Consider the following 72,089-nt stretch of genomic DNA (forward strand, 5'->3'; position numbering starts at 1 on the left):
GAGAAGTGTGTAAGGGAAGACAGTTTAGGTTAGTGCTGCCTCAAGAAAAGGCAAACCCATCCATGGGATTTTATTTTGTTCAAGGACCTGAGTGTACTTGGTGGGTAATGCAGAGGGATGGGGGAACATGGTGTGTACCTCAAGATTTGAGTTTTGGGTGAGAACAGTCTGTAATGTTGAATTATATAGTATTGGTTGCTAAATGACACTGCCGCTATATGCCGTAACTACCATAGGCAATGATTATGGGTGCTCCAGATACAGCAGTTGTGAGATCCTCATAGATCCTACAGTCATGGACTAAATGACACAACAGACATCTTGGAGGGACAGCCACTGACTATGGAAATGATACTGTGTTTGTGTATACTTATATATGTATGTATGTAAAGTTGCAAAGTGTAGGATCTGGGCATGATGTAGATGGCATAGAATAAGGGGCGTATAGTGCTTGGTTTTTGGCCAAGATAGACTTAATTTCCTCACAGTAGTTGTGAGGGGTCAGAGCTTGGAGCCTGTGGGCATGCCTAGGTGGTTGTTCTACCCCATGCACATCACCGCAGGGGGCTGGAAGTAAGGGTATCTTGCTTCCAAGAAAGAGTGAGGGGGTTTGCAGTCAGAAAAAAACCATATGGGCACAGAGGGTCTGTGCACGGTTCATTGTCTCAGGTGCAGCATGGCACCAGGTCGGTCTTTGAGCACTTTAGCATGTAAGTCACCCTCTTTTTGTATACTTACGTTACTAATTTTAATGTTGTTGCTGTTACTGTTCATATTCTTATCTCATTGCTTTAAATTGTTCTTATCTCAATTTGGGACAGTAGGAAAACACCTCCATGAGTCCACAGTAGGTAACTAAAAGTTTGTGCTACCACTATCATTTTAACAAGTAGTAAAATGAAATGCTAGGCAGGACAAATCAATGCTGCTGCTCTTCCCTGGATGGCATTCATTTTTATTTGTGATGGCAAGGCTGCCATGGTGGGGTGATGCATTTATTTGTGAGTTGAACGAATTAATTGCGAGCAGGATTGTTTAGTGAAGGCTGCCAGAAGTGAGTGATGCCAAATGAATACTTTCAGATAGCAAAAATTCAGATGGGACATCTGGAAGTGTGTCATTTGTGTGAGATCTTTTTCTTACTTTCTCACCTTTTTTACATGGTGTTCAAATGTTTTATTTTCTTTGATGAGTTTACAGGACCTATCCATCTGGGATCAATTAGTACTTTATACTGTAAGCTAAGTTTTTATTCACTAGTGCAGTAAGGGTAGCTTTGTTTAGCTAAATTGCACTTAACAGCTTCAAGGTCACAGTATCACCATCTTCAGTCATGTAATCCAGAAACTTGAAGTCTGAAGTCAAGACAAAGTGATACTAAAAGGCACTCTCATACAGATGCAGGAAACCAAAGCTGAAAGAAGGCAAAAATGCAGGAGACCTGGAATTGTCTGACACAGGAGACAGCACAGGGTGTGAAAATCCAGTTTTCCATTCTGTCCCAGAACCTTAGTGGAGGGGAGCAATGTATATTTGTGGCCCCAGATGAGATACTCAGTGATGCAGAAGTCATTGGTACTGCTCTATTACTGCAAATTTGCAGGTCACCAGTGCGCTGTTCAAGGAACTGGGGAGGAAAAAGGGTAATGACTTTAGTCACTGGGTTTTGTAATGGATTTTCCGAAAACAGCTCCTTCAAGAAGATGCTTGTGATGCACAATTGCATTTCTCCTAAGTACTCCAAGTAATGACAAGACTGCATGGTTCCTCTTTTCTGTTGTATCAGACAGCTGATCCACAAAGCATGATGCTTAATCATGGCATATCAGAGAGCAGAATATTTTATTTGGTGAGGATGCATTCCTTCACAGACAATCAGAAATTTTATCATTTTCATTTTATGAATTTTAGATCCTGATCCAACATGTTTCCCCAGTTTGCAGTTCTCTAAATGTACTCAGTAAAGACAGCAGTGTCTATCAAGAGAAGAGTACATTAAGTGGTATTTGCCTGCACCACTGGCAGTTCCAGTCTTTGGGACATGTGAATCTGCTTCCAAATTTGGGGATTTTTTTCAATCCTCTGCAGTGTAGCAAGGTATCAAAATCTCATTAATAGGAAGCTACTCCTGTGCTTTTGTTTTTCAGAATTTATTTTTTAAAAGAAATTACATTTCTTGTCATAATTCCTTTAGTGAAGTTAATTTGAGGATCCTGTTCCCTTTATTTGCAGTTCTTGAAAACACAAGGCTGCACCCTAAACTTACATAGGTATTAAGTTAGGAGCCACTTTTATTTGCTTAAATGGAGTCTGCCTGTTCCAGCACTGCTGTGAAATCACAGTCCCCTCTTGTATTTTTTTATTGCTGAAGATGATGAGGCAGGTGGGGAGTGGGGGGAGAGTTCTTTTGTACAGGCTGACCCTTTTTTTGGCTAGAATGCTTTTATGAGCCTAACCATTTGGCAGAAAGTGTTTATCATTGTGTACGTCGTAATCAGAAGGTTGGGATGAAAGCTGTTTGCATAAGAGCTTTCCTTTTCCCTAGCCAAATTGAGACATCAGTGAAATACAAACAATGAAAATATAGGTGTAGAAGGGGAAACAAGAAATGATCATAGGCTTAGGAAATTTTTACCACTTCATGTAGAAAAATTACTACAGGCATATTTCTTCTCTCAACTGCATTAAACACTCATAGGATTTTATGGGTTAAGCTTTTTCTGGCATTTGTGTTCTACTTGAAGTACACAGAGCTAGCTAAAGGCTAAACAGACTTCAAATTTTTTTTTCTTAGTTTTTCGGGTTTTTTCTTCTTTATGATGCTCCCTAGTAAAAATTTTTTTTTCCTCTCCTTTTTGTTTGACAGACAGGATTCTAAGCATACCTCTGGTTTTGGTTTAGACAGTATTCCTTAAAGGCAGCTTCAACTGTAATTTTTTCTCCACCTTCATTATCCAAAAGTGGCAGCATTTCAGGATTAAGAGAAAAGATTTTAAAATAAACTAGCAATGACCTGTTGTAAAGTAGGTGCAGTGAAACTGCTGCTTTTAAGCATGTTATGAGATGAACAGAAAAAAGTCTTCTGAGATGTTATTTAAGTTATAACTGCAACAGTTCACAAGACAGTAAAGATATGCTGGTTGAGGATTTTCAGGCTGTTGATAGAGTTCTACTGAAAATCAAGTTGCAGAAGCTTCCCTAAGTCAGAATTCCAAGGTGATGCTATCTGTTCCCTCATCCATCCGTGGAAAAATTAGTGAATTTCAGAAAATTAGTTCAACTCTCATTTTTGGAAGAGAACAGGAAGCCCAAAGGTTTTCTTTGTTCTTTGACTTTGTGAAGGCTATCTTGGAGAGATGCTACGTCTCCATTTTCTGCCCTCCCCATGAGTATAGTAGTAGAAATTTGGAGGAGGGAGTGGAAAGAATGAATGGTTACTAGCAAGAACTGAGTAGGAAAGAATAGGGGTCACTGGAAAGCTATATAAAGATGGAAAAAGTGATCCTAGAGCTTGGAAGATGAGACAGCTACATGTGACGTAAGGCATGTGGGGATGTGTTGAAATGAGAAGCAGGCATTTCAAGATGATGCTTTTTAAGAAGGAGGAATAATTTCCACAGTGGCGTGCAAAGGCTGAGTTTAAATTAACAGGACCAAAAAAAAAAAAAAAAAGACATAACTGAATCAGAAAAGCATGTGAAGCATAACTTTCCTACAGCACTTATCTGTTCTTTCTTGGCTTGGTAAGTAAGTGTTGCCTGTGAAAAAATGAACTTGTGGCCAGGAAAGTTACTGGCATTGTCTGTGTAACTATAGCATGGCCTCAGTTTGAAAAATACCACCGAAGTTTGGAGTAATTTTTGGTGTGTTTATTCGATGCAGGTAACACTTTGTATGAGTAGATTTCTGCCATGACTTGCAGAATAGGAAGTGATAGATACAAAGAGCAATAGGTGTCTCTCAAAAATCCTTTCCATGGTGACTAATTTGTGGGTTGTGCTGTATATGTCTGGTCTGGCTAAGGGAAAAAAGCAGCCGTAGTCTTAGACTAGAATTTTTAAATGGGATTAATATCTTGGACATTTACAGAGGTTTCCCCCTCCATCTTTTTGTTTGTTTTCTTTGCACACAGGAGTAGGAAAAAGAAAAAAGTAGAACATATCTGTGGAAGCTGGACTGACCTTGATAAACATGATAGCTATGGAGATAATGTCATTCTATTGAATCAGCTGATTAAATTTTACAGTTCAGTATATTTAACATACTGCAAATTTGTGGCTACCTGGAAAGAAGGGTGTTATATTTTTAAGTCATAATGTGTAAGGTGTTTTTCTTAACAAAGAAGAAAAGTTCATGTGATCACTGAACTGTAGAACAATAATTATTGAGAGAACAAATGTATTCCAGCAAGAAATTCTATGAGTATTAACTTGTGGGGGTTTTCTTTTTTCTTTTGTTGTGGGGGAAAAGGTCAACACAGTTCCAATGTTCTGTAGGTGACCATATTTTGTTGCAAATCTGGAAGCGGTCTGTGCATTAGCCTTCTTGCTGAATTCATTTTGTGTGATCCTAGTTTGTGTGGTGAAGTGAATTTTCTTCCTATTCTGGAACAAACTCCAGTATCCCCTTTGAAACTTCTGCAAATCTGTTGTGAGTGGTCATGTCAGCAAGTGGGGCTGTACAAACTCAGACTGGTTTTGCAGCAGCCCAGGCTCTTGGGTGTTGACTGCCCACCCAGTTCTCTTGTTATTCTCAACAGTTTGTTTTTTTTCCCTTCCTGTTAGGAATAAATATCAGTATGACTAGAGTCTGAGGAAGGGCTTCTGTGTTCCTACAAGAGCTTGCTGGTGCAAAGGAACAGTGCAAGGACAGCAGGGACATTTTGAGCTACCATGGATATCCCCACCAATTTGGTGCCATCCTCCATGATGTCCCAACCTGAGGTGATTGAGGTGAGTAGACCACGATAAAACTCTAGCAGGTGAACTGATTAGACCTCTTTCTTATTTCCTCATTAAATACTAGCATTTTTCTCCTCTGTCATTTTGAGTCATCAGGGAAATATTTCCTGAAATACTGTATCAAAGACACTCATCACTTACTAAGAGTGTTGTTATACTGTTACACATGACACTGCTGTGTTATACTACTATTTGTAGAAGCATATATATATGGCAAAATATGATCTTTATTGACTCCATGTAGGTGATGACTGCACTACAGCTTGATTTTTACTGTGCCTAATAAATACAAAATAGAGGCTGTAATGTGGATAAGTTGGACCAATACCAAAGGAAATTTCAAGTTCAGTGTTCTTAATCAGAAAAGTTTTTAAGTGAAAAACAGTAGTAGAATTAATAACACATTTAGAATTACTAACACACTAATCTTGCTTTCATGAATCCACTGTGTCTTTCAGACTCATTTATAAAAGTGATTTCTTAGCTTCACGTACTGAACACCAAGTACTTGAGTTTTCTGTAAAAAGTAAAAACTACAAACAGAAAAGGAAATGCTCATAACAGTCAAGATTTCATTTCAGAAAAGCGTTTTCAAAGTGCTTTTGACTTCACAGAGACCCAAGTGCCTGTTACAATTTAAAACATTTAAGAGGTGTATTTTACTGAAAAAGGCACCACAATTAATTAAGGTAGATATCAGAAAACTGGACATTTGGAAAACTGGACAAAAAGAATTTGCCTTTTTTTTAATTCTTGTTTGCTGGGGATTCTTTGGCTGAGGAGACTATAGCTCTCAGCAATATGCACTGAGAAGTGCCGTATTTCAAGGATCCCTAGACTCTGTGAGATTAGGAAAAAACATGTCCACTATGGGGTGATGATGTGATATGAGCTGAATCCAAAGTCTGCTTTGGAGAAACTTCTTTGTGCTACTCTTCTTCCTGTGTTTCAAATGGAGACCTAGTGTATTTTAAAAGCATTTTTCTTGCTTTTTAAATCTCTTTTAAATTCTCTTTTTTAAATTCTTCTCTCCCAGAAGAATTTAGTTTCTTTACAGCACAACAGAATACCTGGTAGGAGGTAGATGCTGCATGCTTCTGTCCCAGCCTGCATAGCTACTGCCAGACTCCTCCCTCTTTCTGGGGAAAGGCTCTGCCAGGCCACCACTGCACATTTGCACCCCTCTCTTTACAGTCTGCCTCTTCAGAGCCTTCTTTATGTATGAGTGCGGTGGGTTGACCTTGGCTGAGCACCAGCTGCCCACCAAGCCACTCTATCAATCTCCTTCCCAAGGGAACAGGGAAGAGAAAAATAATATGGAAAACAACTCTTATGTTGAGATAAGGCTGTTTACTAAAGCAAGAAAAAAAAGCAAAAGTTTGTGTATGTATAAGTGAAGAGAAAATAAATTAATCTCTGCTTCCCATTGGTGAGTGATGCTCAGCCACTTCCCGGGAAGCAGGGCTTCAGCGGGTGGAGCGGCTGCTCTGGAAGGCAAACACTGTAAAATGACCAATGCCCCTGCTCCTCCTCCTTCCCTCCCTCAGCTTTTATATCTGAGCTGACATCATATGCCATGGAATATTGCTTTGGTCAGTTTGGGTCAGCTGGCCTGGTTGTGACCCCTCCCTGGACCTTGCCCACCCCCAGCCCCTTGATGGAGGCAGGAATGTTGGAGAGACAGCGCTGATGCTGTGCTGGTGCTGCTGAGCAACAGCCAAAACACTGGTGTGCTATCAACACCTTTCCAACTATCCCTGCAAAGTGCAGCAGTGCTGTGGGGGCTGTTACAGGGAAATGAGCTCCAGCTCAGCCAGACCCAATACAGTCTCCACCCCTTATTCCACACCATTTATGTCATACTCAGATCCCACATCATTCATCTACTGTTCCTTTGTATTCTTCATTAGCTACTGTCCCCTGCCCTTTCACAGATAGATACTATCTTCCTGTCTCATAAGCTTGCTTCATCCCTCCAAATCCCTTCCATTGGGATAAGTGGTCAGGACAGAAGTGGTATACTTGGTCATTGGGCACCGACACCAGCTCAGACTGGGTTGTCATCGCATTCTCCTTGCTCTTCACAAAATTCCTTCCTCATCAGTTCATGTCATTCCCACTACTTTACTTCCTGCACCATACAACTTATACCACAGATTATTTTCCGCCAAGATTAAATCTCCTTGAGGCACACACCAGGTCTCCCCATCCTTTCTTATTACTCATCAAGTCATTACCCACCAAGTACACCCAGGTCGTTGGGCAAAGACAATCCCACAAATGAGTTTGCTCTAGTGAGAGGAGAAGTCCACACTGACTTCCCCATGTGTAGTGCAGGGACCGTATCTCCTCCCGCAGCATGTAGGGATTTTGTTTGGGTAGGACCAGGGCAGTCAGCAGATCCTCCAGCGTTAACCAGCCAGGTGGCTTCTGCTAAATCTGCATGCCAGTGCTTCCATGCCCCATTACCTAATGCTCTTAACATAGTCTTCAGCAGTCCATTATACCTCTGAATCTTCACAGAGGCTTGTGGGTGATAAGGGATGTGATATATCCACTCAATGTTGTGTTTCTTTGCCCAAGACTTTATGAGGTTATTTTGAAAATGAGTCCTATTGTCTGATTCGATTCCCTCCGGGGTACCATGTTGCCACAAAATGTGTCCCTGAAGGCCTGAGCTGGTGTTCCAAGCAGTGGCAATGGTTTACAGGGTATGTTGCTAGCCAGCCGCCCAGTTGTTGCCTCTACCACGGTGAGTATGTAGCTCTTGCTTTGCTGTGTTTGTGGCAGTGGTCCAGTGTATTTGTGTCAATTTGTCCAGTGTCAATTTGCCAGGCCTTACCATATCAGAAACCCAGCCACCACCCTCTATTCCAAGGAGATTCCACTCATGTGGTTTGCTTGACTGCACTGCATTTCATGTTTGTGTGTATCTAAGGATTGTTCAGAACAAATTCCTTCTCCAAGGGAGAATAAGAGCAGCTGTAGGGTGAGAATGAGTGGAAGAAAAGCTATCACATGTAAAGTGATCAGCATGGTCACCATTCTGTTGTGTTGAATAAATGCACATGTCCTGGGTCTGCGGGGAGCTTTTGCTGAATAAATTCTGCCTGGACTTATATCACTAGGCCAAAGACTAGAACCGAATAGATGATTGTGGTCATTGATTAGTAATCTAGAGGTCTCCCTCCACACTCAAGTTTTAGAAACTGTGCTTCAGTGAGATTTGACTTGGGAGCCAGAAAGAAATGACAACAACAAGTGAAGGAAAGATGGTATTTCAGTGTGGGACATTGGTCGAAAAAATACCATTCTCTCATCCTTGTGTTTTAAAAGGCTCAAAATTGGTATCTGTATGAGAAGACTTAAATGCTTGCATGAATTCCCACAGATTTCAGTAAACTATTGTGGATATGACAGTTGATACAAGTCTTCAGTCACATATAAAGAGTAACATCTCCAGACAATCTGCTGGGAGCCATGTGTATGCTTCTGAGAGAAAGGCAGACCTTTTTAACAGACAAGGACATAGTGACATACATATGTAAAGAGACAATTGCTAGATTAAATATTGAAGTAAAGCACTTTCCATACTTGGATTGCATGGGCTTTCACCTTTCATGTTTGTGTTGACATATAAATGAATTTTTGGATACAGTTTAGAAAACAACATTGATTAAAATACTTCCCCCCCCCACCCCCACCCCGCAGAGGACATTATTTTGCCTTTTGAAATTGAGGAGATGCCACGGTGTGCTGCAGAAGTCATTTAGAGACTAATGTTTTAAGGAAGGATTTTTTTTTTTTTTAACTTGGAAGTAACTTTGCATGCCTTTTGCGTGAGCTAGATGTCATATTAGTTGCAAAAAGAAGAATTTTGCTACTTTACTTGAAACTTTCTTTTTTTTTTTTTTTTTAATCCTTTATCTTTAAACTTTCCTTTGGCATTGCCAGCATAGTTGGCTTCCTTCACATTTGGTCAATTTAGACTTAGAAGTAAATACTATCTGTTTTCTATACCTATATATGTATTTGCACATATGTTTATACATTGCAGTAATAAATACTCTTCTACTTATCATCAGTCCTTTAACTGTGCCAGGCAAACAAGCTTATTTCCCTTGGGAGAGAATCTCAGAGACCTCAGGAGGACCTTTTGTAAGCCAGAGCTCCCTCTGATAGGTTTTTGTTTGGAGTTCAATCTTACAGATGCTCATGGTGGCACTACAATAAGAGAACTTCCTCTTAATTTAGTGGTAAATGGTATTTTCCCCAAGATTTATATTCTGATCCAGGTAGAAGATTCACATTTTGAAAAAGTTTTTGGAAGCCACTTCTTGGTACCAGATGTGAAATTGTTAGTACTGTTTTAAATATTCTTACTGCTAGTATGTCAACATAGGACCTGCTTCTGGTGCTCCTCACTATGGAAGCAACACATTTGCCACAGTCATGTTTCTTCACACCCTCCCAGTGCACTGACTTACCCAAATCTCCCCTCTTCCTTTCCACCCCCAACATCTTGTAACCAGACACAAGTGGAGATTAAGAGCACAGGCATCTTGGTGATGGGTACAGGTGTAGAGTAAATAAAGTTTCAAGGTAGTTTAACTGTCCGTAGCTGTGATCTGAAATAGAAAATAATTACAAAATGGCATTCACAAAATGTCAAAGAAGTCAATGAAACAAAAAATCTTCCAAATATGCTTTGAGTTTTTTGCCATGGGATTTCATGGTAAGGCAAAAAACTCTGTCAAGTTAGTCACAATAAATCAAAATTTAGTGGTTTCTGATTAGATAAACTGTTCTGTTCCTAAAGATGTAACAGAACTTTTTGATTTTTAATTTGGAGATATTTTGTGTACTTGTTATGACTTTATACCTCAAATATGGATAAGTAAAATGATCTCATAGAAACCTGACTAGTCTGTTTAATGCATTATCAAAGTTAAATAATTCTGTAAGAAGCATTTAGCATCCCAGAGGGCTTTGCTGTTTGCAAAAAAAGAAACATCACAAGTGGTGACCCATACTGATGAAAGTACTCTCTGAAGTGATTAGTATTTTCTCTCTTTGTGAATGGCATGAATTGAATTCTGCAGTAAAAGCTTTGAAGAAGCAATGATTTGAGCTCCAGTTACTTAATGAATCAGGGACTTCCAACAGTGCCTCAGAAATGTTTAAAACAAGAAAACAACAAAAATTCATCAGTCTCTCTTTGCTTTTGCCAGCAGTGGATCCTACCAGCCAAATACTGGAAACAAATGAGTACATTTAAACACTGCCTTGCAGCTGTTCCAAAGAGAAATCCAGAGCAGTTTCCATTAGAGTGGCCTTTCATGGCCAGAGCCAAAAACCACTTCTCCCACTCTGTGCCATTGAATACAACTCTATTTTCTCCTCATTTTGTTTGAATTGGAGTGGGAGAGACTTAAACTGTCATTGCCACAGATCGGCTATCCTTTTCATAATATGTTTGAGAACAGAGTGCTGAGGGATGGCACAGCTGTTGTCACCCCTTTCCCCAACAAAGCGCAACACAATTTGTGTTTTGGATTTGGTGCCCAAATTTCTGCAGTCAACAAGTGTGTGGATTTTTTTATCCCCCTTGAGCTGAATAAACAAATTAGTCTTGTTACCAAAACAGGGCTCTGGTGGTGGTAAATATGGTAAACAAGAGAACAAAAGGAAATGGTGAGTCTGGAAAAAACAATTTGTGATTTAAAGTATATCCACCCAGTTACAGACATCACAGGGGAAAATAAAATACCAGTACACTTTTTTATAAAATTATTTTACTATATGAGACTACTGTAGGTTCAAAATGCATCTCCATTTTATTTAAAGTAGACTAATACTGCCTTACAGGCAGTAAGTACTGTGTGAACAAGTTACTTATGGAGACCCCATTGTTTCTAAAGCTCTGAGACAAAGATTTTTCTATCTTCTGTTTATATATTTCACAAATATTTCAGTACATCAAAGCAAAAGAAACCCAAATTGTCTAATGTGTATTTCATGAAAAAAATGTATTTGCTATTATAAACACAGAATAGTCATCTTATTACCATCTGTAAATCTCTATTTCCAGTCCCAAAATGAAATTTGCTATGCTCATTAACATAAGCATTCTGCTTGTAGGCTAAACTCTCCCAAGTGCTTGCTTTGCTGGCTTGCTTGGTGAGGAGTGATGGGAGGTGTGCCCTGGAGGTGGAAGTAGCCCTAATAGCCCATAGGATTTCTTCAGCATAAAATCATAGTCTTTGAGCTGTTGTAGCTAATAATTAACTCCCAGTTTGGCTTAGTGAGCACCTAACTGGACCTAAAAGATGCATGTTATAAGTCATTATGCATGAAAACTCATTTGAGATGTTATGGGTGCAGATTTTTTTCCCCTCTGACTGCTTGCACTCTGGCTTCTGAAGTGCATGGATAGGACACTGTGTGCTGCACCTCTCTCTAGAAAACTCCTCCCAAGGTGGGGGTCTTTGACAAAGATCTGTCCTGCACTGTACTCATCCTCGCAGCAGCGTTCAGGGACTCACAGCAGTTTGGATGTCTGTCAGTGATGTTCAGGGTAAGGCAGGTGGGCACTGGGGGTGAACTGGGCAAAATAGTGTAGCCCCCCCAGTCAGCATCATGGCAAAGACTTTTTCTGAAGGCATAAGAGGTGGAATATTTCAGTCACTAAATGAGGTGATGGAATATAGTTGTCTTCCTGTGTCTCCCACAAAGCCACAAAGTGTTGAGCCTGTGCCCATGTTTGGCTAGTGTTTGTGAAGCTCAGCTTGTCGTGAAAGCTACCCCAGAAGGAAAAGAAGTTTTAAGAGCTTTGCAGAAGCCCTTTCTGTACTTTGTATGGAACACTTGGGCTTAAGTATCCAATTTGGGCTCAATATGCTCTACCTGCGCCACAGCCAATTACTTTATCTTTGCAATATCTCCACATTACAGTGGGGACCTCCCTTTGAGAGAAGCTTGCAAGTCAGAGATGGGGTGGCAGAATAAAAATAAATCCTTTTTAATCAACATATATACGCCATTCTAGCAATGTAAGTGAGGATGTGATGATGCAGAACTATGCCCTGATGCCTCTTCATTTTTTCCTCCACTGGAAAACCTTCATGTCTGAATTGCTGGCCCAGTTGTGGACAGATAAATTCATTCTGTCTTTTTTTTTTTTTTTTCCCTATTCTTCTAGCTTTTAATTTCTTAAATCTCCTTTTGCTTGCAGAATTTTGCAAGGTCAACAACCTCTCTGGTTTTTTAGCCAATCTGTGGAGGTCATAATCATAGTTAACCAGTGGGATCTGTGTCACTTGTCAACTATACCTCTTTTCACACTGTTGCTAGTGGCTGGGTCTCTTTAATACACTGAGATATGTTGGGTTACGCTTGCAGGTATAAACTGTAGGATACAGAGAAATTCCCAGTTCAGTTTCTAGTAGTTGGGACAATTGTCAGCTCCAAGACTCTGTAGTAATACAGTCTGCTACAAAAGCATCTTAAAAATTACTGGATTCACTAGCTCTTGCCACATGATCCTTAAGTAACTTTATGATTTAGCATGTTGTAATAGTGTTAAAGGGATCCCCTTTCAGAGAGATTAATTTCCTCCTGTCTTGTCAGCTTTGTGAAGGGCAGAATGAGTCTAGTGAAATGAAGTAACCTGTTGTGACAGAAGCACCACATCTTATTATGTACATTTATCTTTAAGTCCATAGAATGGTTGCTTTGAAAGATGCAGTTCTGAAGAGGAGGAGCCATTCTATGTTGGTGATGCGGTTTCATACTTTCATTGTGCAATTGAAAAATATATCTGTGCATAAAACTATAATGAATCAACATCCTTGTCTTGTGACTTTATGATTTTTTTTTTTTTACTTCTACTGTTATCTTTAAAAGAAACACATCTTTTCCGCTTTATTTTAAAGCTTTTCTTTCATGTTTTGCAGTTTGAAAAGTAGTCTGTGTTTTTCATTAGGTAGTAGAGAAATGTTTTTTTGCGAATTGGATTTTTTTTTCTCATCTGTTACAACTTTACTTTCGTAAACCCCATGTTTAGCAGTTGTGGGTTGACGAAGTATTTACATATTGATTCAATTATGCCTATACTTACTTGCTTATCCTTATTTTAAAGATATTCTTAATTTATACCCTTCTTTGGGGATTTTGAATTTGGCAGTTCCCTGAAGTTTTCCAGCTTGATCCCTTCTGGTATGTTGGTAAACTTAAGAGATTTATCTAAGTTGAACACAGTGGTACTGATTTCCGTTCACTGCTGCACTAAATGTAAAGATATAAGATAGTTATTACAGTTTTGTAGTCTTAGTTTACTACACCAGTATTAGAAAAATGAATTTTTCATCTCCTCTGTGTTCTGGGTAAGAAAACAGTGGCATGTGGAGGTTAATTCAGCAAAGGACAAAAAAAAGAGGAAAAGAGTGTGTTTGGAGAGTTTAGGGTTAAGATATTTTTAAGAGATTTCCTGGATATGGACTCATTCTTGTGGCTTACAAGTTTGAAAAATGCTGTAAAAGTCAGACCTTAGTATTCAAAGAATGTTCCGCTCTGTTTCTCTCAGCAAGAAATAAATGCACCCATGGATACTGGGGGTGGGGAGATAGGGGCCCGCCTTTTTTTGTTAGGTGGACCAAGGAACTCTCCAAAGTCTGCAATGGCAGAAGGTAAACTGGATCGTCTTCACCTCAGGCACCTTGTGCTAATTAATGCTTTTTTTAGGCAGTGTGCATCAGTGGCATTGGAAAACTTTTTGATGTTTGTTTTCCACCCTGAGCATCTCTCCATCTCTCTCCTGAGCAGCCCTCACCAGGTGAGCTGTCACTCACCATGGAGCTGGCAGGATCCAGAGATCCCCTTTCACCTTCCTGTTGCAGGCAGACAGTGTTTTCTCCTCTCTGGTCTCTGCCCTGAGGGGGGGGGCAGGTAGTAATGGGCTGCTCAAGGACATCCCGTGGTCACGGTACTGTGGATCCAAATCTGCACCGTGTTCTTTAGGGTGTGATGCAGAGGTGGGGCAGAAGCAGGATGAATCAAGCAGAAAACATGGGAAAGCTTACGTGGGCTCTTTTCCCAGTGTTTCCATTGGCACCCCTGTGGTGTGATCCCATACAACCAGAGGAAAGGAGACAACCAGGCAAATAGTGCCTGAAAAGGCCAGTGCTAAGGTGACTTGAATGACTAATTGCAGAAGGAGAGTGGGTTTTGTTTATTAAGTCCAGGCACCAAATTTCCTGGTCTGTGCACTGCGCTGTGGTTACAACTACGTCGCATGATACTAAGACATTTAACTCCATGTACCTGTGATTTTCTTGTTCTTTGATTTGGGACAACTGTGTCTTGAGTCAACATCACATGGCAAGAGGAGACTTTGCTTTTAGTCTGCTTTCACTCCATTTTTCTTTATCTCTCTTGTTGGTTTATAAGTCAGTGTTTTCTTCCACACAGATGCATCCTAGAGGTTTAGTTAACATGGGCAATTTGCAGCTCAGTTTGTTTAAAACTTCTGTTGAGATATACTGAATGGATGAGGTAAATCTCCGGGCACCACACATCTGGCTTACACAGGCAGTGAAACACACTGAGTGAAACTTCAGGAAATTAAAATATAAACTTTCCTGCCCCTTTTCCTGCAGGGGCAGGAGAGGGGATGGGGTCTGCCTGCTTGCATATGCCTCTGTGGTATGTTAACACTTTCAGTACTGAGAGATACCTTGCATTTCTGTCCTGCTTGAGCCTTTCCAGTCAGCATCACAGCTAAATGTGATGCCTTGGGATTTTTATGTTTGTGACCTGGGAGGTCAAAACCTTCCTTTAAGATATACACTGGCATCCGAGAAAGCTGATCATCTGGAAGTCCCCTGTTTGAACTTTTGTCAGCAAACTATCTCATCTTCTTCTCTTCTTTCCCTTGGGGGTGAAAAGATTACTTTTAAAGGAGATCGCGGGTTTTAGATTAGAATGCCTTAAAAACAAAACTTCTCCAAAATCCCTTACATGAACACAGCATTTTGGTTTTCTGTCTTCAAAATGAAAGAAGCAGCGAGTGAGCCTCATGCTAACGTCCCTGAGATTGCTCGAGTGCTGTCGTGCTTTTAAATTCAACAAGTCTGACTCTGTAGCATTTTGCATACTCTTATGTATGTACATACATTCAGCCTTGGCTTGGCATTTTGTGAATAAGTCAAATTTTTTGTTATATTTTGTTTCAGATTTCATACGAAAAGGTAGGGGAGAATAGTACATAATCAGGGAATAATTTATATTCATTTTAAACATTCTAAGCCCATGTGCAAAACAGAAACACAAAGAAAATTAGAAGGACAAAGAAAGTAAAAGCATAATACCTGCCACATTTTACATTTCTGAATTAAAGTACATGTTTTTCCTGGTGTAGCAGGCCTCTTTCCACAGGAGCAGCAGTGGAGCAGGAATCATTGCATATGGGCAGCAGACGCCTGAAAGAAAAAAACAGCAAAAAATACATAGTCAAAGAGAATTTATTCAAGATCACAAATATCCACTAGATCCTGCATCCAGCTAGTCCTACAGCAACTGAAAACCCTGTGTATTACATAATTAATGCAGATGTTGGCAAGCTTTTATAAGGGCCACTAATTCATTCATACGACTTCCTCTCTCCCTCAAGGATTCTTATACTTGACCTGTTATTACTACAAGGTCTTTAACTAAAGAATTAAAGCCAGATGTCTTGTAGCTAGGTCTCCTTTTGTTAAATATCCCTTATAAGTAAATTTTTTTATATGCAACAGAGAGATCCTACATGAGAACTTTTAAGATTTCTTAAATAATTAATGCTAAAAGGCTTAAAAACAAAAAAAAAAGGGTGGATGTATCCTAGAGGAACAATAAAAGTATTATACTCACTGTGCTGAGAAATACTTTTTACTCTAACTTTATATTATCCTGGGCCTGCAGATGTTTCTGGTCGATGTTTAGGCTGGAGGTAAAATCTTTCTCAAAAGGCCTTTTTCTTTAACATAGATTTAAATGTCACATAGTCCATTTGGGATATAGGTGGAAGGTTTTGTATATTGCTTCATTGGCATTGGCTGAATTGCATTGACAAATGTAGAAATGAAAAGAAACAGAAATAGCTTTGGGTAATTCTAAGGAGATCTTTATCAGATACTATTTTCACTTGATTCGAGTTACGAATTCTGTACATTTTTGTTTTCAACAAGAGGGTTAGGTTAGCTGTAGCACTTCCTGCAGGGTAACTGGAGCTGTCCAAAACATATGGTTTCATTTGTATGTTTTAATGGGAAGAAAGTACCGTCTTTTAGTGTCGTTGATCTGTTCTTTGACTAGGCTTCTTACCTGCATTGCTAAAACTGGTCTGGTTTTTGTAAAAATTCAAGTTTAGTTGATGGAGTTCCAGAGCAGTAAAAGCAGACGGTCAAAGGCAGTTCTTGTAGAAAGAGAATTTTTGACATGTGTTTCTTGGTTTGATTTTTTTTTTAAATTATTGTTTTTACATCCTTGTTGTTTACCCATGCTATACAAGGAACCAGGATATTATTCAGAGGGATTTCTGTTCTTAAGGTTTGCCTTTTGGGAATTGCACCTTGTGTAATTGAATGGAGCTGAGAAAAGAAACTCATTAGGCATTTTCTTATGAGCCAACAGTTTTATCCAAAACTTCCACATTCTGGTGGAATATGGGCTTCTTTGTTGCCCCCCAGCTGTTCTCAGCAGAGTACTCTGCAAAGAAAATGAATCGTGTTCTTTGACATAGCCATGATAATATTTAATGCAGGAAATAAGGTTGGACGTTTTTAACACTAGCTAAGCCAAATATTACTTTTCTTATTTCTTGGCTCACTTCTACTTCATATTGGAATAAGTCAGTTCTGGTGAGTTATACTTAAAAGCATTGTGTATTTCAAACTATTTCTAGAAACGTGGCTGATGCTCATAGAAATGCTATGTCATGCTTCCTTTATTGCTCATAAAAGCACTCCGTGCTTTATGGATATACATTGTCCCTGGTAGTTCACAGTCTTAACACATACTAACAATCTTTATTTAGGGTGTTCTTCCCCCTTTTTAAGACAGGACAAGAAGGAGTAGCCATGATGGAATGAGTTAAAACCTGCTTGGGAATGTAATGCACATTTCCTCCTCTTTGAAAAGTTATTCTTCCTCTACAGACAAACAAAAGTTTTATGCACTGATAACATAAATAAGGTGTCTAGCAGAGTTAACTTTTTAAATTATGAATTGCATGCCTTTCCCTTTAACTGAATCTTTCAGCAGGTCTACTTGGCCAGAAGCTCATTTTCTATGCAATTTACAACTACATTAGAAATCATGCTGGCTTCCAGAGCAGATGGAACCATTTCTGGTTGTTTCTAATCTGGTTGCCGTTACTAGATTCCTCAGAGCAATTGTTTGTGAGTTGTGGAATGCCACTTGGTCTGAAAAAATAAGTTTGTTCTGAAGCGTATTCCTTTCCTGTCCCCCTCCCCACTCTCCATGCATGTCTCATCCATGGAGGCAGTCATATGTTTTCAGTTCTGATGTAATTCTTTTTTTTCTCTCTCTTTTTTTTCCCCTCTTCCTTCAGTCCACAGCCATGAGCGAACCACAGTGCTACTACAATGAAACCATTGCCTTCTTTTATAACCGAAGTGGAAAATATCTAGCCACTGAATGGAACACTGTCAGCAAGCTTGTAATGGGACTGGGGATTACCGTCTGCATCTTCATAATGCTGGCCAACCTCTTGGTTATGGTGGCTATTTATGTCAACCGCCGATTCCACTTTCCTATTTATTACTTAATGGCCAACTTAGCTGCTGCGGACTTTTTTGCAGGACTGGCCTACTTTTACTTAATGTTCAACACAGGACCCAACACTAGAAGACTGACTGTAAGCACCTGGCTTCTCCGTCAGGGTCTCATTGATACCAGTCTGACAGCCTCTGTAGCCAATTTGTTGGCCATTGCTATTGAGCGGCACATTACAGTTTTCCGAATGCAGCTGCATACTCGGATGAGCAACCGCCGAGTGGTCGTCGTAATTGTTGTTATCTGGACTATGGCCATCGTCATGGGTGCCATACCAAGTGTCGGATGGAACTGTATTTGTGATATCACTCACTGCTCCAACATGGCACCGCTCTATAGTGACTCCTACCTGGTCTTCTGGGCTATTTTCAACCTGGTCACTTTTGTGGTCATGGTGGTCCTATACGCTCACATCTTTGGGTACGTTCGCCAAAGGACTATGAGAATGTCCAGACACAGTTCTGGACCCCGCAGAAATCGGGACACCATGATGAGCCTCCTGAAGACTGTGGTCATTGTGCTTGGTAAGTGCTGACTTTGCTCACCCTGTTGTCCCTGCTCTGTTTCTTATCAGGTGATATCAGTAATGCATGGTCAGCTCCTGGGAGTCAGCAGCATTTGGAAGATACTAGAAGAGGTGCAGACAGTAAAATACCCAGAGTTCACTACTGTGACCACTGGGACTATCAAGCTTATTTATGGAAGTTCACATAACAAACTTGGTTACTCACCCCTGTAACATGAAACTGGTGAAAATCCAGATGTAATGTGGTGGGGTTTTGCAGCAAGGTATGTTTAAAACGTTTTGTAGCAACCTATTATATGCAATGTTTGCCCTTTTGTCTTTGAAGACACCAAATGGCTTCAAACTTAAAATATTAAAGGGAAGGCTCAGTATTCCACTGAAGTACCTATTGTTTCCTTTTTGCCACCCAAAAGGTATTGTGTGTATTCATGTAAAGTTCCAATATATTGAGAACAATGAGGGGCTACAGGCTATTCATGAAAAGATTGTGTGTTAAGCAGCACTGCATGTACTCAATCCTATAGTGTTTGGTACATACCAGTATGTGACCATTTGCTAATACAGGAAAGTAGCGTGTGAGATACTGGTGTGCTTCAGCACACTGCTCAGGAGGTGCCGAAGCTTCAGAGCTTGTCATGAGGGAAATAGCATAACACAATTTGGATTCAGGAGGTTCTTGTCATTTTGTGACTAGTATTACTTGGGTTTTGTCTAGGGCTCCCAGTTCCTTTATGTAGAAACACAGCCTGAATGCTGAGTACCATTCCCTGGTGATCTTCTTTGCTGTTTGTTCTGTTCTTTGTTGCTGCAGATGACAGTGAGCTGAAGGCAGCAAGGATGGTGCAGGTTGTCTCCTTGTCCCAACATGTGTTCTCACCCATTAGGTCTTCCAGTACAGTACCTGGGTCTCCAGGTATCACAGTATCCTGTAGCATCAGATGTTTGCCCTAATAGTCCATAAATGTAATTGTTATACAGTCCACAAAGCCCAAAACTTAGGCCCATTTCTCTCCTTGACACTATGGTTCCCATAGGTTTATGCTGCAACTTGTGCTTTCTATCACAAACGTGGCAGAATAGTTGCAGAGTGAGTCACTGTGTCACCTCACTTGTTAGTTTAAGAATGTACATGTTGTACTCTGACCTAGTGATTGGCTTTTTAACCAGAATATGAATTGTGCAGTTAACTAACCTGCTAAACCATTGATAAGACGTATTCCTCCATGTCCTGCCCTTCTCTTCAGGGAAAGAACCTCCATGAGTTTTGCAAGAGAGACTGTAGCAGTTGGTAGAACCTCTCCTGACTTTTTGGTGGTTCAAAAATCTGTCCCTTTGCACCTCCATGATTCTCATGGCAGAAGGCAAGATGAGCTCTTTTAGGAAACAGTTCCCTGTTTTCCCTCCTGAAGGAATTACTGATCATACAGGAGTGTAGTATTTCCTAAGAGGTGAAAGAACTGGCTCAGACTTAAAAAAAAAAAAAAAAAAGCCCCCAAAAACAACAACCAAAAAAAAATGGGTGGAAAATAGTAGGCACTGATACCAATGCAATGTGGAGTTGTAGCAATAAATAGTCTTTGAATAAATAGGAATTGTCAGCTAATCCCAAGCATGTGTAGGACTAGAGGTATGTGTATGCAGCAGGAAGGGCAGGTGGTGACTGCACTGTCCTTTTCCTGTGAGAAGAGGTCAGAGGGAAAACCCACTGTGGCCACAACAGTAGTGGTGTACAAGGAACGTAAAGTCCTTTTTTTCCCTAATAAGCTTTCTTTTTTTCAGATATTGTTCTAGAAAGAGAGAAACTCCGGGGGTTAAGGGGCATTAGCTAAACTGAAGGTGTTTTCAGTTTAGCTGCAGATGTAGTTCAGTAATACCCGTGACTCCTCATTAAGGTGAGATTTTTCAGGACTGCAGGTAGCACATGTTGAAGCCTTCTTCAAAATTCAAACAGGACCTTATTTCTTGTTACTGCTGCACTTCATTCAGGGTTTTGCACACTCTGTACTTTGGCACCTCTTCTAATCTGCATAAAATAACCATTTACAGAAAACAGTAACTTATTATCTTATTAAGTCTGTTCAAAGGAAACAAAGGCACTTGTAGGTTGTGACACTTTTCATCCTTTTTGCAGCTCCCACCTTGGTATTATTTTGCAAAGGGTTTGGGTTTTGGTTCAGTTTGGCTTCTTTTCTAAGCAGTGTGGTTTCTAGAGGAAAACTAGAGGAGGTCAGTCATAGGCCTGACTATGTAAAGTGTAAAGAAGCAGCAGTGCTTTCACCTCCTTACCACCTGTGAGGCACAGTTGCAAGATAAAGCTGGTTGGGAAATGGCTGTGGGTGTGTTGTGTAAATTCTTTTAATTTAAGAAATAAATAAATAATAGGCTGAAACCAAGAATTAGGCTTTGGGGTAACCACAGAGACTTTTGGAGAGTTAAATTATTGTGCATCAAGGTGTTACCAGACTGCTAGGTGCACCATGATAAATGTTCATTCGTTGCCATCAGCTGGCAAGTACCATCCCATATTACTGAATTTGCACTTCAGTAGAGGATTGTTCTGTGGTTGTAGAGAAGAAAAGCTAAGCATCACTTCAAAGGACTTCTGGGCAACAGATATCTCAGCTATCAGCAGGTATCTCTCAAGCAAACGGTGTGGTCAGCATTGTTGATCAGGCCGGTGTGCTGGTGCTCTATCACTGTTTGTAGTCTACTTGTAAGTCTGGCTTAAAGTTTTCTTAAGCAGAAGATTTAATTTCAAGGGTCATACTTCCTGAGTGCCTTCTTGAAAAGGTAGTGCTGCAAGTTTATCTACTGGAGCTTTGGGAAGGGCAGAAGAGGTGAGTGTCAGGCTGCATGGAGCAATTTGCTGAACATTTATCTCATGTGATCTGGCTTCTTCTACATCTGTGAAGTTCAAAAACTTGGAGGAAAAGAACCCCTGCCTTTCTTGATGCAGCAGATCAGGGTAATAATACATTACTCAATACACTGGTTTGAGGCAGAAGCCAACTTTTTGCAGGAAGTGAAGATGGGAAAGAAAGCAGTTTATTCTGAAGATCCCTCTCCCTCCTCTCCTACTCCACAGCTGAGTGGGGAAGGGAGCTGGTTTGTGTCAGCCTATTTTACACAGGAGAAGACAATTCATTTTGGAGAAGAGGGAGGGTGCCCTGGGATTCAAAGGAAAACAGAACTGGGAGTCTGGGTAAACCTGTGAGCATTGGCAGAGGGAGGCAAACCATTCCTCATCTTAGAATCTTTGTTAAAATGCTGCTCAGCCGTAAGTAACCCCATTGTGAATTGGGCAGCAGTGAACTGTTCATTTGACTTTTAAACTTCCATAAACGGGTGGCCTGGAGTTGTCCTGCTGGCTGTAGTCCCAGGCAAAGCCATGCTGCTGCTGCAAGCAGAAGAGCATCTTTTCCCCCGTCCGCATTCTCTCTGTGCTTTTGGGGGCAGGAGGGGGAGGGAATAACACAAGAGCTTCTTGTTTGTTAGCTGCCTAACACGGCCTGCCCTCCTCATGCCTTGCTGCCTTGCTCCAAGAGGAGAAGACCTGCCCCAAAGGGGTGCAGTCCTCCAGGCAGTGATGCTGTCAGCATGTGCAGGGAGGGTGCCAGCTGCCTCTGACAAGAGGGTGATTGTGTGGGGAGGGCTATGGCTGCTTGACGCACTGACTGGAGCGGTCGGGATCTGGCACACTGCGTCATCCCACAGAGCGGGTGGGATGCTGAATCCTAGGAACAAGTCAAAAGCAGAGAACAGATTTTTTTTTTTTTTCATGCCCTCTTGTTGTTTTTTTCCTTGAGTAAAATAGTTTAAACAGAAGGAAGTGATTTCATAGCTGAACCCTTTTTTCTTTTAACAAGGCTGCTTTTGAAATCTTTCAAAAGTAACGAGGAACATAAAGCTCTTTCTCTAAACCATGCCTTTCCTTTGCACTGGAGCTAAGGAAGAACTGATCTGTGCACTGCACATAGCCATAAAATCATGTCTGGTTTGGCTTGCAGCTCAATGACACTTTGCCTTTCGCCACCACCATGTGTTCCCTTTAAATGAGCAATCACGGAGCAGGCAGAAACTGAACAGACACATCAGCTGAAACTTGGCATCCTCTCTTCTGTTCTCCACTTTTTCTCATATTACATTTAAAGACAAAGCTAAACTGTTTTTCTGGTGGGGATTATAGACTCTGAAGGCACTTGTCTGGGCCAGTTGTAGGTTTGGCCCAACAATGGGTGGCAATATCTAACTGTTGTTTTAAGAAGTAGTGAAAGCACCAAATTAAGGATTTCAGAACCCAAGTCTGGATAAACTAGCTCTGGTCCATATTTGCTTGGCCTGCAATCAGTCATGAAAGGCTAGGATCTTTCAGTTGTTTTCAGGTGCATACCTGCATTTGTAGGGAACTACTGGCTTAGAATGTTACTGTTGGAAAGTTAGCCTATATTTCTCCTGCCTAAATGCTGTTTAAATATCCATCCTAATTTGTAACCTTGTTTTTACAGTGTGGATAACTCTGCTGTATACCTCCATATGCATCTTTGGGCATTCCTCTCTATTTAGAATTTAGACTGTGAGATTGTGATAGTGAGGGTTTATAACTGAATTTCAAATAAGCACAATACCTACAACCCTTCTTATTTGTATTTTACTAATCCTGATGATTAACCTTACTATGTTGGATGAGTTCTCAATGTTGTTTGCCCAAAATTAGGCATGCCTGTTTTTACCCAAGCACCACAGTTAGCCCCCAAGATGTAGGGAGACCAAACAATGAATTCATAATTGTTTACCCTTTATGTTCCTGGGAAGTAAAAAGACACTTAGGACTTCCCTGCCAGTAGAATCATCCACTTTGTTTACAGGAATGTGGTTTACTCTGTTAGACTGGGAAGCTAATGTGGGCACAGATAAAAAAGGTGAAGGGTCTTTTTGTATAAACTGTTTTGACTTGAGGGAGTCTCACTGTTTTTGAAGACAATCCTCTACTTATTATAACGAAGAAATAAGTGCAAGAAAAACATCTGGAAGTTCACTATAAACATCTGGAAGGGTAGAACTGCTCAGCAACAGCTTTTTTCCTGCTCTCTCTGCTGCAGTTATGGATTGCATGAGACTTATTTTTTTACTTTTGTAGCTTTTCTTTCACATCTAGGTACCAAATGGGGATGGAAAGCAGCAAAATACTGTTAATGCACACGAGTGTTCATATATGCTCTAGCTACACAGCTGAAGCAAATAAAGTTCATTATTGATAACTTTAACCTTTCTGAGTGGTTGTTTTGATATGCAGTCTGTATCTTGTATCTTGTAAAACTGTTCCCTGCTTCCTCTCATGCAGTAAAAGCACTTTGATTATCAGTAGAAAATAAAAAGACTGTGAAATAGTGCTACAACCTGATTGAAAGCACATGGCGTCTTCACAGAGGCATGTCTTTATTTCCATATCCCTCATGGAGTGTCAGGTAATTAACTGGAATGGCTTATCTTTGTTGGCCTTAAGGCTTAAGCAATACGAAATATATTTCACCAGTTACCAGGGCTGTGGTCCTGGGTGGAGATGAAGATGATCGTGTCTAGACAGAGCTTGGTTATGGTATCACTCAAGCTTTGATAGACCTCCCCTGCCCACAGAACATTATTCCTGTGAGCCAGAGGAAGCATCAGCCCCCATAGCACAACGCATCTTATAGGAAGATCTTTTGGAGAAGCCAGGGTTTAACTCTGAGTCCAGTGACTAAGGAGACAACTTCACCTATTTACATCCTCCTTGAGGAGTCCTGCTGGTGTCAGGAGAGATGAGCTTTCCAGCAGCATTTTCCCTGTGATGACTGAAATTGAGGGTGCCTTAGACTGGGGATGTCCTTCCACCAGGTAGCAGTGGCCTCATGGGGCAAAGTGCAGCATCCAGTCAGGTATTTTTCCTTGTAATTCTTACCTTAGAGAGTTGGGCTGGGCAGTAAGATCAGGCTGGAGTTCAGATGAGAGCAGCATTTTTCACAGCTTCTTCTCTGGAAGTGGTGCAGTGTGAAGCCATAAATACCATGTTACCCTGTAGTCTGTGCAGGGGGCCCGTTCAGAGTCACCAACCCTGCCTGACCCCCACGTCACAGAAATGTCACTTGTGTATTGATTTAGTCCTGACAGAAAAACAGGGCAATAAACTCTGGAACTGGTGTGAGCAATACAGGTCTGAGCATCAATGACTTTCTGTTCTAGCACACAGGGTGCCGTTATGTGTAGTCCCAGTGTTTTTAGATAAGTATATTTTAAAAGTGCATAAACTGGGAATTTAACCCTACAGTCAAGTAAACTGGGAAATTGTTGCTGATGACTGTAATCTAAATGGAGAGCTCAAAGAGTTTAAAGTTCTTATTACATTGTTTGGAGAGGGAAAATTTGTAGTAAATGCTTTCAGAGCTGTAGTGTGACAACAGTACTTTCAAGCTGTATCATCAAATAATTGTATTGAAAAAGTGAAATCTTGATTAAAATTATTTGTAGCACACCTTATCTATCCTGCAGGATTTTGATGACTTGGGTTTCTCTCTCTTCTCTCAAGGCCTTAGGAGCAGTTCTGATTGCTCCTCAAAAAGCTTCTCACAGGAAAAAACATGCAGTTCAGGGGGTCGGTGATTTCCAGACCTTGCCATTTCTACTTATTGTCTATTATGTATTATCTTTTTTGTTTTGTTGCTGGGCTTTTTTTTTATTTCCCCTCTGCATCTTAATGACATTTTAATATTGACTTAAGTAACAGTGTACTTTTAGCTTTCAAGTAGATGAAGGGGAATGGAAGTCCTCATATTATTGCATATATTTGTTAGAAGGTTTCATTGTGAAATCACTCAGATTTAATAACAAGAAGTTTAATTTTTAGTCAGTGATTCATAACAAGTGTACTAATATTTTTGTGTTTGTAAATGTATTCTATTTTCTTGATAAATACTGCTTGATCACTATATTAGACAGGTCTAGCACTGTTTTCTAACAGGAAGATAAATTTTCACAAAGAATTATTAAAAATCAGTTAAGTTTTCTTTTTGCAATTAAAATAACAGAGGCATGAAAACTTGCCAAGGATCTATGTACAATATGTACATTATTATGCAGTGATTGTAGTGTGTTTAAAATTAACACCCTTCGCAGGATGTTTCTTGATTGCTTGATACATTTCATGCTGCTAGTAAAAGCAGTACTATGTGTGCTCTCTTTCAAAATCTCAGTCACTGATCATTTTTGTTGTCATTTACAGTTCTTCAAATGAATTCTGGTGGATCTTCTTGAATTTTTTCTAGTAGTCCCAGACCAAATCTTTACCTGTTACTGGTTGGCTGGTGAGAATGCTGAAAGGACAAATAATAAGGAAGCGCAGCATCTGGAAATCACAGTGTGGTCAGTTTGTTTGTGTGATAAACTTCCTAAGTAGCTTTCTTTTCCAAAACAAGCCCATGCAAGCTCCACTTGATGAAGCAGAAGTTTACTGGTGCCTTGTGTCCAGGCAACTCTCCCTGAACCCAGAGTGTGGCTGACTGTGTAGGGAGTCTCATTCTAAATGTTTTGCTTTGTTTCTTCACCAACTCTCTCAATTTTATTGCATCCACAGCTAAAGCTGATAGATCCCTGGTAACTTTTCTCTAAAGGATTCCAGGTATCCTTGTGGCATTCGATGCTTCACCCTGGGGAACCCAGTTGCAAGTTTTCCCCTTTTTTCCCCCTTCAGTTAAGAATAAGAATTATTTATTTTCATTCAGGATCCTTTGAAAATGCACTTTGAGGAACTTCCATGATTTCCCAATATAGGAATGTGGTTTTATTTTATTCTTGAGAGGGAAAAATGTCTCTGGTAAATACATTCCTTTAAGTATGATGAAAATGAGGCCTCGTTTAATAAAAGTCTTTCCCCTGACTTCAGTATAATTTACTACCTTTTCAGGGAAAAAATAAATTTAAAGGGCAGATGAAAGCTCTCTTCTTTTTTCCAAGAATTGCCAGAAAGGGGCATACCTTAAGTAGGTCTTGCACTTTTGTTCATCTTTTGATTAAAAAAAAATTATAAGCAAAAAATTATTCTAATTGCTTGCATAAGTTTCATCCTTTTTTGAAGAAGCTTCTAAAAATGAATTGCATTGGCAAAAGTAGGTATATTTCTCAACAGGCCCTGAGAATTGATTTTTATTTTCCTTTAGTTTAATAATAGGATTTGGAAATCACACCTTGACCCTGAAAAATAGAATCCAAGACTTTCACTTTGATCCAGGTAAAATAACAAAATGCTGACTGCGGAGTGATAGTCACTTACTGAAAATCCACACTCAATCAAAATTAATTAGTAACGTGTCTTGCTCTGAGATCAGACTCCACTTAGCAGTGCTACATCCATGAGTGAGTACTCATCAACCTGGGCTTCTCTAAAACAATGCAGATGGGCACGTTTTGTGAGACATTTGCTCTAAAACAGAGGCCTTGGTAAACTTTGCTGAATACCCAGGCCAGAAATTGTTACCAAGAAGAGATTTTGAAAATCAGACGTATGAGAAGGCTTACTGTAATCCCAGCCCATGACTAAGTCCTACTGATCTCTCAAAATTTGAAAATTTTGAATTTTGAATTTTTTTGGAAGAGAAAGTGGGAATCCATCCTTTCTTTAGAAGAGGCAACAGTAGTGCTTTTGCAAAAGGGCTGCTCACCACATAACATTTTTGTCCTCTAGAAAACCCACAGTTACATGGGGATTTTGATTGTAAATGTTTTGCTTATTTTGTTCACTTACTTTCCAGATTATATTTCTTGCCCCCTCAGCTAAAACTGATACGTCCTTGGCAACTCTTAAAGCAAAGCATTTGCAGTCTGAAAGTTTGGGGTAAGGTCCATGTCCAGCCACTGGCTTCTGTTTTCACCTTTGGATTACCATTTGTCCTTCCTGTGTTTCAGCAAACACCACTCAAGTGCTAAGTCAAACTTAGAGCTAGACCTCAGCTTCAGAAATTATGTGAACAAAAATGCCAGCTGATAACTTCTCATTGTAAAACTGCATTCAATGAGGCACTGAACTGTTGTTTGTTTCCACCAGTGGAAAGCACTGACAACAACAGACTGTTTTGTGCAAGAGGAGCAGTGGTGCTCCTTCTGCATTGCTTCACTGCACATGAGCAGTGTGATTAAGTATTCTGGGTTGTTTGTTTATTCTGGGATAATCCATGAAAACAGAAAATTAACGATTTTCAATATCAAATTATTTTTGCCTTTATAGTTTCAATGAAACTATGGCACTTAACATCGAAGCACAAGAGTTATTGCTGATGGCAGAACTTGCTGAGACATCTGAGGTACAGCAGCCAGTCAGTGCAGTGGGAAATGGTCAGCAGTGAATACTAGCTTTCAGACAGCGGCCATGCCTCCATCCTTCTAGCCTCAGCATGAAAAGAATATTCAACAAAAAGCTTAGTTTGAAAGAAAAAAAAGAAAAGTGGTCCATCAGTGAGCTCAGTGACAGCATCCCCATGAGTATGAAACACGAAAACAGGAAGCAGGAAGCTGTTCTGCCAGCACCAGAAGAACTCAGAATTGTATTTTCCTTTCAAATTCAGATTCTAAATACATTTATTTTAAAAAATGCACAAAGATCTTTTCAGGTTTTTTTCTTTCTTTTTTTTTTCCCAGCCCTTCCATCATAAGTTTCTCTCACACACTTACACATTTGATATCCTTCTTTAAAGCTGGAAGTAACAACAGCAGCAGAAGATCCCCATCCTTTCTGCACTTCTCATTTGGGAAAACTTTGTGTCACACTTCTACTTTCCTCAGCATAAGAAAATGTCACTGAAGTTCATTTTCCTGTATCCACATGGGTACATGTACTGGTACTATGTCCAAGTGTGCTGCTTGTGAAATGTGGCAGGTCTGCTGGTGGACACATATCCTTTCCCATCAATACCGAGAGAACAGCAAGGGCTCAGAGCTTGCATGGCAGGTCATGAAACTTTGGAAGCTGTGGCATCATTTGTAAATCTGAGGCATTTAATTCCCAAGCTCTAGTGCTGTCCATCAGTCTGCGCTATTTAGTGAGGTACTGGAGCAAAGGGAATTGCTGTAAGTGAAAATCTTTGTTTTCTGGTCCCACCAGCAGACAGGAGGTATTTGAACACCATGGGATGAGTGCTTTGAAGTTTGTGGATTGGGTGACCTAAAGTTTTGCAACTGGGAAAGTGAGAACTTGGTCTGTAAAGCTGCCCCAGACATATCTGCCATGGGGGTGGCCATCTGCTTCTGCTAGGAGAATAGCCTCTTATGTGTTGCATAAGGTTGCATGAGGTTGAAGTAACAATTCCTTGATGGTAGCATTAAAAGCCTCTGAGGTTACTGTAAAGAAAAAAGTTTGAGAGGAGAGAGAGAGAGAGAAATTCTGTTGCATTTTTTTGTGTTTGAGTAAGAGCTATCTGCTTGGGTCTTTCTGTTTTAATAAAGTACTTGGTATCTGATTACAAGTTTGTTAATATAACCGTAGATAAGTGAGAACACTTAAGATTTTTGAAATATCTTCCTTCGTGAAAGAAGTCATCTCCTGAAGAAAAGGGAGGGAATTTAGCTATTAAAAGGAGAAAAATCTGCCAAGCTCCCCTGGACTCAGTACCCTCCTTGTTCTTCTAAAAGCAGTTTTGAGGGAGCTGTTTCCCATCTTCTGATATTGATATAACCTCAGAAAGAACTTGTTCTGACATATGGCATTGATAATTCTCATCTTCCCTTGTTTTAAGTTGCTTTAAGGTGCTCATTTTTTGCTTTTCTAGAAGTACAAGGAGTAATTTAGAGATTAATTTTCTAAAAATTACTCAGAAAAAGCTGAGTATATAGAGAGTAAAAAAAAAACCTGTGTAAAATTATTGTGTCTTTGTAGAATGGCTGCCACTTTCTTCTTTTAAACAGACTAAAATTGAAAACTGGATAGATACAATGTTGTGGGACATAGCTCTAAGGGTGCTGGGTGCCAAGGGAACATTGCTTGCTGCCTGCATGCTGCCTGATACTCAGCCTTGTGAACACATTTGGCCTTCCAGATGCATTTTGTATTTACCCTCCTTCACCAAGGAGAGAGTAATACCAGAGTATGTTGTAGCTTTACTTCTTTCCCACTTTTGTCTCACACACACACAAAAAAAAAAAAAAAAGGTAAAGTGAAGGGATATTTGTTAATAGGCTATAATGTCCCTGTAGACCATGGGGACTGAAAATGTCCTTCATGGAGGGTGATCTGCATCTGATCCATGCCTATTTAGCCAGAGTTCTGCACAAAGTTAGTTGTGTGGGTTTCTGTGTTTCCAGCAGAAAAGCTTGATTCACTCTGTGGGGAGGAGGGATCAATTTAAGTCAACAAACAAAGCAAAGTACTTAGCTTGAAATAAGTAATGTAGCATTCTTTAGATGAACTTTCAGCTTATTCACCCATCAAATACCTGAGTGCTGCACTCACCATGTGTAGTGCTGTTACAAAGCAGAAGGCTTTCAGGTACACTGGCCTTGCCCCCAAGTAGGGTGAGAGGTGTGGATAAAGCCATAGAGACTCCAGAAATACGAGCTTTTAAGCACATTCCAGAGAACACAGTACTGATTGATGCTGTTTCCCATGAGATTTTCCTTTCATTTAGTGTTTTTTTGATTCCTCACCCTCCTGCCTCTCCTTTCCCTCTGTTCCCATCTCTCCACTGTCTTATTTATAACTTTATCTGTGTGGCCTTGCCCCTGTTCGGCTGGTGGGCAGGAGCAGCACCTCTGACAGCCAGACAAACTGCCAGGATAAGCCGTGGGAGCCTGAGCTGTCGGAGAATGTTCTGGGGCCTTCACCCTCTCCTGGAGCACTGGTGGCCCCATCTCACGTGCTTCTGAGCTGGATTGGGCTCCCAGACTGTCCTGGCTTGTGGCATGGCATAGAGAAGCAATTTCAGGCCTATTTCCAGAAAACAGTGTATCCATCTTCCTGCAAAGCATTGTCATAGGCATAAATATCCAGTATACAGAGATTTACTCCTAGAAGGAAGAGCAATGGGTTTTTTTCCTGAGTTATTGGAACCACATTGTGAAATGATAGGCCCATCTGTTCCGTTTTTACCCTGCCAGTTCACCATTTAGGCCTCTCCTTGATTTATCTCTCTGATTGAAGGAGAGAAGTACCTCAGCAGGAGGAGTATTGAGTTCTTTGCCTGCTGGGTAGGCAGCCATTTGCTTCCCAGCTTCCCTGAATAAGCTGATCCAACAAAGGGGGGGCACCAGGATGCAAAAGACCCTGCTGTCTTTGGCCACTGGCCAGGCACAGGTCAATTTACTATTGCTGCTGAGATTTTGGGAGGTCTAGGGGTTGGGTTTCTTTCCTCCAATAGCTCCCTCTGCGTCCATGGGAGCTCACAGAAACCAAACAGGGCTGACACATCCTCTGGTTAAAGCTGCAGAGGATACCTGACTTTCCAACCTCTCCTCAGTGCTCTGGGAAGCTCAACACAAGTTGACAATATAAGAAAGGTACTTTATAAAATTTATTTTATTTTTATTTTTTGTAGTTGTCTTGTACTTCCAGTTCCTAAGTACTGATTGATCATCAGTAATTGAAAAAGTAGGTTGCACAGAAATAATGGCCAGTTAAGGTGTGATCCATAAGAAAATTGCACCTGTTTGAGTATTTACGATTGGGAGGGATGTATAGCTATCCCTACAGATGTAGCAATTCTCTAGGATACAGTGCATACAACAGTGCCTCAGATTCCAACATCTGCATTTAAAATGAGTGGAGAGAGCTGGCTGAAGCACAAGTTCTGCATTTGTCTGTATAAACACAAGGATTTCTCCGCAAGTGCTGTTGAAATCTTAGCAGGGACACAAACCAAATTTCAAACCTGGCCTTGACCTTGAAAACAGTGATGAAATACATTAAAACCTTGACCATGAACCATTCATAAGCTTTGTACTTTATTGCACTTCACTTTAGAACAATATACCTTTTTCCCCAAAGTTTGCAGACTGGTCTCCGGCGTCCATAGGCTATCAAGAGTTACCCTTGACTCATACAGTACAGGGAATCTTGCAAAGCGTCACTTACGCGATGTCTCCATGGCATATGGCACTGTTGAGTGCAGATTTTCCCCAAAATAACAAAGAAAATGTTATACTTGACAGAGGCTTTATTAGAGAAGCTTGACGTCCTTTTCATTTGAAATTTAAGTTCACCGCCTCTTTTTGCTGCAGTTGCTTTCAAACAGAAGAGATAAACGTCTAATGGATGCACCAGTTTCACTGAGCGTCTCCTCAGATGTATGTAAGAAAGCAGAAAGCAGAATAAATAAAAATGTCAGCCCAAGCAGAAAGCTTCTGATGTTGTAAAGAGTTAAGTTGGGTTTTTTTAATAGAAAGTAGTGTTAGTACAGTGCCCAGGCTCTAGTACCCTGATACGCCTAAAAATCTGCATGTATGCAGTTTTGAAGGCAGCATTTTGTAGCAGTGTATTATACTGGAGTTCTGTGTGTGCTGAAATCTGTGATAGTCAGAGATGTTTGTTGCCACACCTTGAAACCATATCCTCCACTTCTGTGACACAGACTGACCACTTTCAAAAAAACAAGAAAAGTCCACATGCTTGGAAGATGGGTAGTATATTTTTTTGTTGTTTAAACACCTCTATTTCTCACACTTCAGAAAAATAAAACACAAAGTGCTTGAAAATCCCAGCCACATTGCCAGCATTTTAAAGACCTGAAAAAGTTGTTAGGCTAGCAGTAGGTTTGGAAACTTGATGAACCAACATGAGAGATATCAGTAAGAGAAATATCTGGAAATATTTAATGATTCAGTTGCTCAGTTCATGTATGAATTTTTCTTTAATTTAGATGGAGGACTTGTGTTAGAATATTTTCACCCTTATTGATTAAAGGGTGTGTATAGATATTGCAGTTTGTGCCCTTGGTATGAGGGTTTTCCAGGGGACCCCTCATTTTTGTGACCACAGCCGCCCTGTTTGTGGCAGTGTTTTCTGGCTCCAGGACTTGGTTAGAGTTCATGAGCACTCAAGAGCTGATAAAGACACCTCTGCGATGCTGTCACATTAAGAATAAGGCAAACTTTTCTGACACATGAAGAGTAAGGAAATTTAACAGGAAAATAAATGCCTTTGTGTTCCAGCTGGTCCTCAGATATCAAAGGAGCTGGTGGCGGCTAGGCTTAGATTCTGGGTCATAGACAATTCATAGACTAAGCAACAGAAATACAGAGCCAATACAGCACTCTAAATCCTGTCATGTTTAATAAGAACTACTCCAATTCCAGACTCACAGGTAGAACAATATCATACAATACACTGTAAGCCTGGTTGTGCCCAGTGAACCCTCACAGCCAGAATAAAAACGTCTGATGGCATTCAATAGCTCTCATGGCCAGGTAAAAATAGTGTCATTTCATGAGCAACAGAGGTGCGGGTTCTTCTTGGATTGCTCATGATCAGTACTCTCTGTGGAAGCACGTGTGAATACTTAAAATACAAATAATACAGATAATGACAAATGCATTAAATTGTGAGATGAGTATGTGCAATGAAAGTGTGATGACAATATAAGCTAGCCTTCTGAATTTCCCAAAGCACTTAGTAGAGGAGCTGAGTCTGACCCAGTAGTGTCCCTAAGGGTGAGGAGATGTGCACAGCCCATTGAGCATCCCTGGATACATTCAGAAAGGACAGCTAGGAAGAAAGATGGAGAGGTGGAAAGTTACATATGGCTCTCTTCTGCCATAGACAGCTCTTGAGGTTGTCTCGTTCCACCTGGCTGATATATCTCAACAGAACGTTTCTCTGGAGAAGTTTTAACTGCATCCATAAACTTTTACATGTGTCTGTTGCAGTGATATGTAATGCTATTGCATGCATTGGTACCTGTACCTCTGCCTTTCCCTGTGCTCGTGGACAGTGCTCATACAGTGCCCACTGTTTATAACTTACTGGAGCAAAACTCTCCTGTCTGGGGAGGGAAAGAGAGGTCTGGCCTCCCCGTTCTCATCATTCCCTTCCCCAAGCACACACAGCTTGGGTTTTACAAAACCCCATGGTTGAGGTACTGATGCAAGCTTCTCCAGCCATGGGTCAGGTGGAAGGAAAGCAAAGTTCACATGAAAGCCGTGTCAATAAGGCAGAAGGGTGGCTGGATTGTAACCAGGACAACATCTTGTGCAGTGGAGCATGGAATGCACCAAGCAAAGAGACTCACCTGGCATCCCAGCACTACGGGCTTTGCAAACTGCTCAGCCAGCTCCACACATGAGATCCACAAAACACTGATTAAAGTAGCAGGGAGTGAAAACTGTCCTGGACAGACCGTGTTACTTGCCCCACATCTGTAGCAGTAATAATCTTCTTAGCTACTCATGCTGCATTCTTAAAGGGATTTGAGCTGGTGAGACTTGAATGAGCCTTCTTTAATAAATGCAGTTAAAGACAAGAGGATAGATAATGAAAAATGTAATTAGTGAATGCTTGTTTTCCAAAAATATGTGCTGAAAGTACTGTGAAATCAACAAATTTACAGTAGGCCTGTCTGGAAGTTCTGCTTAATGTTACCCTGTTCTTAGCTACGTATTCTCATACTCACAGATAATTAATGAGCATGATTACAATATCAGGGTTTGGATGGCAGGACAACAGCAAGAGCACCAATACAAATAAAACACTTGTGGTGTCACTGGATGCCTAAGGAAGCTGAATGCTCATTATTTTGAAGGGCAAATAAAGTGGGGTCATCTCTGCTCTTTTTCTCCCCTCATAGTTTGCAGAACAGTAAGAACCCAGCAGATAGGAAGCTTGCAGTGGTGGTTGGTTTGGCTCCTTATTATTTAAGGCACAGCTGTGATCAATCTCCAGGCTATAAAGTTAAAGAAGAGGAGCTGGAAGCATGGGTTTTTCCTACAGCACTGAAGTGGCCCCTCTGCCTTGCATTTGACCTCATCTAGCTAGCCTGACTTTGGTATGGCCACTGCTCTGAGCTCTGTAGAAAAATCTGGAGAAGCCAGCAAGTATCACCAGGAACTTCAAGTGAAGTCTAGCAAAAGCTGATCTGAGTTTACCTCAGGGATTTTTCTTTATACATCTCCCCTACACACGGATGCTGTGTTGAAGTTTACCACAGTGTTGCCTCAATATTCCATTGTTAAAACATTTTAAAAGAAAATAAAGTCGTCTCTGAGTGGTGTCCTTCATTGTTGAGTAGTTAGGAGAGTTTTAATCTTTTCTGAAAAAAGAAAAAAGCTTTGTATTTCATTTAGAACAGCAGAGGTACTTCTTAGAAGCAACTAATTTGCTGACTAGAAGGATTTTGCAAGTGATTTTCTTACAATGTACTAATTGCGTGTTTATCTCTTTTTTTTAAAACCCAAAAATTCCTCAGTGGAGGGCCTTTTTGCCTGGAAGGTCTGAGTTTATTGCAGGCAGTTTCCTGTTTGCTTTAGGCACAAGCCTACAAGTATCTGCTAAAACAAACCGAAAAAAACACAATCCTGGAGAAGTCTTCCAGATTCATATATCAGCATGTCTGTCCCAAAATAATCTGACTTGAACTACTGTGAGCAATTATGAACTAAAACATCAAAATTATCCCACAAGTACTATTTTGGGGGTGTGTTGGAGGAGGGGTACTCAGTGTAGATGCTTTGATTAGTTGGCATTGCTGTGAAACGTATTTCCTGTGTCCCCAGGTTGTACCTCCTGGGCATGTGCTGGTAATAATGAGCAGTGCTGGTGGGCACAGCCTTTCTGCTTGGTGTGGTGCATTTGTTTTTTTAACATGGAGCAATACAAAAGCTGGCAGCAGGAATTTGAGGAGGTGTCCTTTTTTTGATCCTCTTAGCCCTGTTTCACCCCTTTTGCTAGTCTGTCAATTTACTGCCTCCTCAGCCCCACAGGTGATCTGCAGACATGTGCAGCTGCTAAATGTAATGCAAGTGGAAATTGCCTTTGTTGTTTGGTAGCAGTCTTGGTCCTCCGGTTCCTCTTCCATCAGGCAACAACAACTGATGTTGTGCTAGTTCGATTTTCTATTTCACAATCCTGCCTCCATTGTAACGTTTAAAGCAGAAGGACACAATACAATAGATGCCCTAGGCATATTAAGACCTTCTTTTGAAGACTGATAACCTTTCCAAACCTTCTTGTGGTTTTCCACCAAGTGTGGAGGAGTCTTTTGTTTTCCTTTCAGAGGCTGGCTTTCAATGCAGCTGTAGCGATTGCAACTGTTTGTTTTTGCAATTGCTTGTGGGAGTTAGTGGAGTTACAGTTTATTTGATGGATGACTCCCTGCTTGTATGCTGTCTCCTCCCTTGGAGCAGACATCCCAGCCCTGCACCTAGAGCCTGTTCACGCAGAGAGGTCAGGGCAGCGTGCTCCAAAGACATGCCTGGTGATGGCACAGGATCAGAGGGGATTAGACAGCTATAAGGGCCATCAGAGAGACAGAAAAAATTAGGCTTGCTTTCTGGATGCTTCATCACTGTCTGCAGGAGGTCTCAGGCATTCCAAGTGTGAAGCAAATGCTTTCACAGGTATTTTCCATCTCTGCATTGTATGTTGCTATCTGCCACATCTGATGGAACTGTTGTTAGTGGTTCTTCTAAAAAGTAGAGTTCTGCCCTGCTGTACATAAGGTTATGTGCATTTTTACCAGATCACCTTGGTCTGCATCTTAGAGAATTGTTTAAACTGTCTTTTCTGCTTTGAAAATTTCTACACTGTTTAATTTTCAGCTGGCAAAGATTTTACATTGGATGGCATGTAAATCCCCTATCCCTTGAGGAGTGAAGTCCCCGGCAAGCAGAGTGCTAAAAAGGAAGAGTTTTCAAGTTCCTGCCTGGCAGAAGCAGCACATTGACTGGCAGGTCCATGGGGAGCCCCTTTGTAAGCGTAGCCATGAGCTCTGCCCTGGCAGCAGCTTCTCTTCTCTGTGTCACTGTGAGAAACAAGTTGGCTTTGCCCTTAGGCTGGAGACAGGTGACAGAAGAAAATGATTACTGTTGTCTTTGACGGTCTCATCAGAGAGGCCAGGAGTTCAGTGGGAACAGAGACTCATGCTCATGCAGCAGAAGACCCAGGACAAAGCTGAGCAGCAGGCAAGGCATGCTGCAGAGAAAGCAGCAATGTTAACACCTCTGCCTTCCTTGCATGGTAGATAGGGACTGGATCTAAATGACCTTTGTCTGGCACTTCTCATGAACACCCCTGAAAGAGATGAAGGTGGCTGGGAGTCAGCCCGTTTTTGGCTCAGGCAGTTTTCTGCTGCTATTCAGTTGCTCTTTCATGAAAGGGTGGGAGTAAGAGAATTGAAAGTTAAGACTTAGTGCTTTTCTTTTTTATTTCATCATTGTTGTCGCTTTTTATATATAGCCAAAACCTACAGTCTTTTGCAGGGACACTGGAGAAAACTGTCTGCCAGAGTTCAAAGGAGTCACATCCTCAGAAATATGCAGATTGAGCAACCTTCAAAATAACATGATAATGCACTTTTTTGTGGTTTCAGAGGCTGTTTGTATAGCAATCTTTAAGCCAAGTGACCGAGGATGTGGTACTAACACAGTGCAAGCACTATTCTTGGGTGCTTTTAGATGCCATACTTTTCTTAGCAGAGGTTAAATTTAGAAGAGGAGAGCAGACTGCCAAAGGTAGAAGACTGTTCCTGTAAGCCGATAGAAACACAAGGATCAGTTCTGTATGCCAAATCAAGCTCACATCTCTGATAAATGCAGTGATTTTGGGGAAGCTTAGTCACAGGGAGAAGACACATCACTTGTTTAACTCAGAAGCCTTTTTAATGACTAACCCTCTAAGTGGATGAGACTGGGATGCCCTCATTTGTAGTTATGAGGATGTAGCTGCATTTCCAAAGTTTTACACCGATGTTTACTGCTGAGAGAAAGAGCTAGCTTAAGATGCTCTTTTTTTCCCCAGAAGATGCATGATTTGGCAAAGTGGTTCTTGATGATATGACTTGAAAGAGAGGTTAGATTTTATTAGACCTCTCTACTGTGTTTGCCTGAAAATTTTAAATCAATATAGATTCTGTCATGGTAAATAGATAAAACTAAATTGCAGAGAAGCTGCCCCTGGAATCCATCAGCAGCAATGAAACATCTCCAGTCCTGTTCACTGAATTTCTCATTTGAAGTATGGGAACTACTGTTTTTACCACAGTGAAATTATAATCTGCAAGACAGCAAACACCCTAATGAGTAATCCAGAGGCACCTGGGACAGACAAAGGGTCGCTGCATCACTTTAAACAATGTCTTATTTTTACAGTGTGGAAATACAGAACAAAACCTGTATTTTCTGCCCTAGATATCAGCCTCAAGTAGATAATTTTAAACAGGTACATATAGAATTAAGAATTATAGAATTAACCTGGAATTTACCCTTTTGATAAGTATATACTTACCACAATCAAAACATGGGTGGTTCTTCACTCAGTGCTTCTCCTGTGATGTGCAATGCCACATGTGTCTGCTCCCCTCTGTTTTAGCAGTGCCATTTGTAGGTGCCTCCCTGGTGGTGTGATAGCCTGAGTAATGTCTGAATGATCTTAACGCTGCTTGGGTGGTGAGGTGTGCAGGCAGCTAAGCATAGTGCCATTCATGTGCAGTCTGTCCGAGGCTGCTTCTGCTTTAAGGCAGTAGTTGGATTTCTTATGTTCAGGTGAGGAGTAGAAAGGCTTTTCTGACTTGTCTATATTAACTTGTCCAAAGACAGACAGATTTTCCAATCAGATTTATCTTAGAGTGGCATTCCCTTATCCATAAGGGGTTACCCTCTTGTCCACTTCATTTTGGAGCTTGTGCTCATTTTCTCAGAGGCACAGCTGTCAGCATGGATTCTACTTCTTAAAACTGTTTTGTGTGACCAGCCTTAATGCAATTCCATCAAATGGTGTCTACCACAGCTTAACCAGACAGCTATAATCAGGTAAATGTTACTATGGCTGTATAAATTAAAAGCACACACAGGTTTTTTGCAGTTGAGGTAGAGCTGGTGTTTAAGAGTAATTTTCATTATTTCTACCCCTTGGTAACACTTTCTCCTACTCACAGTCGGGTATTAGCATGAGAGAAACAAGTTTTATTCATATTAAGGAAACTGACAGAGGCTAATATTTTTCTTCTAATATTATTAGTTTAATCTTATGTAAGAAACAAGACAGTTCTTTATATATTAAATTGCATCCACCCAGCCTTCATTTAGAATCTTGTGTTGCAACTGGAACTTATCCAGACATAATACCAGTAACAGTTAATGTCCTTAACAACAAAGGAAAATACAATTAAACAATCTCTCATAGCAAAGTTGTTTGATATCTGCTAAATGTACTGTATTGTTTGAGCATAGCATTGTGACCATGCCTGGGAAAGTATCAGAGTACTGCAGAGAGTATATGGATTTCTGTAGGAAAAGTGGGCACAACAGGGCTTTTTCAAGTTGGCCGTGAATTATTTTTCTGCGATTGGAAACTGCAACTACTAGAAAAGCAGCAAAACACCCAGGTCCCAAGCACACTAAACGTGCAGAAGCAGGCAGAGGAGAGTCCAGTCTATGATCCCTGCTTGTAGGGTGCCAGCTGTCCTGCTTCTGCCTCAGATGACCTCTTGCAGTGAGCCTTCACTTCTGCATAGGCATGTTCACATTTCACAAGACCTGGTGACCTCCAGCTGCCCCACATCCAGGACATGAAAGCCTCACCCAGGCACTTCAGACAAGGTCCTATTGCTGTTCAGGGAGAGGTCTGTCCTCCACCTGAAGTCCCAAGTCATTCCTATGAGCAGTCAGGGCCCCTAAAGAGAATCCTAGCTGAGTTTGGACTAGGGGATTAAAACAGGCTGTGAGGTATGAGCTGAAGGTTGTTTCTTGAACCCATTAGAGCAGACCCAAAGGAGGGCCAAGATGATCAGAGGGCTGGAGCAGAGGCTCAGAGCAATGGGCTTGTTCAGCCTGAAGAAGAAAAGGCTCTGGGAAGAACTCCTAGCACCTCTCAGTACCAGAAAGGGGCCTACAGGAAAGCTGAAGAGGGACTTTTTCCAAGGGCATGGAGTGATAGAACAAGTGGGAATGGTTTTAAATGGAAAAGGAGTAGATTTAGATTAGAAATTAGGAAGAAATTCTTTACTGTGAGGATGATGAAGTACTGGAACTGGTTGCCCAGAGAAGTTGTGGCTGTCCCATCACTGAAAATGTTCAGACAGGGCCCTGAGCAACCTTAACAAGTGGGTGACATCCCTTCTCATGCAAGGGGTTAGAACTAGATGATGTTTAAGGTCCCCTCCAACCCAAGTCTTTCTAGGATTCTATGATTCTTGCTTCTAGTTTTCCCCAGCCATCTCTTGCCTGTTTTCTTTGTCCTGTGACCCAGGGAGACCAGTACCAGCAGCCTCTTATCAGCTGGGCTTACGTGTTCATTTTCCGACCAAGCTACCAGCACTGATTTGGGACTATGGGAGCATTTCTTTTCAAGTTACACTATAAAGGCTTGTCTAGAACACCTAAAAGTTGAAAAAGACACCAAAATTTCCTCTGTGTGTCAGGTTTTTTGGCAACAGAAAAACTGCATTAGGACTACTGTTTGTCTTTACACAGAGATAAATAATCAGATCACTTTGGCAACAGCCAAGTTTTTATTCAGACATGAGCTTCACATATCTTTATGAACTTAGAAATCAGTTGGAATGCTGACCACTGGCATTTAATGACTTCCTGTTTTTGTCTAAAATGCTTTCTATAGATAAAGCCTTAGTTTCTTCGTTTGCAGAGATGCAGTGCACCATCTCTTTGATGCAGTTACTAGATCAGGAGCAATTCCATTTTTCTTGTTTTGAGGGGTTCAAATGGATGCAGATAAATTGCAACAGGATTAAGCATTTGCTTTTATTTTTGGAATGCATTTTGCACATTCCTCTTTGCAAGGTGTTCTCTAAAACCATAACAAATACCTTCTAAAAGAGGACTATCCAAACACATTGGTTTGCAGATGTCAATTGAGAAATAATCCTGGTCTCCTCCATTTGCATTAGCACTTGAGTTCTCCTTCAGAGATGTCAGCCGTGGAATACTTGAGGGCAGCTGGATCAGCTGGCCAGAGACCAGTAAACTCATTCTGTGAGACTGCGAGCATCAGGCAGGGAATTATATCAAATGTTAACCTGGGCTAGAGCTTGGCGAGCGAGCACCCATGAAATAAGCAGGTCTGTTCTGGTGGCTTACTACTGCCCAGTTTCATTTTCTCTTCAGTTAGCTTTATTTTGTCATGAGTCCTCGCCAGGCTTGTCTGTCTGCTGTTTCAGATTTCCAAAGCTTTAGATGCTACAGGGACAGGCAAGTGCTTGGACCACGTGTATTGGAAACATCCACGTCTGGTGCCAGGTTCTGTGGACAGGGCACCTAGTGGTGTCCAGGTGGGAAGACAGGATCTTCACAAGGAAAGCCAGGAGTACAAGTGTCAGCATACCCTGCCTCCAGTATGTGGCAGCAAGCACTCGGGGCAGTAAGCCCAAGGTGCTGCAGAGAGCGAGCTCACAATGATTCCCACAGCTGCCACTTGTGAGTCCTGCTGAGGGAAACCTGTGCTTCATCACCTCTGGTCTGGACCTGCAAACTGAAGCAGGAAAGGGTGACAGGTGTTGGCCCACCCTGAGATAAGGGAAGGTATGGTCACTGTAGATGCAGCCCTACTGACCATAGTAATTTTGTGTCTGAGTATCTCCATGCTCAGAGGCGGTGGTTGTGCAGCTACTGGTGCCAATGGAATTGTTGGCTAATGGCTGTTGTCAGCTCCCTGTGCAACATCATGATAGGTCAGGTGTTTCTTCAACTGACCCTTTATGTAGTAGGTATAGGTGCCAAAGTGTGTATCGTTTAAAAGAAAGGCTTTGACCTAAAGATTTCACCAAGGAATCTGGTGATAAATTGTCACGAGCAGTGTGGTGATGTGAGTACTGGAAGAGAACAGGTAGAGCAGAGGCTGGCCTGTAGCAAAGGAGTCTAGGTGCCAGCAGAAGTATCATTTGTGGTCAAGACAGTGTGTCCCTTTAGAAACAGTCTTTTATTTTATTTTTTCTGAAATGGAAAAAGGTGATGAGGATTGGATGGATAAACAGACACAGGTGAAATACTAAATATTAAGGCCCAGAGAGACGTGATGCTAACATAACTAAGCTTCATTCTTTGGGGTCAAGGCTTACTGCTCCTCCCAGCCCAGCCAGAGCACAGGCAGAGCCCCAAGGCTGCTTTCATGTTAAGTCATTAATATGTTTTAAACCAGATAAATGTGTGAAGATGGAAGCAGATGGGTTCCTCAGAGAAAGAATGGTGTGCTGACAAAGATAGCCACACCTTGAACACCAAAGAAATTCTATGCACCTTCAAGGTGAAGACAGATGTTTGATGCAGACACATTCTGTATTCCTGCTGAGAAGAGGAAATACATTTTTGAGTAAGACATGATCTCTCTGTTCCTACACAATCCAGCCATTATTTTGTACAAAATCTGGCCAAGCTCTCCTGCTGAAATTCCCAGAACAAGACTCAGGAAGAGGTTGGACTGTGTGTGTGCAAGTAGCTTGGAGAAGGTAGGAAATCAGGGGTCTGATGCAATACTAGCAGAACCAGTTTCTTCTAAAATCCCTTTACAAGCCATGGGTACAGTAGACTGAAAAATCTCACAGACTTGTCAGTTACAGAGTTCACATGGAGTTAAGATATTTGATAAAGCTGAGGATAGGATTTTGTCTATAACTTGCACATTCAGAGCTGCTCAGCTCCCGGGAGACTAGAACAGTGATCCCTAGGGATGGGGCATATATAGTGTTTTGAAAGACAAGCTGGTGGCTCATATCACCCAGCTCCTCTCATACGCTCTCTAGTTGTGTATTTTCTCTTATGTGTTCACATCCTCTTGCCTCAAATCATCCTAGAAAAGTATATGTAAGATAGTGGTGCATGAATATGAATGCAGATTTTATTTATCTTTGCTTCATTTCTCATTTCATGTTTTACACTGCTATCCTCTCTTTCTTTCTGGAGATATCTCCTCTTTCTTTTACACACAGTCACACCAGATAAATGTTTGGCTTTGAACACAAAGGCACTCATAGTGTTAGAATCTCCCAGAGGCACCTCAGAGAAAGCAGCATTTTGCAATCAATCAAAAACTGCAGAAGGAGTGTGCTATGAATCTCTCACTCTTTCAGAATTCATGCAGCTTCATTAAATAAAGACACCTTGAATAAATGAAGCAGTTTTGATAGCACCTTTTTCAACAAAGCTGTTCTTACTCTGTAGGCAGCTCTCCTCCACCAGGGGTATTTTTCAAGGACTTTCCTTCACTGTCATCTTCCTCAGGTCTTTTGGAGTCTGTGGATGGAGAGGCAAGCCTTTCATATATGAAGTTCTTCAGAATTTGCCAAGTTTAGCATACAATTATTTTAAATTTATTAATCTGATCTATATGTGGCAATCTCATTTTATTTCTTCACTGAAATAAATGAAATGAAAATTCCATGGGTGGAAGCAAACATTACCCCTTGTTAATTATTTCCAGCAGAAAATGCAAAAAATAACAACGACTGTGTTTTTATCCACCAAGAACTATTAGCTATATTGTAGTAACGTTATGGCAAAATTAGGGACTATGTCAGACTAGAATTAGAAAAATTGCTCTTACACTCTGTATGTTTACAGCATGATGAATGTTCTTCATGATCTTTGGCATCTATAATCTATTCATTTTAGATTTCATGCGCTCATATTTGTGTCAGGGGAAAACAATACATAGCTGTAAATAAGCACTATTGTATGCAGCACTTATCTCTATGCATGCCATGCACAAGATAATGCTCAGTGATAAGGAGGATTATTGATACAGTTTACAGATGGCTAGGACATGAAGCAGTCCAGTTGTGTTGCAGCTGATGAGCTTGCTCCTCAGATAGCAGAGCAAGTGGCTTTCCCTGCTGAGGGTGGGATTGTATCAAAATGTGGAAAATGCCAGGCACTTCTGTAGCCCTTTTTGGCTATGGTTTTATTAATTAACACAAATCGTCCGCCCAGAGCATTGCTTTCAGCCTGCACAAAGTGCAGAAGGACTCTTCTCCCTGTTGATAGCTGTGATAACAGTGATGCTCAGTGTCTTTTCCTCTCTCAGTCACCATTGTCCCAGGGGAAGGGGGGGTGCAGCTGCCTGTCACAGATGCCACTCTGAGGGCAGGAGGGGATTTGGAGAGGACAACAGGTGGACAGCAGTAGGAGGACAACAGCAGCAGATTGTAACTGTTCCTGCAGTTCAGCTGGAATGGATCTTTTGTCTTTGTTATGCTAGTGCCTTATCCTATTCCTGTAATCTTAAAAAAACTGCAAACACAGGAGAGTTGGTGTTTTTTTCTTCTCTCCCTCCCTAAAAGAGGCCCTCTCAATATTTTTCCTCTCCCATGTAGACTGAGGAATTTGTGGGGTGAGTGTGAGCCCATGCCAGAAATCAGGGTTAACACACAAGATAAATAGAAGAGGGCACATTAAAGGGACACAGTATGGTTGAGGCAGAGAAGAAGGGTGTTTCAGAGTAGGTGTGCTTTGACAAGAGCTGCATCCCTCTGGAGCCTCTGAGGGACAGCAGTGTGTGACTTGGCAGAAGCGGAAGTCCTTCCTTTATTTTGCTCTTGTGAGTTAGAGGAAAACAAATGTTCATGCAATAAACACAGCATTGGCTGTTCAAGGCAAAAGACAAAAACTAAAAAGAAAAAAAAGAAAAAAAGAGTGCTGCTTAGGAAACACTTTTCCTGCTAACACAAGAAGTTTCATGAGCAGCCATCCTGTCTGGTATCCTAGTAATGAGTGACTAGTTCATCAGTGTTTATTCTTGTGCAGTTCACTTCTTTTCTGCTGCTGGTTTTTGGAGTTGTTTTCTCTTTTTACTCTTCTACTCACTGATTTTTGTGTGATTTATCATGGCTGGTTTCATAGGCCTACTGCCTACAACAGCCTTTACTCTCTTGCAATCAAATCTGGCTGTGAGGCCTTGTCACATTTACCCAAGGCTTTCCACCATCCAGCTACCATGGAAACATAATCTGCACTGGTGCACCAGACAAGGGTTCAAGACAGATGTGATGTAGTCATATCATGGTCATTGGAAAGCCCCCAGTGGATTTCTGCCACAGTTCTGCAATAGACAGTACATGAGGTGCTGGAGTTTTATTTCTGGATGAGAGGTATCATACAGCAGCAGAAAATTAGATTAGGTCATAAATGCTTTTTTTGTAACTCATATTTCCTGCTGTAAAACATGCTTCTAAGTCCACAGGGACCCTTCAATCTTTTAAGAAGATGTGGTGCTATTTCTCTGGTTCCTCAAGCTTTCCTGTCTAATGGCTAGCCATTCACCCCTCAGCCTGATAGGCGTTTCTTCTTCACCCAGCCCTCTATGGTCCAACCTTCAGGACAGACCTTGGCCATGCACCATGGGAATGTTCCTCTTGCTGCAACTGAGGAGCTCGTTCAAATTCTTGCAGTGCCAGTGCCTTCAGGTGACTGCCAGGGCTGGAGGTAACATCCCAAGGTGCTCTCTGTCCAGGCAACAGTGCTCTTCAGCCACCCAAGGATTTAAAATCTCAAGTACGTAGGGCTCTCCTAGTGCCATGGTATGACTGTGGCATATCCACAAAGGTTCAAGTCACTGAATGCAGCAGATCTGCTTTGTATGTCATTGTAACTTGGGTTTGACTGAGTTTGTAAAGTGTTAAGATGCACCTGGAAATTACTGACACTGTACTTTAGGCTGCTCTCAGTTCTGATTCTGAGCAGAAAAACATCAATATTTCGGTGTATGCTTAAGGCTTTCCAGTATATGGCAGCAGGAAGCTTTTGGGTGTCACTGTTTTATTAAATGTGATATTTTTAGATCTTCATTCTTGGTGAAATCAATTGACAATAGATTTCTGGGAGACGAAAATTTTAACCTCACTTTCAGCTTACTTCAACAAATATTCCAAATAAGAGAAGAAAAAAAAAAAAAGAAAAAAATTCAATCTTTGTTTTCCTTCCAGAAAAAGAATTCCATGTTTAGCAGATGAGGTTTCCTAAATCTGAAGCCTGACATTTATGTGTTCCTTTGTACCTAACTCAAACATGTCCTTACCATGAGTGTTGCCTCTCAGTATTTTCCAGTGTACAACAGTTAAATAAAAAGTGTACAAACCTGAGGTATTTTATGTGATCATTTACAAGCACTTAATAAGCTGCCAGAGCCGTTAGCATGGGGGGATGTTTTGCTAGGAGCAGAAGAGTGACAACTTGCGCAATAGTGACTTCCTTCCAGAGCTGGGTGGGAAGGCAACCTTTGTTTTTATCATTTGTCGGTGTAGTTTGAGCTGCACAGACCAATTAGTTGCTCAACCACGGGCCACTTTTTCTTCAGTGCAGCCAGTCAAGCCTCAATACATAGGTTGTCAGACCTGTCTGAGATACTGAGGAGCCCAGAAAGGCTCAGGAACTCCACCTGAGACCAGTGTTCAGTGCAGTGAGCTGCATGTGGATTTTTCTGGATGACTTTCAGGCTTTCTCAGGAGCAAATTCCTGTGTGCTTCACCGTAGAGCTTCTTGTTGCTGTTTCTAACATATCAAAAATTATGCCAACAGAATGTTCTGTTGTTCCTCAGGAATACATTTTAAAAAAAGGTAATAAATTGGAGAATTGGAAGCTTTCAATTGCAGCTTTGTACAATGTTATGAGAGCTTTCCTGCTAGCTCCATTGTTTCCACATTGGACTTTTCTGCTACAGGCCTGGTGAGGATGCTATCATTGTCTTTTGTCCTTCACTGTAGATCCCATGACTTACAGTGTTCCCATGTCTGATGTGGTTCTCCCAAGGCAGCCTATCATGAAGAAAATACATGCTCGAGCTAGATCAAAGTCCACTGCTGCCTCACTAGCTAGGAGGCTGAACACAGTTTGCGAAATTTCAAGTGAATGGTTTAATTTTAATTACTGACTTCGTTTCTGCATAAACCAGCTCAGCAGAGATTTTCTGTGCAGAGAACAGACTCTATCAGCATGGACAATCCTGCAAATAAGAGATGCAGTTTTCTACTCTTGTGGGAACAGGTACAAGGAAGGCACAAAAGCCTGTAGTCCTTTACATGTGTTTCAAGTACTCTTTTCTAGGACTGCTGCGATCCAAAACAGCTGCAGACAAAAGCTATGATGTGGATTCATGTGTTTGGTGCTATCTCAGCATGGGAGAGTTTCATCCCCATGCTGTCAAATTGCTGCCAGAGACCCTAACAAAGTCATTTGGTGAAAGGGCTTGATGCTTTGTATTGGCAGCTGGCAATTCATCCCCCACCTTTTTTCCATTGGCAAGCTTTGTTGGTCAGCAAAGTGATAGGCATTGAGTGGCACTGTGGCACCATTAGTTGCAAGCAAGCTCAGTTTAGGGATGCTTTTTGGTGTGTAAAAAGCCTGTGTGTGTGGTTTCCTGGTTGCTAACCAGTGTCCGTCACCTGGCGTACATTGCATATTTGCAGGGCCCTTGGGAAAATATTCTTTTATTTCATCTGGGTGGGTTTGCTGTCCAAACAGAAAGGTGTCTGCACAGCTTACAGTTGCCACTGCCCAAGCTGGAAGTTGCTGGCACCTTCTTGGCAGGCATGGCTAAAGGTGTGCATGCTGTGTGACCTGATGCAGAGACCATCACTGAAGAAAAGATGGGAGCAGTATGTTAACAAATACCACAGTGACAGGAGAACCAGTTTGAAAACAGCACTCACTGCATAGTGCTGGGAAGTCTCATTGTGTTGCCTGTGCTAATCCTGCTCAGTGATGATAAGACATTGGTTTCCACCTCAGTAAAGCAGCCTGGAAAATCTCAGGAGGCCTGTCTTTGTTCTGACATGATTGGTGTGTAAGGTCTTCTCCAGCGGTGCTTATATTAAGGAGTTACCATCTTCCTTTAATTCAGTACTCCCAATAAAGTACAAGGCATTTGATTTAATTTCTGCATTGAGCTCTGAATTTTGTTCTGGGCTTTGTTCTCCTCAGAGCTTTGGAAAACAGAGAAAGGAGGGGGAAGCATTTTAATCGGGGTAAGACTCTTTGGCTTTGACACTATTGAAGCCTGATGAGCCTCTGAATTTCAGTTGAATAGAGCCCTAAGAAAAGAAGTAGATCTGTTGAAGGGCAGCATTTCAGTGCAAGAAGGATGTGTGTTTAGGACTTTCCATTACATAATGGGGCTGAAATGGATTAACAAGACCCAGGCTTTCTTTTTCTTGGGAATTGCTGCCTGCCCCACTCTTTTTCTATTACTGATGCTTCAGTCACAGCACTCACAGAAAGGTTTTCTTTGTTTTTATTAGTTTGAGAAGTAAATTGCAGCATTGTTTCTCCTGATCAAGAGATTGATTAGTCAGAGGTCTCTAACTGAAGGGAAAAAATGTTCCTCATTATCAACTCTAAATGTAAATGTATTTGCCAAGCAGAGTTTCAGATGGTGGGGGCTGGGGCTGGGGCTTGGGGGTGTGTCTTGCTCTTTTGATGTGCTGCCCATAACCATTTACAGATCTTTGAAAGGCATCCCTCTCATCAGGTCAATGAAAATAGAGTGTGGGAACAATGCTCTTGAAAGAGAAAATTAGCCATTCCTGCTTCTGGCTGGATGGTTCTTGAGGTGTTTTGACAAGTAATGATGCATTAGTATATTTGTGGAGTTTGTGTTTTGTCCATTCTTTCTCTTTTTAGGTGCTTTCATAATCTGCTGGACCCCAGGTTTAGTCTTGCTGCTCCTTGATGTTTGCTGTCCCCAGTGCAATGTCCTGGCCTATGAAAAATTCTTCCTGCTCCTGGCAGAGTTCAACTCTGCCATGAACCCCATCATCTACTCCTACCGGGACAAGGAAATGAGTGCGACGTTCAAGCAGATCCTCTGCTGCCAGCGCAGTGAGAGCACCAATGGCCCCACCGAAGGCTCGGATCGGTCAGCGTCCTCCCTCAACCACACCATCTTGGCTGGTGTCCACAGCAACGACCACTCCGTGGTGTGAAACCACAGCCAGCCGTGTGACCAGCAAAGGGCAGCAGGCGACGCCGCGGGGCGGGGCAGGTGCATGGCCCCAGGGAAGGTAACCCACTCACGTTTTCTCAAACACTAATGGACTACAAGCGCATCTTTTCCAGGGGGCCTGACACACCAGCACAGACCGCCCTGTCCACAGGACTGGCCATGCTGCAAGGCCTTTGATTCCTACTTCGAAAAAGCAGAACATAGTTGCTTTGCAGCAGAGGTCATCGATAGCCCATGAAAAGCCTTGCTGAGACTTTGTTGGACTTTGCTGCATCTTGGTGCCAGTCTGAATCAACTCTGATTAATTAAGCTTATATCTGCTTCACTGCATTTACATGTAGCCACTTAGTATTTTTAAAAAGGGAGTAAAGGGGATAAAAATATGCCTATCATTTAATAGACATGTAATATGTATCACCATCAGCATGCTTGTGATGAACATTTTCTGTGCAGGGAGTAAAACTGTGCTGTAGTCTTTGTATCCTTAGCCACACTGTCATAACTACAGTAAAAAGAAAAGTATTTCTTTCTAACACAGGCAACAGGAAGATGAGGGAAACTGACTCTTCTTACCTTCATTACCGGAGTTAGAGAATGCATGTTCTGTGTGTATGCAGATTGTTTTAATTATGGAAAAAAAAAAAAAAAAGCTCTTTGTAAAGTCTGCCGGAAAGTAGAAAAGTATAGACTGTATTCCAGTGTTTGTTTAGATTATGAAATAAACGTACTTTAGTCACAATGTATATAAGGTTCTTCTTTGAAGTGCGGTATGAAATGTGTAACATGTGAGGGGTACCAAGTTTTTTATGGATAAGTTCTTAAAGTAGAACACATCCCTAAGGCTCTTAAAGGGCTACAGTCAGTTTGGTAGATTACAAAAATTGTATTTATTGCATATTCTTGGAATGCTTTTCTTGTTCATGGCAAAAAGCATATGCATTTTTAATGGGGAAAAAAAAGCTATGTTTTTATGGAACCTTTCTTGTAACTGAAAACAAAACACCTTCTGCATTTTTGCACTGAGAAATATTTGGGGAGTACTGTTCAAATTATACACCCTTCATTTCAAAAGCAGTGGGCCGCTAAGAACCAAGGCACAATTTTATTTTGTAAAGTCAAGACTTTACAAGGTAGTCATCTATTGCAAATGACTGGACCATGCTACAGATAGTAGCCACACACGTACACTGTTATAAAAACTTAAGCTAACAGGTGGGGTTTTTTTCATATGAGACTGTTTTGAAGAGAAATGTCACTCGTGAATATCGGTTGCGAAGAATCAGTGATACTAAACAAAACTCCTTAACAGGAGTAAATGTGAGCAAAGGTGGGATCTTGCTGATAAAAAACTTGGGACCTCTTTCTAGGAAAATGTGTGTTCTCCTAACAATGTAAAATACATCAACAGTAAATTCCTGGTACTGTTTTCATCATTGTAATTTGTCTCTATAACAAAAACAAACAAACAAACAAAACAAAAAAAAAATCCATTAAAAAAAGAAAAAAAAAACACCAAAACCCACACTCAGAAAAAAATAACCCCACAAAACAAAACAAAAAAACCCCAGAGATGTATATCATTAATTGTACCGTACTGGAATGTAACTTAAGGGACGATATTTTCCCATTTGGGCAGGGAGAAAATGGAGGGTAGAGAGTCAGCCCAGCAATATCCAGTGTTTTCTGGATCTCTTGCTTTGAGGAGATGCTCAGGTTTTATGCTTCCAAGCATGAAATAGCTTGGAATAGGCAGTTCCTTACTGAGCGAAGGAAGAGAAACAAGTGAACAAAACCTGCCTTCACTGAATAAAGTGAGAGTTTTGACACTGCTTTCAGTAAAACTAAAATCCACCTGAATTGTTGAGCTAATTTTGTGTGGACATTGTGGAAGGTAGAGTAGGCAGAGAGAATAAACATAACGTTATCTGCCAGTTGACCAAGGATTTGAATATATCCACTTGCTTTTAACAAAACCAGTCTTTTTTTCTGATTGTATTTGAGAGCAAGTTAATGTACAGGTTGATTTGGTTTTATTCGCAGAACTGTACTGAGAAACAGAAGAACAGGCTGTATGAACTTTTTCATTTAAAAGCATCTGCTTGCTAATCCACTCATAATTTTTCCTTAGCACCTGCTTGATATGAACTAGTGCAGGTAAGCAGAAGAAAGGAGAGGGTAAGACTGCCTCCAAAGGCAGGGCACATCTGACTGAAAAACAATTTCCTTTTCTCAAGAGTCCTTGGAGTTCCTTTCTTCCTTGGATCCAGGAAGAGCACTTTTTCCTGTCCCTAACATCCCCACAGAAGTAGAAGATCACAGACACTATATTCTAGGGTTTGGGGGTTTTTGGGCTGGGGGGTTGCCCTTTCCAAGTGTCCTTCTCACTGCTGTTTGCATGCTTTTATTGAATCTCATCCAGATAGGGTGGGAGGATGATGTCACAAAATAGCAGCAAATCATTCACCCTAGTTTAACCTGCTGGAAGTGTGGTGGGTTTTGCGAAGCCATGGGTGAATAATTTGAAAACAGGGGTGGTGTGGTTGTTCGAGACATGGGTGGGTCCAGAGGCCCCTTGTGAAGACAGATGCCCAAGGAGGTTTTCTGTCATCATTGTGATTGTGACAGATGGTAGTTGCTGTCCAGGTACATTGATCAACCCAAGGAGGCACTCAACAATTCGAGAAGCTGGACCTTTTGAACTCTTGGGAGCAGTTAAATTTCTGTTGTCAGGTATATTAATCCAGGAGCATGTCTGACAGCAGGTGGCTTTTCTTCTAATAGGTGAAGTGCAGTGTTTCAGATCAAATGCAACAGGAGGAACGTCGCTTGTGCAATTCTGCTAGAGGAACTCACTGAGCGTGTGACTGCTGTATAAAAATTTGATTAGTGCTTTGTGTTGTTGACATGTTGTCCCTATATCCTTAAGAAATCTGATCTGTGAATTGAGTGGTTCTTTGCAAGCTAATGAAATTACAGCTCCAGTGAGCAAAGAGAATAAAAACCAGAGCCTGGAATAGAAGGATTCATTTGCTGCGTTCCTTAGAATGGTTCCCATGCCACTTGTTTTCATCTCAGAATTTTTTTAAGTTTTGCTCTTCTATTCAGATTTTCCAGCCTCATTGTGCAGTTGTAGAACTCACTTCTGCCACGTGAAAACATGGTGCAAAGTACTTAGGGAAAAAAATTGCCCCACTTATTTTTACTTATCTCAAATTCTTCAAAAGGTTTTAGAAGACTTCTTAAAATACCAACGATCCTCCCACAGTCATTAAAATTCTTCTGTTGCTGACTGCCTCTGGTCCAAGTAAATCCTCTTGAAGTTCAAATGTAATGGTGTTTGTGTCAGCAATTGTAGTGGTGGGGAGTTGTGTATTAAAAGGGACATCATTTGCAGATCAAGGAAAATGTGTTTTCCTACTTCATGTATTTTCTGTGGCAGTATAAGTCTGAAAACTAATTTAAAAGATGGCCTTTGAATTTTAATTCCCTGTTACTGTGATATATAGGGAGACTGGGTGACCCATGGTCAGAAAAAGCACAGCTTTTATATAAATAGTTGAAAATATATTCTATGTGTGTTTGACACATTGGTTTTCTGGTCAGCACCTTTTTTTTGTTCTGGGTTTTCTGAGATCCCTTGGCAGCTTCAGGCTGGCTTCTGACTGAGATGCTAAAATCTGGGCAGATAGAAGAGAGGGCAGACCGAAAAAAAGGCTTTTTTAGTGATTCCTTGAAATAAGCATATCTCTCTGTCCGTAGTGCACCAGTAACAGAGTTTTTTAAATAGCTGCCACAAGATTCACCATTGTTTGTTTTAACTCTGCCCTTGCCAGAGAGTCACAGCTGTAGCAGCATTTAAACAAACAGGAAACAAAGGCTCAGAGTAGGCCACTTGATGAAAAGAACCAAGGGCAGGCCTGCTATCTTCATGGGGCAAACTGAGCCTGGACAACTTGGATATCAATGAGGAAAGGACATGTCTTATGTCCAGTGTTTGAGTTTTCCTTCCTCTCGAGACTAAATAACTTCTCAATAGCAGCATAAATTTGTCCCAGTATGGGATTGCACTGAAATGAAACTTTTTGGGTCACTCATGGTCTGTGTCTTTTGGTCTGTACTGGTGTGCTGGGCAGGGGTTTAACCATGGCCAGTCTGGGTGCCAGGAGCAGTGTGTCAGGGAAAACTCAAGTGGGCTCTGCTTCTGAAGCAGGTTTTGTAGCTTTTTCTGACCTTTGTGTTGCCCCAGAAGTATGCTACCAGATACCATACTTAACTGTTGTAAAGCCATCTGGGGTTTCTGTCTGTGACACTGCTGCAGCCAGATCTGTCTGCAGTAGGTGTCCATGGACAAAAAACACGCAGCTTCTTCTGTGAAAGAAATAAAATTCTACCCTGTAGATTGCTCTTCCCAGGTGGGATTAAAAAGAACACCACCAGATGGAGAGGCTTTGATGCAAACACCCCTGGTCTGGTTTTCTGTGTGAATCAAGGTGATGCAAAGCGGAGCTGGCAAAGGCATTTCTCTAGTGCATTGTCCCCACCTTGTGAGGAGGCGTGACCCCATCCCCAGTGTCCCTGTCATTGTCCTGTCATTGCTCTGGGTCCCTTCTGACCATGAGACTGGAGGTAGCTGGCAGAGGTCAGTCTTAGCAAACTGGCTGTTTTTTTCCACTTGCTGCAAAGGTAAATACAGGCTTTTCCTTTTTCTGGTCCTGTTAAGGGCTTTCCTGTTACTGCAAGTGTACCTGTTATGCCCTTTCCAGCCAGTTCTTGCTGTGAGCCATCAATCTGTGCTACCCAATGTTGTCTGTAGGGAGGGGATTTGCAACTGCAATCTCATTTGTTCAAAGAAATTACTTGGGCTTTACCATTTGATTGGGAAGGCCACTTCCAATAGAGAGTTAGATTAAAAAGTATTAACACCCACACCTGCCCAGCCACGGCGCCTTAAGAAAATGTGCCTGTATCTCTCCTTCCATTTTCCTCTCTTAGAGGGTTTTCCAAGAAGTTATTCACCCAGCTCCTCTTTTCTAAATCTTTCAAGGATGAAAAAAAGAAGCTGATATGTAAGGAAAACAAACAAAACACCCAAACGAAAAAAATTACAACAGAAACCTCACAAAACAAACAAACGAAAAAAAACCCACAAGGAAAACCTGAGCACAAGGCTATTAAACTATGCTGCTGTCTTCTGTGGTACATGGAAATCCAACACACTGATAGCTGCCAGCATTTTAACAAGAGCCTCCATGAAATGTTCCCGTTTGCCTGTGATAAAATTCTGATAACCAGAAGTGTATGTGGGAGACTCAGGAATCTGTTAATTTTTCCTGTTTAAATAAAGCTGTGTTTGTAATTCAAAAGTATTGAGAGAGCCAATGAGGTTTGGCAAACAATTTTGTTACTAAGTGCACTTACTGTAAATGTTTAGAGGTTGTATCTAGTACAATAAAGTATTTGGCATGTGTAATATGGAGTGTGAAAGAAATAACCTTTTTCGGGAGACCTGGTATTTTTTGGATGTGGAGGGGAATTATTCAAAAACCACTGTACAAGGCACAGGCTTGTCTCTTCCAGGAGATAGCATAGGGCTAAAGCACAGGGACAGCAAAAGGACAGATTATTTACAGTAAACCACTTAATCCATTCTGTTTGTGATTCTTAGGTGCCCACCTTCCTTTCTTTGAAGTCCACATTTCCACCATTTAACCTCAGGCTTCATCTTGTTGCTGTAGAGAAAACTCTTCCTGCACAGAGAAAACAAATTACTGCTTCTTTTCCCTGTCCCTCTTCCTTCCTTTCTCCCTCTGCTTTCTTCCTTTCCTTTTGCCCTTCACCTTCCTTTCCTTTTTGCTGTGCAAGGACATGTTTCTCCTACAATGTGTCCCCAGTTTTGATTTAACCATAGAAAGTTAACTAAACCAAATATGATTGGCTTATGTATAGGAATGGATGTGTCCACATAAAGATCTGCATAGCCATAGGAAGGAGGCAGGAGTGAAATAAAATTATTCTTTCAGTGCTGTTTAAGTATAGCTCTTTAAGACTCTATTTTTATGCTAACTCCTATTTCATGTTTTGAAGAAAAGAGGATTTATGTAAAGGGTTCATTAGCCCCCTGCCTTTTGTTAGAGAGGCCAATCACTTACACACTGATGGAAGCCAAGTGTCTGCTTCAGCAAAATGACAGAAAAAGAAGTTTGTGTTCCTAATCACTCTAAGCATTATTAAGTACAAAAATAAAAAATGAGAAGAGTTCAAGTTTTTTCATCTCCCCAGATCCTGGTGATTCATGACTAATGCCCTGGTGCTGGGCTTCCCATGGCATGGTGTGTGTAATGTAAAGCAGTCCCATGGAGCTTGATTGCTGGACATAATGAGCAGAAAGACAAAATACACAATTGCAAAATAAATCATGTCTCATGAAAATGCACTGCAATACCTCTGGGATTTTCTGCGTAAGCCCTGGATCACCATTTGCTGGGAAAGCCAGACTGTTTATATGGCGATCTGTTAACATTAAATACACAACACGTGCAGCGCCGCAGCTCGCAGCCTTAGCGTGCAGTAGGAGACACAGAGCAGGAGCTCTGAGAGCAGAGAGCCAGCACATTTGAAATCACAATGCCCAGAGCCTGCAGTGCACTTCCCTGCATCGCCTGGGCTAACACTCCCATCTTGCTTTGTGCCTTTTTGTGCCCCTTCAGGACAGGTGTGTCTGGGTGGGCAGCACTGCCTCGTGTGAGCTGGACCCAGCAGGAGCAGATGCAATCAGCCTCTTTCATGCTTATCTAAAGCCTTTCTCCCCTTAACTTCTCAGGCTTCACATGGTTATGGATCTGCTGCTCCCCCTCTAGTCCTTGCATGCCCAACCTCTTGCTGAACATTCTTGTCACCTCTCAGCGTCCTTCCAGTTCCTCACTTGTGTTGCCTTTCCCTGTGCCTCCTCCAGAAAGCTTAAACCATCTTTGTGGAAAGCTCTAGGTGACAGCCAGGTGTTTTACACCACAGATACAGTTCCTTTGTAGTTCTCTGGAGGACAGGGTGGAAATGCAATTAAAGTCAGTTGGCAGTATATCACAAGTGGTGTTCCCCAGGGCCTAGTTTTGGAGCCAGTTTGGTTTAATATCTTTATCAATGATGTCTGAAGGGTTTCACTATCCCTGGAGATAATTAAAAGATGTGTAGATTTGGCACGTAGGGGCATGGATTGCTCCTGCGCCTGACACTGGTAGGTTAAGGGTTACAGTCAATGATCTTAAAGATCTTTTATAACCAAAACAATTCTATGATTCTATGGGAAATAAATAAATACAATAGATAGAGAACAAGGAAGTGGAAAATTGTGAGAAGGAAGGGACAACACAGAAGACACTCCCCTACCTTCTGTGCAGAATTTGGTTTATGACCCTTTCAAAGGCCTTCTGGTAAGTTCAGGAAATAATTCTTGGTTGTGGCTTTTGTTCAAGAGGAAAGAATAATACCCCTTCCATGGCATTACTTTTTTTGTCTCTGATGGAAGACTTTGTTGTTTTAGGTGTATCTAGTTTATTAAGAGATCAAAAGGCCAATTGAAACAAGGAGAAGCCTTCCCATTTACCACCCACACTGAGCACAAAATTAAACTGTTTTTAAATAAATGGTGTTCTACCACTCAAAAAATTGAAGGATGTGTCAAGGATCACTGATATAGGTTGGGGTTTTTCTACTCTGTTTTTCCAAAGTTCATGATATCTGTATATTTTGCTGCTTACTCTGCCACCGATTTTAATGTTTGTACATTCTTCTTGTCCTCAAGTGTCTCTTTGCAATCCTGCTTTTCAAAATATGTAAACACTCCTTAGTTCAAGGGAGTTACTCAAAAATGTGCCTGATATGAGCTACTCCAGCTGCTACTGCCTTCCAGACCTCTCTACTGTCTGATCCCAGTGAGGGCTGATTTTGAGCCACAAATATATGCTCGAAAGTGACAATTATTTTGTTTAGAAATTCTTGTGTCAGGGAAAATGTCTGTATCATACTTATGTCCCTACAGCTAGTGCAATGTGCTTCAGCCAAGCTGGCTGCCCATACAGTGTTTTTTAAAGAGACTCATCAGGAAAACAGGCTTTCCTGAGCTGGGCTGGGTTAAGGGTTTGGAAAAGGTGACGGACTTTTCTTTTATTTTTGAAACATCATTTCTACATCTTTGCATGAACATGCTTAGAGGTGAGCTGTTGTTTAGTCTTCAGATCATCTGTCCTTCCTCCTGCTGTTCAGACATATGCACACTCCTGTTCATGCCCTTGAAAAAGCCTGCATATTTTCCATAAAGTGCAAAACCTGTTTTTCAGTCCACATGCTGAAAAAACACAAGGCATCCACACCTGATCTACCAGAGGGAGTGCACAGGAAAGTGGGAACTGTGGGGCCCTTGACTGTCAGACCTCTTTTCTTGATAGCTGGACACATGCACATTCTGAACTGTGATGTCTCTTTCAGTCTGAGAACACCAGACATGTTTAGTAACTTATTTTAAGGGCACACATAAAACACAGTTGTGACACAGGCAATGATTTTGCTTAGACAAACTCCATCAAAACTTGCAGGATTGGAAAACTTTCACTTGAAAGGTATATTTTTTGATTTCTATTTTTTATTTCTGTGCAGAAAACTGAAAGACAGTGGGCAGCATTACTTACCTTTTTTTGTAAACAGAACATACCCTGAATCTAAGTGAATGTTCCAAAATCCAGGAAAAGCACAAAGAACAAGACTAAAGGGAGAAACTACTTTTTTTTAAATAGCAATCCATAGACTACAACTTCCTTTTTCGAACAAACCATGTTAAACCTAGCTGTTGCAGGAAGATTACTGTGCTTGAAAACTGCTGCCAGCTTCTGAACCTGACCTGCACCCTCTGAGCTCAGGGAAGGGGGTGCAGTTAGGGATGTTTTGTTCACCCCCCTGCCATGGCTGTGGTAGTGTAGGGGGCAGCAGGGACCAAAGAGGCTGTGGAGGGGGGTCACTTGTGTCTCTGGGGTGTGAAGTCAGCCCAGGTGGGCAACTGTGCCAGGGCAGCCCTGCCAGGAGTTGCAGCCACAGGTGAGCCACAGAGCCATGTGGCAAGAGGGACATGGCAAAAAATGTTTGCAAGTAGTTATATGAAATGGAACCAAGCTGGATTACCCTCTTGTCTGCCTCTAGCACTTTACAAAGAGGTGGAATCTCTGGGGGGATACAGCAGAACACCACTAAATTGGGATTGTAGGAACTATATGGTCATAATGAACTTTCAAGGTGGATTGTAAGGATTCAAGGCCTGGCCCATAGAGCAAGGAAATAAATTTTGTCTGGGATGAGGCTTGTAGTCAGGAGATATCACAGTGCTCCACAGTGAACTCAGGCTGGGATCCTCTGCAGCACAGTCCTTAAATTGTGCTTCATGGCTGTAACTCAGCTAAAAAGGACAGGTCAAACGACATATATGGCTTTGATGATATGAGAGGGTCTTTCCAGGAGAGTGTTAAAAATGGCAGCCTGGTGACCCCTTTGCGTCTCCAGTGACTCCTGGACAGTGGAGATCTCTGGCTTGCATTGCCTGGCCCAAAGGCTGAGCTGTGGCAGCAGAAGCCATCCCACAGCAGGTGTTGCCAGCAGGATGTGTGTGTATCCTGCACACAGAAGCAGGGCGTGGGATTTTCTTTCTCTCTAGCATTTGAATAGCATTTTCAAAGTTTCTTGCAGCATAGTAACAGCCAAGGTAGACATTTTATTTATTAGTGAACAGACACCAGGCAGTGGCGTAAGAAAAAACATCTAAGTAATCTATGCAAAATTCAAGCTCTTACTTTTTCTAGTCATTTCCAATGAATGGTAGTATAAAAGTGCTTGTAGTACTGTTGTTTGTTTTTTTCTCTTGATGTCTGTGCTCTGTTCTTTTACTTGCAAGGCTAGCATTTCACTAAGCTGAAGAAGAACCAAGTTTTATCAGAGTAATTTGGCTCTTAAAAAGTCAAAAACAGTTTTCTTCACAAGTGCCCTAAATATGCACAAATGTGGCTGCATTCATTTTACTGAGTTTGATAGAAGAGACACAACTCAGCTTGTGTCAACATATCTGTGCTAGTCTCCCGTTGCTTATGACAGTCCAGGTTAATCTGGTTCAGGAACTAAAAGAAACTGCACTAGTAAAAGGCACCTTTGTTCCGGTGTCGTGTATTTCTGTCTGACGGTGCGACGATTGAAGGAAAAACATCACATCCAGTCCAACATGCACCAGTGAAACTTTTCTGGTGTAAGCCATGGACTCCTAAGTAGCTCAGACACTTTGAAAATATTGCTCTTCATCCAAATAAAGTAAAAGAGCAGCCAATATTCAGAGTAAGTGGCTTTACTAGTAATGTTGCTTAAAGCAACCTCCCACATGCTTCACCTTCAGTGACTAACTCCATAACTGAAACGTCTGGCGATCGTCCAAACAAAACAGTGTGTTTTCCATTAAGAGTGGAAAAAAAATTACAGTGTATAAATTTACAATGAAGCCATGTTGTTTGCTGTGAACTAGCAGTGACATAGTGTGATTTTAGTAAGAAACCCCATAATTTCATTACTTAACACTGTGCAAGTCAAGCATACAATGAAAAACAAAGCAGATCCAGTCATTCATCAAAGAGTTGCCCATCAGTAAAACTCCTGAGCCTTTGCAATCACACCACCAGTGTGGGTGGGCTTCTGCCTCCTCCTCCTTCTTCCCTAATCATGCCCAGCCCATTCGCAGCTGGCTTTTTCCCCACAGTCAGTAGTGGAGTGCTGTGCTGAGGAGGGCTGTGGCCGTGATCCCGGTGCTTGCTCCTCTCCTGGGGCTCAGTGCCGATGCACAAGGCTATCACATGATACCATGCAGCAGTCCCAACACTGTGCCACCCCGCACCTTCCCTTCTGCTCTGCCTCTAATCCAGACACCCGGGACACAGTCAACAAATGCAAGGGATAATCAAAAGAAAGAGGAAATACAGCCAGATGAATAAAATACTGTGCCAAGAATCCAAAGATATAAATTATGCCTGGCTCTGCCACACATTACATACCACTAGGCAATTAGCCCTCAGTATTTAAGTTTTCCATCTCGGTAAGGGGTATTAGGTTTGTGCCCTCGCTCCCTGTCCACGAGTTCTACAGTATGGGAAATACCTCTTTATAGTGTGTTTTTGCAGAACCCAGAACAATAAATGAACATGTTAATGGGAAAACATTTCCAACAGCAAATGAGGCCATTTCTGGATCAGGACTCTAGTCACTCAGTTAAACAAGTCTTGTCACCCAGCTGACTCACTGTCAGCTCGGGCGTGAGCTGGTTGGTAATCTTTCTACCTCATTCTTGGAGGAGAGTTTGGATAAGAAAGAGAGAATTACATAAGAATGCAGTTGGACACCAAAAAGTAGTAATGAGGGAAGAAAGCAAAATATGTGTTTAGGGATTACAAACTAAAAGGAGAATTGTAGAAAAAAGTAAAAGTAATGGATTAAATGTAAAGGTGAAAAACTCCTTGTGCTTAAGCTTTGCTGAACCACAGACAGAAAACTAATGGGCTGTTAAGCTTGATTTTCTGCAGGCCTGGAAATGAGGAAGCCATTAAAGGACCTGCTGAAAAGTAGGATGCTGAAGCAGTGTCCATCAGGAAATGGCTGTGTTTCCTGAAAACCTGGAAGGCTTGAGTTAGTCAGCAGGTTTATCATTTAACCAGACCCAGACCCTTACAGCTGCTGAGGAGGGTTATGGAAAATCAGTGGAACCATGTGGACCTGTGCAGTGGTGTTGAAGGGGAGCCTGTGGTGCTTAGGAGGAGAAAAAGAAGGGAATGGGCTTTGCCTGAAAAACAGGGAGCAGAGACCTTCAGCTCCAAAATATGACTAAAACACAGAGCAGCATTTGTTTGAGCAGACTTAGTTAACAAGAGATCCATTATGGAGGATCTTGGCTGAAACCTACAGCATCAAACTCACTAACGGGTGTGATGGCTGTTGGATGGGAGCATGAATCCTCAGCGCTCTATGAAAAAACATGACCTGAATTTTCCCTGTTTTTCTCCCCTGGGGTTCTGGTCCCTTCAGGCATGGCAATTCCTCAGGAGCAACCAAGAATTTTCATTCATAAATACTAAGATGAAATGGGGAAAAAAAGGGCGCTGGTGACCATGTCAAACTGACCCTCTGTGCCAGCAGCAGGCTCACTGGGGCTGATTTCCACCACACTCTTTGTGGGATAGAGGCCAAGCCATCCAGCTGCCAGCCCCAGTTTCCTGTTGTATTTTGTTCAGTTGGACTTATTTCTTTCCTCCCTTTCCTTTGTGATGGCTGGAAACGTGTTCCTTTCTTCCCACACTAGAGCCAAGGCCATGGCCATGGCTATGTTTTGCTGAAACAATCAATTGGACATTCTCCTGTTTAATTTTGGTGTAACAATTAAGTTCAGAAGGAACACAGTACAGTTGCTCAAATTAGGCCTCATGACAGAGTGCTTCTGTCTCTCTGTAGAGACAGACCAAAAGGCAGAATGGATTTTCCCCTGCTTGTGCAAACAGAATGGAATGTGAATGAGACATCCAAGACAGACAAGGTTGGTGCTATTGGCAGGGATTTCCTTCTAGCATAACTGAAATTATGAAATTCTAATGGTCTCAGGGCACATGAAATCCCTCTCATTTAAGTTGATTTGCAAGATCATTGATTTCAGAGGTCTGCTACCGTCTCCCAGAACACTAAAAGTGATGCAATGAAAGTCCTGCTGACTTCAGAGACTTTGGGGTGGGAATATCCCTGCCATGGAAGGAAGCAGGAGTCTCACCAATGGTTCCAGGGGCTGAAGCCAGCACAGAGCTTCCCATATTGCCCAGCACCAAGCCTCTGGATGGGATGTTCAGGATGCTCAGGATGTCAGTACCCACTCAGTCCTTGGACATCTCCTTGGAAGCAGAAAAGAAGGCACCACACCAGGGGTTTAACTGGAATGCACAATACCAACCATTCATGTCCACTTTATAAGAGCATTTGTCCATTAGACCAAACAAATGGTTTTCAGGCAGGCCAGTGGCCCTTTTTAGGAAGAAAACAGTATGTCTCTTTTATGTATTCTCAATCAAATTTGCTGCAATGTTCAGTACACTGGTGGGAGCTACTTCTGCAATAAGATCATTAACTTGTTTGCACAGTTTTGCAGAAAGAATACTCTGGAAAAATCAATTGTCACAGGTTTAAATTCCTATTAAAATAGATCTTTTAAGCTGTTTACAGAACCACATGAGATGAAATGCAGGGGTGTTACTATCTTCCATACAGTCATGGTCTTGTCTCGTTTCTCTGTAAATTCCAGATGATCCTATTGTGATCAGAAAATCATATTCAGGTGTATGTCTATAAGAACAAGATCAAAACCTGGGCACTGCCTTCTACACTTTTTTTAAGTGGGAGCTATACCTGTCTTTGATGTAATCTCTGAAAACTCATGAAAATAAAAACAAAAGCCAAAGTCCATACTAATATTCAGGACAAGGGCAAAGTTTCCCTTTTCCAAGGACTGGTATTAAGACTCTGAGCTGTATCTGTGACAGCAAGTGATCAGGCTGAGGAAGGCACAAGCATGGGTCACTCAAAGCAGTTGGATGAGTGTTAGCCTGGAATCTGGATTTCCTTCCATCCTAATCATTATCCTCATAGTATTTTTGGGGTTTTTTAAAGGTAAAGATGAAGTTTGTGGTTTGAAATTATACTGATGCAGTGGCTGAGATTTCCAAAGAAAAGCTTCCCACATTATTTTTGATAGAATTAGTGCTAGCCATGGGGGGGTGGAATTAGATCTTGTTCACAACCAGTGAGAATCTTAAACCAACAGTGCAAATGTGTTTCAGAGAAACATTTCCACCCTACTTCACAATCACCTACAAAACTGCCACTACAAATTGTGGGCCATTCATAGCATACATATTTTGGAGACTTTTCCGAGCCAGGAGTGGTTGTCAAAAAAATGGAGCTCTGAAATCAGGTAGTGATCAACATCCAGTGGGGATAATAATGCCTGTTCCTTGGTACATTATCCACTCCGGGGAGGCAAGCAGGAGTTTGGAGACCCAGTAACACGGTGGCACCCTTGACAAGAGACAGAGGCACTGCTGATATTATCAAAGGTAGGTTTCAGAGTAAGTGGAACAACCTGCTTTTCCTGTAGTTGTTTTTACATATTGTAGACATTTAAAACCTTGTGTTCCTAGAACCTGACTATTGAAATGTATTTACTTTTCAGTTTTTCAAAGGTATTTGCCTACACATTGTTCTTCTAGAAATGTAAAAAAGATCTGAGGATAGCATTATTTACCATTTAGTTTGATATTCACTGTTTTTTATCTGCTACATATCCACATACAATACATTTTGCACTGGTATAGAGTGATTTTCTTTAAGGTATTTATTTTTCAGCAAATAAGTTGGCGTCCAAAAGGAAAGAGAAAAGAAGGACAACCAGAAATACTGGTGCAGTGTTTGGTGTATAAGTTCCCTCTTCACCTCAGTTTGACCAAGTGGCAAGCTGTTCTCAGGAGGCGTTTCCAAAGTTTGTACATCTGCTTAGGGGGGACTCTCTCCCTCATATGAAAATCCCCACTGCATTGTGGTGTTTATTATAAACAGGGGTCATGGGGTGGTGTGGAGAGCGGAAAGCTTAGGGAATGTATAGGAGACTGGCTGAAGGATACTTTTGGTATATGCTTTATTGGCCAAAAGGATGATCTTAATCAGCTGAAGAATGCTCACATCTTCAGGCATAGAGATGGTCCATCTTTAGAAAATACCTAGAATTTCTGACCTCCAAGAATTATTAGTGGGAGTTAGAAAGCCGGTCCCAGTAAATCACCAGCCCTTGCAAATCCCAGAATGTGCCTCTCCCATCTCCAGGCACAGCAGAAGGGCTGAGGAGCCAGAGCTGCTCTGTGATGACTTGCCTTCAGCAAACTCTGAAGTAAAAACTGGCAAACTCTGACAGAGTAAACAGAAATAATGCAGCTGAATGATGACTGGCTGCTGGAGGTCTTTCCAGAAATCATCCATTGTACATGAGCGCAGACATGTCGGGAGCACTGAGTGCATTTCCTACTTATTTGGTGAATGAGCACTCATAGCTGTTGCAGTAAGGATAGAAATTAGCTGAATTATGGGTCTAGGAAAGGGGTGTCATGACAACACTCACAGTATGGAGAGGCGTTAACAGCAGGAAGGGAGAAATTTTTGAAAAAAGGAAGTGTGGGACCTGTAAAGAGGAAATGGAAACTGAAAGCACAGCCTGAATAGATGGAGGGTTTTCTCTGTGATCCAGGCAGCAGTGTCACTACAAAGTGGTTTGAGAACTACTGCTTTGGATATTCCAATCCAGTGCACACAGTTTTCACCCAGGCAGATGTCTCTTTCATACAATTGTTTAAAACAACTTCCTTATGATTTCAGAGGTGTGTTTTTCCATAGGATTTGGTACTACCCTGTTTCTGAAATTGGTGCTAGAACCCTACTACAGGTAAGGAAAACAGCAAAATCGGTACAAATAATTTGTTTGTTTAGAGTATCTTCCATCAACTATTATGGGATGGCAATAGCTTTTAACTCATACACTGACATGACTGAAACACCAGTGGCCAGGAAATGCTTGTGAACTCAACTGAAATCTGAGCTACCAGCAGACATGAAAGGGGAAAGCAGGCAGACATCTGTCCTGACGCACCTGAGAGGAAAAAAGAAACTGATGCAGCAAGTAGAAAATATTGCTGTCTTCCACTGAGAAGATCTTGCATGCCAGAGGGCCTCAAATCACATTAGAGAACATCTGTATTGATGCCAGCCCCCCCGGATGACGGTGGACCTTGGGAGAAACAGATCAAACCTTGTGTGTTGGCACAGGAGGATCACTTTATCCACAGATGTCATCTCTCTGTGGTGAAATGGGAATATGGAAATCCACTGACATTGCATACCTTAGCTCTGCATCCAGAACAGGCAGATTAATCATCTAGTCTATCTTCTAAATTATGTTAAAGTGAATCAAAACACGTGCTGCTGTGGAAGCTGCACAAAGCACCATAGGCATGTGAGTTGTGCTGTAAAAAGCTATCCCAGTACTTGGGACTGCTCATATTGACAAGTCTTTTCCTGCAGCTGGAAAATATATATTTCAGCAATGTGATGGCCAAGGGATTAGTGGAAATTCTTGTGGGACAGATTCTTGCAAGAAAGGGTGTTATTAAGTGACCTTTCTCCCATAAAAGTCTAGAAGTGATCTGGAAAAATCTAACTGCCTGGAATAACTCCAGGCTGCTAAAACTTAGTTTGACCACTGCAGAAGCAAAGTGTCTTCCTTAAAAGCAAAGGAGAATTCCTCATTTTCCACCAGCTGGAGATGTTGATTGCTTCAGTTCTGTTGCCACATACCAGGGCTCTTCCCTCTTCAGCTCTCCATCTCTTCATTTTTCTTCGACCATGCTCCTCATCTTCCAAGTGCTTCCTGACTCAGTGATGCTCTGCCAGTCAGTTCTACTCCCTGTTGATTACTTGCTTTGACCAGGGCTCCTTCAGGATCCTTTCCATTCGAAAATTTCTTCTATTTCTGGGTCATACTATCTGCAAGAGCAGAACCTGAAGATGACCTCAATCTTTCTGTATTTCAGAACTTTCCTTTAAGGTACACATCTCACTGGTTTGAGCTGAACTCTTAGTCTCGTGAAAAAACCTCTCATCTGTAGCCCTGGATGTCCCAAGCACAATTCTTCAGGACTATTCTCAGCATTTCTTTGTGTCCAACTGCCGTAAGAAGAGCAGAAGCAGTTTACATAATCTAGGAAGAAATACAGCTGCAGACAGTGGTCTTCCAACGACATCTCTCAACAAATTCACTGCACTTGTCTATCTGAAAATATGCTTATAGTACTATCTTGCTCTCTCCTCTCTCTCCCTGGCCTCTTGTTTCCTCCATCTGTTGCATATTGTCATAAATATGGGGCAAAATTATTCTATTTCCTAAATGCTTCTGCACGACCTAGCACCATAAAGTCCTAACTTTACAGAGAACCCTTGGATACCACAAAGATTTTTGCAGAAAATTTAGACCTCTTAAGTTAGGGTCAAAGGATATGTTTTGAGGCCTTGTCCCAGCAGGAAGAAATAAAAGGTTTGGCATTTTACATGTGTTATGACCATTGCAAAATTATACTGGTTTTTATCCTAAATGAGCCCACCCTACAGAAAAAAGTATCTGGGAGGTTCATTTCTGCCTATCCTTGCATGTTAAAGCAAGAGAAAAATTGTGCTGTCAGAGAAATGGCATGCTAAACTCATAAGCCGCATACTTGGTGGTGTGGAGTGTCGCATGTGGGATTCTGTCTCACTCTGTTGCTAAGCCCTTTAAAATGCTTTCGAACAAATAGATGGTTACTCCTCCAAGGATTCTGATTCAATTATAAAACTGTCTTTTGGACCAGTGAAGAGATGAATCAGGCAAGATATTTTCTGATGCTCTCTGGATTCCACAAGTTGAAATAATCTTGCTGGAGAAAACAAAGTTGGGACTGTGGGGAGCAGTTAACATAATTTTGGAAAGATACAAGATAGATTTGCATTTCCTGGCCATTTTTTCCCCTTTTTTCACAGTAGTTTGTTCTCTTTTTTCGTACATGATATAATTTCTCCCTTTTGTATTGCATAAGCATTCCTTTTCTGTAGCTGTATGCTATTAACAAAGATAGGAGAAAAGCAGGAGAAACAAAAGCAGGAGAAAAAATAGATGCACAAATGGTAATATAAATATCTTCCCATTTATTAGACCCATTTGACTGTGACAGCCAGTTGTACTGGTTTTAGTGGGACTGAAAGAACAGTTAACTGTGACCTGGCCAAGGAGTCCCAGCTTGTCTCTGTTGCAGGTATGGAATCACTCCTGTAGCCACAGGCAGAAGACGAGCGACTGTGTGAACACGGAGACTGTTCAAATCGTAGGGAAAGTCTGAGGATTACTTCATACAATTCATTCAAGACTATTCCCAGCCCAGTTCCTATCAGCAGTCTGGTTAATGAATCAAAATTCTTTGAGCTGGCAACTGCTTTCCATGAAACTGTCCTGGGATGAATTTTTGGCTAGTCACAGAGGCCCGTTAGTGAGAAATAAATTTTCTGAGCAAAGAACTGCTATGGGAATTTTATCACATTGCAGTGGTACAACCATATGCAAAGATGAAAAATTATTCCCAAAGTGACTCTAAAGAAGGGAAAAAATAAAATTACCTCATACCAAATCGCTCCTTGCAGTCACATGCCTTGAAATTAAAACTATAGGAAATCATTAGCAGATTTGGTAATAACTCCCATTACTTTTAAAGAAAAACTGCTACAGAGCTACAACCTTGATTCATATTAATCAGTACAGCCCCATCAAAATCACTCTTCAGTTTCTGAAACCTAAAGATTACAGGAAAGATTACAGGAAAGGCAAGTCATCCTAGCAGCACAGATCTATTCTACAGGACCCTAAATATCCACCCAGACAGGAAGGGCACCATGCACTGCAGAACAACTTCAGTCATAACTTGGATGGAAATTATGTTGGAAAAGATTTATAATAGGTTAATGCAAGATTTCAAATGTTTCATGTTTAATGTGTGTCATGAAGGATTTCAAGTAACTCTGAAGTAAGTAAAGGCTAGAGGTAACTCATTGCCCTCTGGACACCTCACAAATTGATTACCAGTCACTAAGGCAATCTATTAAGCACTTAATAAACTTTTTAAAGCTATTTTTATAAAAGTCTCCATGAAAACTATGACCTATATTTAATTTATAACCCTTCTTCATCTACAAAAGATCCTGTTTTGCAACAAAAGTCCCTTTTTTACAACAAATAATCACTGTCTCCACTGGAGCTCATGGCATGATTCGCTGATTTCAAAGGTGTTCTGCAAGTAAAGTACAACCTACACTGATCAAAGAAGGCAGAATCGATCTCACACCCCCTGTTATTCTAAAAGAGGAATTTTTTTTCATAAAGAAGAAGAAAACTGGCTGCAGATTCGTGGAGAGATAGGAAGTATGAGATGTTTTCAGACAGTTGCAATGCAGAAGTCAGAGCCAGGATGGGTGAGGCTCTGTGCCTGCCAGGCACATAGGAGCAGCAGATAATACACTCCTCCAGATGACAAAACCACCTGCCCTAGCCCTGGAAAATTCATCTGTATTCTGACTGAACTCATTAAACCTACCCTGCCTTGTCCTTACTGTTCTGCAGTAAAGTAAAAACCGCCTGTTTGCTTTCACAGAAGGAAAGAGCATAAAAGAAGGCAACAAGGTAGTTTTTATAGCTTGGCTCATAAAGCTAGGAAAAACTCCATCACACAATTAGAAAGTCAGATTTTCTGCACACCAGTTCAGATTATTAGAAAACATTCTGTGGAAACCTCATGAAGAGGTGTTTGGTGGTAAACTAGTTTCCATTTTTTTTCTCCATACAGCTGGGTGGACTTTATAAGGACTAACCATCTTGAATTAGCACAGCAGAGTACTAAGGACACAGCTGGCAAGGGAGGACCTTCAGAGACTCACTTTGGACAGGGAGAGGTTAATAGCAAATGTTGGCGCAAGGGCTGAAAATTGGAAGAAGATGTGTGCTTGGTGCTTTTAGGGGAGCATGAAAGGGAAGGTTTTTCTTCAACTTGTCTTATGTTCAACTGTAGGGTAATGAGAGGAGTGCCTGTTTTACTATATTGCTTTTTCTCAGCTAAAATTTCCCTTGAGAAAGGTGTTGGGTTTTCTTCCCATTCTGCTTCCTTCTTCTTTGTTTACAGTCTCCTTATGAAAGCCCAGGAGCACTGCGTGAGTGCATGGTTGTAGAGTGGCCCTGCAACTACACAGCATGGTTTTTGTCAACTTCTGCATGCTTTTTTTGCTTTTGTTCGGCTGCATCCCCTCTCTGCTCACAGACCCCTCCACTGTGTGTCACTCATGATCCATAGCTGGGCCATCTGTATATACAGACCTTAAAAAAATGAAGCCTCTGACATGTTGGCTTCACACTGTCCCTGCCACTTCCCACAGCACAAAGGTGTCACATAGCACCCTTGAGTCTTCATGGGCTTTGAATGGATCAGCACCTGGAAATCATGGGCATACATGAGACTGTGTTGGACTTAGATGTTTTGGTTTAATTTGGGGTTTTTTTGGTTTTTTTTAAGTTAAATTTTTCATAGTATAGTTTTTTCAGGGCTTGGAAAACTCGGAAATAATAGTGCCTTCTCCCTTCTCTCCTTTCCCCATAGATGCTGCTCCATCCACATCAGCAGGCAAATGATGCAGATTGGTGTGATTTATGTTTTGTGAAAGCTGGGATTTTGCCAACAAGCCACTTTCTAAATCTTTTGGGTGGAGATCTAGCTGGCACCATGGTTAAATGCCATGTACTAGCATGTTTTCTCTTGCTGTCAAAAACTGAACTACACCAGCAAAAGCAAAAGGACAAACCCTGAAGAGGAGTAACAAAAACTTTTTACGAAAAAAAAGGCCAAAAACTATGAAGCAGCATGCTGCCCAGGATAGGTGATCCAGCCATTGCATGTGATCTGGTTGTAATAAAATAATAGAAATCCTGAGCCATTTGCCATGTTACAGTGCCCAGTGGAACAGGACAACCCTGCTATTTGGCCTTCCAGGACCTTTTTGTTCCATTAATTTTCCTTATGTTGCCTCTCTTTGCTTTTTTCTCCAAATTTCACTTTCTCCTCTTGTTTCATTTTTGCATTGTGCAGGAGGAGCACAATGCAAAGAAAAGGGAGTAGAAGAGTGGCTGTGACTCATTCTCATGCAGACTTGGTGCATGTTGCATACTTGATGCAGACAGGTGGCAATAAAGCTGCTGGCTTTCATGGAGGAAGATATGTGTACTTTACTATTTTTGCCTTGGAAAACATATGGTGAGTTCCTGTGTGAAGTTTGCCAGTTCTGAATTTTCTCAAGGTGTTTAATACATTAATTTTATTATTTTGCAACACAGTTTTCAAAAACTGTTCCTGGTTGGCTTATCTTTTAAGTCAGACCATCTGGATAAAGATGTCTGTGTTTTCTGTCACTGTGAGACAGCAGGGATACACTTGTTAGTTGGATCATTGCATTATTTTGCCCTTAGGCAAGAGGTGGAGAAGATGAAAAAGAAGATATTCATTTGATACGTGCACACAGAATTTCAGCCGTTTTCCACTTTCACCAGGAACTTATCCTGTTATTTTTCACCTCTCTTGGCACTCCTGCCATGAAGTTACATGTTTGCACTTCACAAATATTAGACACTTTTTTTCTAATCCAATGGGATTGGGCCCAAAGACTTTAAAGTCAGGTCTTGACCAGTCCTTTTTGCTGAAACAAGGACTCTTCTGGCACCACACCAACATTTTCAGCATCTCCAGATCTTCATTACATTCAGGAACAAAAATGGTCAGTTTCTTTTTTATTATTTTTTTTAATTAATGGAATGAAATTAACTGAAACAGTAGCTCTCTGTGATATTCCTAGCTTGAATGAATCCAGAAGAGACACACATACCAGAGATCAAGCAAACTTCTTTCTGGAAAGAACAAAGTTTTAGCCCTTCAGGGTTTTCTGCAGTAGCCCTAAGGACTTCTTTTATACTTTCTGCATTTTACTTTTGTTTTGTTTTAGCACAATCATTCTATGTAAACCGAGCAATTCAGGTTGCCTTCGAGCATGTGACTTTGTTACATCTTTTAAGATCATATGTAATATTAAAGTTTGACATTAACATAATATCATTTCTGATTCACTTAATCATCTGATAAGAAATCTGATAAGAAAATAAATGCATACATAAGTGCTTTTTCTGTTCTGTCAAAAAGTAGTTATGTCACCTCTTTTTTTGGATCTTTGGCAGCCTCTTTCTTCAGCATTTTGTAATTTCATATAGATGGCTGTTTTGACGTAACTCTTTGTGTGTAATGAATTATTGTGTAACAGTATATTCAAACCATGAGATATTCAAGAATTGACCAAGGGAATATATGGAGACATTAAAAATCTGTAGTGTGAAACTCGGCATTAAAACCATATGGTGTACAGCTACATCTCTGGTTATGTCAGAGGTCTGTTGGGGAGCACAACCTCTGAGCAACAAACACCATGCTTGTTAATGCACAATATTGTTTGAAGACCCATGAATGAGTGCATTGCTTTGGTATCAAAGCTTAGCAATAACTCTAGACTCAAACATCCAAAAGTTATGACATTGCATTAGAAGCTATTTATAGTTTAAAACAATGCCTTTAGGGCACTTTTCTTTTTCCCTCCTCTAGAATTTTTCCAGTATATTCCTATAAGCTACAGAAACATTCAGAGCATATGTCCAGACTCAGACGTGACACCAGCATTTGCAGAATTTGTAATCTGAAATTGAATAAACTGGGATCCTTGTGTTTGAAACTAGATGGGGAGGTTACTTTTTGTTACTCTTTCACCTGCTTTTTGCCCTACCCCAAATAATCCCTGCTCACTCGGGTCCCCCATAGCCTACAGAGAACTGAATGGCCAGGTTTCACAAGCTGCCTTAAAAGGCCCTATCCGTGGTTTAAAACTGAGTTCTTTGCACTTTCCTGCATCAATGGCACCTCTGTGGTAGTCTGCAAAGTCAGATAGAAGAGTCTCCCTGACACAACTCATACCTTTGCATCATTGTGGACAAACTGTCTTTGCCCTCATACTGAGGGGGTTTGCAATGGACTAGCAGACAGTTTTCCTAAAGTACTGGCTTGAGAGGGAGCATTTACTACTTATTTTCTTAAGGTAGTAACAGTAAAATTTTTAAGTTTGTAGCTAGCAGCATCGCCAAAGTTTTCTCTCCTCTCTTTGGAGGCATGCCCATAACTTGCAGTAGTGTGTGGTCCAGAACACTGTGAGAGGTGAAGAGGTGTCTACTACTTTTGTGGAATCTTTTCTGACCTCTGGTCTCAGAGAATGCTTTCTTCAGGACCTTGACACCAAAGCAGTAACACCACAGGAGTGGATAATCTGAAGGAAACCCTTGTTTGGAATGGAGGTTGCTGACTTTCTGTTGCCTCTTGGGATTTATTTTGGCTCAGCTCAAGTTCAATCCTCCAATGTCCTGAACATCTGCTGCCAGGGATTGGGCCTTGTTTTGTTTTCAGCTGACCACAGTGTTTTACACAACTCTTGAAAAAATCACCCCGACAGTATTGTTTAATTGTTTATTCATGAGTCTCCTTTGGCTAGGGAGCTGAGGAAAAGAGGGCGTCCCAGGCTGCAAACAGGAGCACCTCCACAGCCAAAGCTTTGGAACAGTTTCCATCTTCTGTGGCATGAAACACAGTATGTATTCCCTTCTGGGAGATGTCCTTCCTCTGCTCAAAACACATTGTCCCCACTATTTGAGGCATGTCATGTCACAAAGGCCCTGACCCTTTGTATTGGTTTTATTCAGCCTGGTTTTTGGTAGTGGGGGCAGGATGGGGGTGGGGAGGCACAGAGGTGGCTTCTGTGAGAAGCTGCTGGAAGCTTCCTCCATGTCCAGCAGAGCAAATCCCTGATGGCTCTGAAGATGGACATGCTGCTGGCCACTGGTTGGTAATGCCTCTGTGATGACAT

At 41.3% G+C, this 72,089-nt stretch overlaps 1 protein-coding gene across 1 annotated transcript; it reads left to right on the forward strand.

The window, feature by feature from the left end:
- Positions 1-4,843: 4,843 nt before the first annotated feature.
- LPAR1 (lysophosphatidic acid receptor 1) lies at positions 4,844-48,408 on the forward strand (the record flags this gene model as incomplete). The annotated part of the gene is made up of 3 exons (XM_082301102.1): positions 4,844-4,952; positions 17,572-18,319; positions 48,107-48,408. The coding sequence occupies exons 1-3, from the start codon at positions 4,893-4,895 to the stop codon at positions 48,406-48,408; spliced, it is 1,110 nt and encodes a 369-aa protein (XP_082157228.1). The 5' UTR covers positions 4,844-4,892.
- Positions 48,409-72,089: the final 23,681 nt, after the last annotated feature.

This window comes from Coloeus monedula (genome assembly GCF_965178545.1).
Source record: "Coloeus monedula genome assembly, chromosome: Z".
NCBI lineage: Eukaryota > Metazoa > Chordata > Aves > Passeriformes > Corvidae > Coloeus > Coloeus monedula.